The sequence below is a fragment of the Mustela putorius genome, unplaced genomic scaffold (assembly GCF_011764305.1).
Source record: "Mustela putorius furo isolate JIRA1106 unplaced genomic scaffold, ASM1176430v1.1 tig00003926_pilon_pilon_pilon, whole genome shotgun sequence".
NCBI lineage: Eukaryota > Metazoa > Chordata > Mammalia > Carnivora > Mustelidae > Mustela > Mustela putorius.
In genome coordinates, this window is record NW_025422071.1 from 233,747 (window position 1) to 305,376 (window position 71,630).

Below are 71,630 nucleotides of genomic sequence, written 5' to 3' on the forward strand. Positions count from 1 at the left end.
GGTGAAGTTCAGCACCAGTGTCCTGCTTAGGGTCAGGTTCAGGTATTGGTTTAAAGTCCACATTCGGGTCAGCGAGAGGGTTATGTAGTGGTCAGCGTTAGTGTCAAGGTTAGGATTAGGGTCAGAGTCAGGGTCAGGTAAAGGTCAGGGCCAGGGTCAGGTTGAGGGTCAGGCTTTGGTATAGGGTCAATGTTTGGATCAGTGTCACAGTTAGGTTTTGGCAGTAGGGTTTGGGATTGGGGTTAGGGTTAGAGTTAGAAGTAGGGTTATGTTTAGGGTTAGGGATAGACAGCGGAAGGTCAGGGTTATGGTTTGGTTTAGGTTAGGGGTTAGTGTTAAGGTCAGGGTCAGCATGATGTGTAGGTTCAGGGTCCTTTTTAGGGTCACGGTTAGAGTTACCATTAGGTTTAGGGTTAGGCTCAAGCACACTGTCACGGTCAGGGGTAGGGTTAGGGTCCGGGTTAGGTCAGCATCAGGGTTAGGATTAGGGTCAGGGTCAGGGTCCTGGTTAGGTTTGAATCATGGTTATGGTAATGTCAGAGTTAGGTTTAGGTTCAGGGTCCACATCAGGGTCAGTGTCAGGCTTAGGTTAGGTTTAGGGTTCAGGTCAGGATCACAGTCAGGGTCAGGGTCAGGGCTTGGGTTAGGGTTTGGGGCAGTCTCACAGTCAGTCAGGGTCAGGGTCAGGGTTAGTGGTTACTGTTAGGGTTAGCCCCGCTCCTGTGTCATGGACCCGTCCCTTCAGGGTCTCAGGATAAACCCTGGGCAGAATGGTATAGACCCTACACCCGATCCCACTTAACCAGCCTTAAACTGGGGTGTGAACATGACTTGCCCACGAGACATCTACCCCCCTCATCAGCCTGATCCTGCTTGGGGCATCTCCACCCAGGATGGCATGGCCAGGTCCTCTTTACACACAGACACACAGACACCCAGAGGCACACACACACACACACACACACACACAGAGACAGGGAGGAGACCTAGGGCTACACAAGTGGATAAGAGGTGTGGGACTCTCTGATTCTGAGCCCCCTGGTGTCACGTTTTAAATTTATTAGCCAAAGGGCCTGGGGTGATGGGAAAACCTGATATGACCTGCCAGGTAGGGGACGTGTCAGGCGGGCCAGCTCTCTTCTCCCTGCATCCTCTCAGCTTTAGTACAACAGAGAACATGTCGCTTCCTTTAGGTTGTGCCTAGAAATGAGCTGGGCATGGCGGTTTTCTCTGTAATGGGGTGCCTGGATATGTGGGTTCCAATTCCCTTGGGCTCGGTCATCAAGGAAGTGAGGTCACCACTGCCTGGGGGCTCCTTACCGAACTTCCTGCTCCACCAGAGCTCCCTGAGCCGCCGGTCCCCAAGCTGCTCAAGGCTCACACTCCACTCAATGCAGTGCCCATCCTGTGACCCCCATACAGCCTCCCCCCAGCCCCTGGGAGGCCTGCGTGCAGCTGTTTTCCCCGCTGGAGGGAACAGAGCTGGATTTAGACCAGGTTAGTGTTAGGGTTAGGGTTAAGAATGACTTAGGGTCAGGGTTAGGGTTAGACGTCTTTGGGGTCAGGGTTAGCGTAAGGCTTAGGGTAGGGGTCAGGGTTAGGGTTAGGTTCATGGTTAGGTTAGGGTCAGGATCACAGTAGGTTCAGGGTTAGCGTTACAGGCAGAGTCAGGCTCAGGGTCAGTGTTAGGCTCACAGTTGGGTTTAGGGTCAGGTTCAGGGTCATGGTCAGTTTTAGGGTCAGGTTCAAGTTTTGGTTTGGGGGCAAGGTCATGTCAGGTCAGGGTTAGGTTTGGGACAGGTTTAGTGTCAGGGTTAGGGTCAGGGTCAGGGTTAGGTTCATGGTTATGGTAAGGTCAGCTTTATGTTTAGGTTCTGTTTTATGAGTAGATTCAGGATCAGGGTTAGCTTTAGGGTTACGATTCTGTTCAGGCTCACGGATTGGGTCAGAGTTAGGTTTACAGTCAGGGTTAGGGTCAGTGTTAAGGTCAAGGCCAGGGTCAGTTTTAAGGTTAAGTTCTGACATAGGCAAACTTCAGAGTTAGGGTTATGATCAAGTTCAGGGAGAGGGTCAGGATAATTGTTAAAGTGGGGTTACGGTTAGGGTTAGAGGTAGGTTGAGGGTAAGGATTAGACCGGGTTAAGGTCAGTGTCAGGGATAATGTTAGGGGTTAGTTTTAGGGTTATGTTCAGCATTAGGTTTCGGGTCAGGGCCCGTGTTAGTGTCAGGGTCAGGATTACGTTTAGGGTTAGAGTTAGGTTCAGGCTCACATTCAGTGTCAGGGTTAGTGTTAGGGTCAGGGATAGGTCTGCATCACGGTTAGGATTAGGGTCAGGGTCTGGGTCATGGTGAGGTATTAGTCATATTTTCGGTAATGTTCAGAGTCAGGGTCAGGGCTTGGGTTAGGTTTTGGGGCAGTCTCACAGTCAGTCAGGGTCAGGGTCAGGGTTAGTGGTTACTGTTAGGGTTAGCCCTGATCCTGGGTCATGGACCCATCCGTTCAGGGTCTCAGGATAAACCCTGGGCAGAAGGGTGTAGACCCTACACCCAATCCAACTTAACCAGTCTTAAACTGGAGTGTGAACATGCCTTGCCCACCAGATATCTAAACCCTCATCAGCCTGATCCTGCTTGGGGCATCTCCACCCTCGATGGCATAGCCAGGACCTCTTTACACACAGACACACAGAGGCACCCCCCACACACACACACACACATACGGGGAAGAGACCTAAGCCTATATGAGTGGATCAGAAGGTGTGGGACTCTCTGATCTGAGCCCCCTGGTGTCACCTTTTGATTTTTTAGCCAAAGGGCCTGAGGCATTGGGGAAACCTGATATGACCTGCCAGGGAGGGGACGTGTCAGACGGGCCAGGTCTCTTCTCCCTGCATCCTCTCGGCTTCAGTACAGCAGAAGAACATGTCGCTTCCTTTAGGATGTGCCTAGATAGAGTTGGGGAGGGTGTTTCTCTGTAATGGGATGCCTGGATACGTGGGTTCCAATTCCGTTGGGCCCTTCATCAAGGAAGTGAGGTCACCACTGCCTGGGGGTTCCTTACCGAACTTCCTGCTCCACCAGAGCTCCCTGAGCTGCCGGTCCCCAAGCTGCTCAAGGCTCACACTCCACTCAATGCAGTGCCCATCCTGTGACCCCCATACAGCCTCCCCCCAGCCCCTGGGAGGCCTGCATGCAGCTGTTTTCCCCGCTGGAGGGAACAGAGCTGGGTTTAGACCAGGTTAGTGTTAGGGTTAGGGTTAAGAAAGAATTAGGGTCAGGGTTAGGGTTAGACGTCTTTGGGGTCAGGGTTAGCATAAGGCTTAGGGTAGGGGTCAGGGTTAGGGTTAGGTTCATGGTTAGGTTTAGGGTCAGGATCACAGTAGGTTCAGGGTTAGCATTACGGTCAGAGTCAGGGTCAGGGTCAGTGTTAGGCTCACGGTTAGGTTTAGGGTAAGATTCAGGGTCATGGTCAGTTTTAGGGTCAGGTTCAAGTTTTGGTTTGGGGGCAAGGTCATGTCAGGTCAGGGTTAGGTTTGGGACAGGTTTAGTGTCAGGGTTAGGGTCAGGGTCAGGGTTAGGTTCATGGTTATGGTAAGGTCAGCTTTATGTTTAGGTTCTGTTTTATGAGTAGGTTCATGATCAGGGTTAGCTTTAGGGTTACTAATCTGTTCAGGCTCACGGATTGAGTCAGAGTTAGGTTTACAGTCAGGGTTAGGGTCAGTGTTAAGGTCAAGGTCAGGGTCAGTTTTAAGGTTAAGTTCTGACATAGGCAATGTACAGTGTTAGGGTTATGATCAGGTTCAGAGAGAGGGTCAGGATAATTGTTAAAGTGAGGTTAGTGTTAGGCTTAGAGATAGGTTGAGGGTTAGGGTTAGACTGGGTTAGGGTCAGTGTCAGGGATAATGTTAGGGGTTTTTTTAGGGTTAGGTTCAGCCTTAGGTTTCGGGTCAGGGGCCATGTTAGTGTCAGGGTCAGGGTTACGTTTAGGGTTAGAGTTAGGGTCAGGCTCTCATTCAGTGTCAGGTTTAGTGTTAGTTTCAGGGTCAGGGTCATTGTTTGGGTCAGAGTTAAGTTTATGGTCTTTGCCTGGGTCGGGGTCAGGGTGAAGTCTAGGGCCAGTGTCAGGTTTACGTAGGATCAGGTATTGGTTTAAAGTCCACATTCGGGTCAGGGACAGGGTTATGTTGTGGTCATTGTGAGGGTCATGGTTAGGTTTAGGGTCAGGGTGAGAGGGTGACTGGGTCAGTGTCTGGTATAGGCAAAGTTCCGGGTTAGGGTTATGATCATTATCAGGTATAGGGTCATGGTTATTGTTAAGTTTAGGGTTAGTGTTAGGGTTAGCGTTAGGTTGACTGTTAGGGTTAGAACTTGTTAGGGTCAGTGTCCGTGGTAGGTTTAGGGGTTAGTGTTAGGGTTAGGATCAGCGATAGGATTCGAGGAGGGCCAGTGTCAGCGTCAGGGTCAGAGTTACATTTATGGTTCGAGTTAAGGTCAGGCTTACAGTCAGGGTCAGGTTTAGTTTTCAGGTCAGGGTCGGGGTCACTGTTTGGGTCAAGGTTAGGTTTATGGTCATGGTCTGGGTCACGCTCAGGGTGAAGTTTAGCACCAGTGTCAGGTTGAGGGTCAGGTTCAGGTTGGTTTAAAATCCACATTCGGGTCAGGGACAGGTTTATGTAGTGGTTAGTGTAGTGTCATGGTTTGGATTAGGGTCAGGGTCACGGTCAGATGAAGGTCAGGGCCAGGGTTAGGTTGAGGGTCAGGCTTTGGTATAGGGTCAATATTCGGTTCAGTGTCACACTTAGGTTTTGGCGGTAGGGTTTGGGATGGGGTTTGGGTTAGATTTAGAAGTAGGGTTATGGTTAGGGTGGGTTAGACAGCATAAGGTCAGGGTTAGGGTTTGGTTTAGGGTAGGGGTTAGTGTTAGGGTCAGGTTCAGCGTTAGGTTTAGGTTCAGGGTCCGTAGAGGGTCATGGTTAGAGTTACCTTTAGGTTTAGGGCTAGCGTCAGGCTCACAGTCACGTTCAGGCTTAGGGTTAGCGTCCGGGTTAGGTCAGCGTCAGGATTAGGATTAGGGTCAGGGTCAGGGTCCTAGTTAGGTTTCAGTCATGGTTACGGTAATGTCAGAGTTAGGTTTAGGTTCAGGGTCCACATCAGGGTCAGTGTCAGGCTTAGGTTTAGGTTTAGGCTTCAGGTCAGGATCACAGTCAGGGTCAGGGTCAGGGTCAGGGTCAGGGCTTGGGTTAGGTATAGGGCAGGCTCACAGTCAGTGTCAGGGTCAGGGTTAGTGGTTCTGTTAGGGTTAGCCCTGATCCTGGGTCATGGACCCATCCGTTCAGGGTCTCAGGATAAACCCTGGGCAGAAGGGTGTATACCCTACACCCGATCCAACTTAACCAGCCTTAAACTGGGGTGTGAACATGACTTGCCCACCAGATATCTAAACCCTCATCAGCCTGATCCTGCTTGGGTCATCTCCACCCACGATGGCATAGCCAGGTCCTCTTTACACACAGACACAGAAACCCAGTGGCACACACACACACAAGCACACACACACACACACACACACACACACACAGAGCAGAGACAGGGAGGAGACCTAGGGCTACACTGGTCGATAAGAAGGTGTGGGACTCTCTGACTCTGAGCCCCCTGGTGTCCCCTTTTGAGTTTATTAGCCAAAGGGCCTGAAGCGTTGGGGAAACCTGATATGACCTGCCAGGTAGGGGACTTGTCTGGCGGGCGAGCTGTCTTCTCCCTGCATCCTCTCAGCTTCAGTACAGCAGAAGAACATGTCGCTTCCTTTAGGATGTGCCTAGATATGAGCTGGGCATTGGGGGTTTCTCTGTAATGGGGTGCCTGGATACGTGGGTTTCAATTCCCTTGGGCTCTGTCGTCAGGGAAGTGAGGTCACCACTGCCTGGGGGCTCCTTACCGAACTTCCTGCTCCACCAGAGCTCCCTGAGCCGCTGGTCCCCAAGCTGCTCAAGGCTCACATTCCACTCAACGCAGTGCCCATGCAGTGACCCCCATACAGCCTCCTCCCACCCCCTGGGAGGACTAGGTGCAGCTGTTGTCCCCGCTGGAAGGAACAGAGCTGGGTTTAGACTAGGTTAGTGTTAGGGTTAGGGTTAAGAAAGACTTAGGGTCAGGGTTAGGGTTAGACGTCGTTGAGGTCAGGCTTACCGTAAAGCTTAGGGTAGGGGTCAGGGTTAGGGTTAGGTTCATGGTTAGGTTTAGGGTCAGTAGGGTCACCGTTAGCGTTACGGTTCACAGTCAGGGACAGGGTCAGTGTTAGGATGACGGTTAGTTTTAGGGTCAGGTTCAGTGTCATGGTCAGATTTAGAGTCAGGTTCAAGTTTTGGTGTGGGGGCAAGGTTCATGTCAGGGTCAGGTTTAGATTTGGGACAGGTTTATTGTCAGGGTTAGGGTCAGGGTCAGGTTCATGGTTATGGTAAGGCCAGCTTTATGTTTAGGTTCTGTTTTATGAGTAGGTTCAGGATCAGGGTGAGATTTAGGGTGACGATTCTGTTCAGGATCACGGATTGGGTCAGAGTTAGGTTTACAGTCAGGGTTAGGGTCAGGGTCAGGTTCATGGTTATGGTAAGGCCAGCTTTATGTTTAGGTTCTGTTTTATGAGTAGGTTCAGGATCAGGGTGAGATTTAGGGTGACGATTCTGTTCAGGATCACGGATTGGGTCAGAGTTAGGTTTACAGTCAGGGTTAGGGTCAGAGTTAAGGTCAAGGCCAGGGTCAGTTTTAAGGTTAAGTTCTGACATAGGCAATGTTCAGAGTTAGGGTTATGATCAGGTTCAGGGAGAGGGTTAGGATAATTGTTAAAGTGGGTTTAGGGTTAGGGTTAGAGCTAGGTTGAGGGTTAGGGTTAGACCGGGTTTGGGTCAGTGTCAGGGATAATGTTAGGGGTTAGTTTTAGGATTAGGTTCAGCGTTAGGTTTCGGGTCAGGGCCCGTGTTAGTGTCAGGGTGCGGGTTACGTTTAGGGTTAGAGTTAGGGTCAGGCTCCCATTCAATGTCAGGGTTAGTGTTAGGGTCAGGGTCAGCATCACTGTTAGAGTCAGGGTTAGGTTTATAGTCTTTGCCTGGGTCAGGGTCATGGTGAAGTCTAGGGCCAGTGTCAGGTTTAAGGTCAGGTTCAGGTATTGGTTTAAAGTCCACATTCGTGTCAGGGACAGGATTATTTAGTGGTCATTGTTAGGGTCATGGTTCTGTTTAGAGTCTGGGCCAGGGTCAGATTTAGGGTCAGGGTCTGCTATATGCAAAGTTCCGGGTAAGGGTAATGATCATAATCAGGCATAGGGTCCGGGTTATTGTTTATGTTTAGGGTTAGGTTTAGGGTTAGAGTTAGGTTGAGGGTTAGGGTTAGCCCTCGTTAGGGTCAGGGTCCGTGGTAGGGTTAGGGTTTAGTGTTAGGGTTAGTTTCAGCGATAGGATTCGTGGAGGGCACGTGTTAGTGTCAGGGTCAGGGTTACGTTTAGGGGTAGAGTTAGGGTCAGGCTCACATTCAGTGTCAGGGTTAGTGTTAGGGTCAGGGTTAGGGTCAGTGTTAGGGTCAGGGTTAGGTTTATGGTCATGGCCTGCGTCAGGGTCAGGGTATAGTTTAGGGCAGTGTCAGGTTTAGGGTCAGGATCAGGTATTGGTTCAAAGTCCACATTTGGGTTGGGACAAGGTTATGCAGTAGTCAGTGTTATTGTCATGGTTAGGTTTAGGGTCAGGGCCATGGTCAGGTTTAGGATCAGGGTCCCTAATAGCAATTTTCAGGGTTAGGTTTAGGGTCAGTGTCTGGTATAGGCAAAGTTCAGTGTTCGGGTTATGATCATAGTCAGCTATAGGGTCAGGATTATTGTTAAAGTTCAGCGTTAGTGTTAGGGTTAGCGTTAGGTTGATGGTTAGGGTTAGAACTTCTTAGGGTCAGGGTCCGTGGTAGGTTAGGGGTTAGTGTTAGGGTTAGTTTCAGCAATAGGATTCGGGGTAGGGTCCGCGTTAGTGTCAGGGTCAGGGTTACATTTAGGGTTAGAGTAGGGTAGGCTAACAGCCAGGCTCAGGTTTAGTGTTCAGGTCAGGGTCGGGATCACTATTAGGCTCAGGGTTAGGTTTATGATCATGGCCTGGGTCAGGGTCAGGGTGAAGTTTAGAGCCAGTGTCAGGTTTAGGGTCAGGATCAGGTATTGGTTCAAAGTCCACATTTGGGTTAGGGACAAGGTTATGTAGTGGTCAGTGTTAGTGTCATGGTTAGGTTTAGGGTCAGGGCCAGGGTCAGGTTTAGGGTCAGGGTCTGGTAGAGGCAAAGTTCAGGGTTAGGGTTATGATCATAGGCAGGTATAGGGTAAGGGTTATTGTTAATGTTTAGGGTTAGTGTTAGGGTTAGAGTTAGGTTGAGGGTTAGGGTTAGACATGTTTAGGGTCAGGGTTCGAGGAAGGGTTAGAGTATAGTGTTAGGGTTAGGTTCCGCGATAGGATCAGCGGAGGACCCGTGGTAGTGTCAGGGTTAAGGTTACGTTTAGGGGTAGAGTTAGGGTCAGGCTCACATTCAGTCTCAGGGTTAGTGTTAGGTTTGGGTCAGGGTCACTGTTAGGGTCAGGGTTAGGTTGATGGTCATGGCCTGGGTCAGCGTCATGGTGAGGTTTAGGGCCAGTGTCAGGTTTAGCGTCAGGATCAGGTATTGGTTAAAGTCCACATTCGGGTCAGGGACAGGGTTATGTAGTGGTCAGTGTTAAGGTCATGGTTAGGATTAGGGTCAGGGTCAGGGTCAGGTGAAGGTCAGGGCCAGGGTCCGGTTTAGGTTCAGTCTTTGCTTTATGTTCGGTTCAGGTTCACAGTTAGGTTTAGGGGAAAAGTTTGGGATGGGGTTAGGGTTAGAGTTAGAAGTAGTGTTATCGTGAGGGTTAGGGTTAGACAGGGTAAGGTCAGGGTGAGGGTTTGGTTTAGGGTAGGGGTTAGTGTTAGGGTCAGGGTCAGTGTTCGGTTTGGGTACAGGGTCCATATTAGGGTCAGTGTTAGGGTTACCTTTAGGGTTAGGTTTAGGGTCAGGCACACAGTCAGGGTCAGGGTTAGGGTTAGGGTCAGGGTTAGGTCAGCGTCAGGATTAGGATTAGGGTCAGGTCAGGGTCCTGTTTTGGGATGAGTCATAGTTAGGTTATCTCAGACTTAGGTTTAGGTTCAGGGTCCGGATCAGGGTCAGCATCAGGCTTAGGTTTAGGTTTAGGGTTCAGGTCAGGATCACGGTCAGGGTTAGGGTCAGGGTCAGGGTCAGGGCTCGGGTTAGGGTTTGGGGCAGGCTCACAGTGTCAGGGTCAGGGTCAGTGGTTACTGTTAGGGTTCTCCCCGCTCCTGGTTCATTGTCCCCTCCCTTTAGGTTCTCAGGAAAAACCCTGGGCAGAAGGCTGTAGACCCCACACCCGATCCCACTTAGCCAGCATTACACTGGGATGTAAACATGACCTGCCCACCAGGCATCTAACCCCTCATCAGCCTGCTCCTGCTTGGGACATCTTCACCCACGATGGCATGGCCAGGTCCTCTTTACACACAGAGCCACAGACACCCAGAGGCACACACACACACACACACACACACACACACACACACATGGGGAGGAGACTTAGAGCTATACCGCTCAATTAAAAGGTGTGGGACTCTCTGACTCTGAGCCCCCTGGTGTCACCTTTTGATTTTATTTGCCAAAGGGCCTGAGGCGTTGGGGAAGCCTGATATGACCTGCCACTGAGGGGACGTGTATGGTGGGGGGAGCTCTCTCTTCTCCCTGCATCCTCAGGGCTTCAGTACAGCAGAAGAACATGTCGCTTCCTTTAGGATGTGCCTAGAAATGAGCTGGGCAGGGGGGTTTTCTCTGTAATGGGGTGCCTGGATACGTGGATTCTAATTCCGTTGGGCTCTGTCGTCAGGGAAGTGAGGTCACCATTGAATGGGGGCTCCTTACCAAACTTTATGCTCCCACCAGAGCACCCTGAGCGCGCCCATCCCCTAGCTGCTCAAGGCTCACCCACCACTCCATGCCCTGTTCATCCAGTGACCCCCACACAGCCAATCCCCGCCCCTGGGAGTCCTGGATGCAACTATTGTCCCCGCTTCTGGGAACAGAGATGGGTTCAGACCGAGTTAAGGTTAGGTTTAGGGTTAGGGTTAGGGTTAGTGTTAGCGAGAGACTTAGGGTTAGGGTTAGGGTGAGACATCATTGGGGTCAGGGTTAGTGTTAGGGTTAGGGTAGGGGTCAGGGTTAGGGTTAGGTTCATGGTTAGGTTTAGGGTCAGGCTCACAATAGGGTCAGGGTTACCATTACTGTCAGAGTCAGGGTCAGGGTCAGTGTTAGGGTGACGGTTAGGTTAAGGGTCAGGTTCAGGGTCATGGTCAGATTTAGGGTCAGGTTCAAGTTTTGGTGTGGGGGCAAGGTTCATGTCAGGGTTAGGTTTGGGACTAGTTTAGTGTCAGGGTTAGGGTCAGGGTCAGGATTAGGTTTATGGTTATGGTAAGGTCAGCTTTATGTTTAGGTTCTGTTTTATGAGTAGGTTCAGGATCAGGGTTAGCTTTAGGGTTACTAATCTGTTCAGGCTCACGGATTGGGTCAGAGTTAGGTTTACAGTCAGGGTTTGGGTCAGTATTAAGGTCAAGGCCAGGGTCAGGTTTAAGGTTAAGGTCTGACATAGGCAAAGTTCAGAGTTAGGATTATGATCAGGGTCAGGGAGAGGGTCAGGATTATTGTTAAAATGGGGTTAGAGTAAGGCTTAGAGGTAGTTTGAGGGTTAGGGTTAGACCGGGTTAGGGTCAGAGTCAGGGATAATGTTAGGGGTTAGTTTTAGGGTTAGGTTCAGCGTTAGGTTTCGGGTCAGGGCCCGTGTTAGTGTCAGATTCAGGGTTATGTTAAGGGTTAGAGTTAGGTTCAGGCTCACATTCAGGGTCATGATTATTGTTAGGGTCAGGGTCAGGGTCACTGTTATGGTCAGGGTTAGGTTTATGGTTTGCCTTTCTCAGGGTCTGGGTGAAGTCTAGGGCCAGTGTCAGGTTTACGGTCAGGATCAGGTATTGGTTTAAAGTCCACATTCGGGTCAGGGACAGGGTTATATAGTGGTCATTGTTAGGGTCATGGTTAGGTTTAGGGTCACGGCCAGGGTCAGGATTAGGATCAGGGTCTCTAATAGCAAAGTTCAGGGTTAGGTTTAGGGTCAGTGTCTGGTATAGGCAAAGTTCAGTGTTCGGGTTATGATCATAGTCAGCTAGGGTCAGGGTTATTGTTAAAGTTCAGCGTTAGTGTTAGGGTTAGCGTTAGGTTGATGGTTAGGGTTAGAACTTGTTAGGGTCAGGGTCCGTGGTAGGTTAGGGGTTAGTGTTAGGGTTAGTTTCAGCAATAGGATTCGGGGTAGGGCCCGCGTTAGTGTCAGGGTCAGGGTTACATTTAGGGTTAGAGTAGGGTAGGCTAACAGCCAGGCTCAGGTTTAGTGTTCAGGTCAGGGTCGGGATCACTATTAGGCTCAGGGTTAGGTTTATGATCATGGCCTGGGTCAGGGTCAGGGTGAAGTTTAGAGCCAGTGTCAGGTTTAGGGTCAGGATCAGGTATTGGTTCAAAGTCCACATTTGGGTTAGGGACAAGGTTATGTAGTGGTCAGTGTTAGTGTCATGGTTAGGTTTAGGGTCAGGGCCAGGGTCTCTGAAACAGAGACACCCAGAGGCACACACACACACACACACACACACACACACACACAGAGGTATACTATGCAGCCATCAAAAATGAAATATTTGCATTTGCAATGACTTGGATGGAACTAGAGGGTATTATGCTAAGTGAAGTAAGTCAATGAGAGAAAGGCAATTATCATATGATCTCTCTGATATGAGGAATTTGAAAGGCAGGTTAACGGGTCATGGGAGGTAGGGAGGGAAAAAATGAAACAAGTTGGGTTGGGGAGAGAGACAAACCATAAAAGACTTAATCTCACGAAACAAACTGAGGTTTGCAGGGATGGAGAGGGTGGCTGGGTTCTGAACATTGGGGAGGGTATGTGATATGGTGAGTTCTGTGAAATGTGTAACACAGATGAATCACAGACCTGCACCCTTGGGGCAAATAATACATTATATGTTAATTTAAAAAAATTTCACCTGTGCTTTATGCAGTCTTGGGGAGGCTGGGCACACATATAAACCCAAATAGTGATTGTTCCCCCTAGACCAATAGGACCAATCAGAGTCTCCCTGGGATTGATATGTAAATGACAGGAAGACAAAGTTCTCTCTTTAGGCGAGTGACTGGTCTTGCTGGATGGGATTCAGGAGCTTGCCATGACCATCTTCCTGGACACTTGAAGAGTCTGACCAGAGAAGAAAGCAGCCATATGGAGATGAGTAAACATGAGACATGGACAAAGACAAAAGTGTTTTGCCGTTTTCCAGCCCCTAGTTCTTGATTCTGAAATTTTAGTTCTGCAGCTCTTCTTTTGATTTTTTAAAAAGTTTTTTTTATTTATCTGACAGAGATCACAAGTAGGGAGAGAGAGGAGGAAGCAGGCTCCCTGCAGAGCACCTGGACACCTGGACACCACCCCTACAGGAACCTGGACATTCCTTTGTTTTTTGTTTGTTTGCTTCCTTTTCCCTTTTGGTTCCTCCAGTTTTCTTTGGATTGCTGCCACTTGCAAGCAAAGGGTCTTGTAAAAATACCACACCAAGGAAATTCACACGTCCTTAGGAGCTACTGAGTAAGTTCCTGTAAGGGAAGGACACAGTGAGATGCACATTTTAGAGTGATCATCTTAGAATAAGTTTAGAGGATGAATTGGTGTGAGGAGGGGAGGGAAAGGGGCATATTCCTGAAGATGAGATGACAGGTTGGAAGGCCGTTATGGTCATTCTGGCAAAGTATGGTGAGTGCCTGAAACAGAAGAGAAAAGGGGGCCGAGGAAAGATTAAACTTACACAAGGTGAGAAGACTAATGAGATTTTATGAAATCTGAGTTTGTGAAATCGGATATTGCTAGGCTTTTAGCACACTTACTTTGGGATCTAATCTTCAAAAATATTTAAATATCTCTGGTGGTGACAACACCATCGTCTTTCCAGTGATTAAGAACTCTGAAATCTTAATCTGGCCTGGGCTGTAGAATGTCAGCTGCGGCTTGAGCACAACGAAAAGCCGTTGAAGGGTTTTACACTGGTGGGTGGAGGGTGGTCATGGGATTCCTTTTGCATTTTTAAAATGTCATTTTTGGCTGCTGTGTAAAGAATGGATAGAGAAAAGGCAAAGATAGTAACAAATCATTCTCCAATATTTACAAAACATCTACTATGTGTCAGGTACTGTTCTAAACCCTAAAGACAGAATAGTTAACAAGAGACAAAATAAATTTGATGTCCTCTTGGAGTTTTCATTTTAGTTGTTGAGTGAGAAATGAAGCAAATAAATACACATACATATCAGGGGTTGATGTGGGGTAGGAAAGAAACTAAGCTGAGTGAGTGGATATGGGGTGTGGGGTTTAGGGGAGCAGGTTGGTATTTTCTATGGGACTGTGTCAGGGAAGTCTCCCTCATTTGAGGAAATACCTGGAGGAAATTAAGGAACAAGCAGTTGTGCTGTTTGGAGAAGAGCATCCCACACAAAGCAAACAGTAATCCCAAGGTGGGAGCACATCTGGTGTGTTTAAAGAATGACACAGCGACCAATAATGCTGGGCAAAAAATGAGCAAGACGGCAAGTGGTAGGAGGTAGGTAAGGAAGGTAGTGGGGTCAGATCACATAAAGTCTTGAAGGCCATTGTAAAGATTTGCCTTTAACTTTGTGCCAGATGAGAAGAGCTTGGATGGTTTTGAAGAGGCTTGACTTGATTTAGATTAGAAAAGGATCGGGGCGCCTGGGTGGCTCAGTGGGTTAAGCCTCTGCCTTCAGCTCAGGTCATGGTCTTGGGGTCCTGGCATCAAGCCCCGCATTGGGCTCTCTGCTCATCAGGGAGCCTGATTCTCCCTTTCCCACTGCCTGCCTCTCTGCCTACATGGATCTCTCTCTCGCTCTGTCAAATAAATAAATAAAATCTTAAAGAGAAAAGAAAAGAATCACTCAGGCTGCTGTGTGCAGAACGGACTTGCGGGGTTGTGGGGTGGGGATGCTTCTTGCATTAATGTAGACTGAGATTTCTATACTGCTGACATTTGGGGCCACATTAAATTTTTGTTATGGGGAGCTGTCCTGTGCACTGACCACTAGATCGCAGGAGCGCCCTTTTCCCACTCTCAAGTTGTGACAACGAAAAGTGTGTCCAGACCCTGTCAAAATCCCCTGCGGAGGAGCAGGTACACAAAACTCTCCTGGTTGAGGACCACTGATCTGGGTGAGAAGGGGTATTGGCCCAGACCAGAGCAGTAGATGCAGGGGTGGGGAGAAGGGGGGAGATTCTGGGTGTATATTGAAGACAAAACACGCAGGATTTGTAAATATATTAAGGGTGGAGTGTGCGGAAAAGACAAGAGTTGGGATGATTTTACAATTTGGGGAGCCTGAGGCCCTGGAACAGTGACGTTACCACTTGATAAGATGGGAAAGACGACGGGAGAAGCAAGTTTGATGGGCAACAGGTGTTTGGTTGAGGAGATGGTCGTTGAATCCACATGGGGATGCCAAACCAGCAGCTGAACACACGAGTCTGCCATTCATGGGTGAGATCCAGGCTGGAGGCACAAATATGAGCACCGTTAGGACATAGGGTTCAAGCCCTGAAAAGAAGTGGGCTTACCTACGCAGTGAGTATGGACAGAGGTGTGTTTGGCAACATGATAAGGCAGCTTCATGATATCTGTCCCCTGGTATTTGTCCTGTGAGTATGGATGGGAGTGTGTATGGGACTTAGGACTTGCTTTTAACCAGTAGAATTTGGCAAGGTAAGAAGATGTCACTATTATGATCTCATTATATTAAATCAGACTGTTTTACTGATTGGAGTGAGAAGCTGTCCTGGACTTGAAGAAGCAAAGAGCCAAATTCAGAATCACCTGTGGAGAGAGTTATATGGCAGGAAACCGCAAGCAGCCTCTGGGGGCTGAGGATGGTTTCCAGTTAACAGCCTGGAGAATCTCCCTGGCCCGCCCCAGCATGGGCTGCCCCCCAAATCACACAGCTACAAGGAAATGTGTTCTTCCAACAACCCGAGTGAGTTTGGAAGCAGAGCCTTCCCTAGTGGAACCTGCAGGTGAGAACACAGCTTGGTGGGCGCCTTCTCTCCTCCTTTGAGTGAGACCCAGAGCCGAGGACCCTGGTTAAGCTGTTTCTGGTCTCCTGACAGCTAGAGATGGTAGGATAGTAAACTGAGCTGTTTAAAGTTACTAAACTTGTTATTATTTGTTATGAAGTAACTATTAAAAACAAAACAAGAGGCCCAAAATGGAGTTGCTTATGCTAAGCCCCATGTCCCCCAAACCAGACTTAATTATGATTTCAGCTGTCCCAGAAATGGAATCTGAGCCCAGGCAAGCAGACACCACCTGATCCCCACTCCCTCGGACCCCTGCCATCCCCAGAAGCCAAGTCACCTGGCCATAACCAACCTGCCTTGTTTGCCTGACGTGACTTCCTTGCTCCTCCTCTCTTCTGCCTATAAAAGTCTTTCATTTTGTACTGCTCCTCCGAGCTCCTTTCAGTCTGCAAGCAGGATGCTGCCCATTTCGTGAATCATTGAATAAAGCCAATAGGTTCTTTAAAATGTACTCAGCTGAATTTTTTTTTTAACACAACAGAAAACTCAAGCAGAAGGTCCGAGTCCCAGAGCACAGGACTGATGTCTAAAGGTCAGGAAGCTCAAAAAAACCCAGCCAGGAAAGGAGCCATCATCACTGACCAGTGTGGAAGAGGAAGGGAGAGCCAACATCACGATGAAAAAGATAGAATATTTCCAGAGAAGTGGAGGGACTTCTATGTCTATAGGACTGACAGGTTGATTCATTTAGATCTGAAAGTTAATCATTGGATCTGGCAACTTGTTGGTGATTAGCGATCTTGTAAAATATCTGTGTAGGTGTAGTCGTGGGACCAATGACTGTTAACAGTGTCTGAAGTGCAAAAAAAATTTCAGGGTTTGGATTCAAATGGGAGCAATGGATATAAAGAGCAGTGAGCAAGTCTGACTTCTGTTTTGGAGAGGTCAAATCAGTTGGTTTTGCTGATGGATTAGATACGAGAAAAGGGAAAGGGGGAATTTATCCCAGGGGCTGAGGCTTTAGCCAGTAGGAGGTGGGGATGCTGTTTACTAAGATGGGGAGACTGGGACAGGAGCAGGTGAGGAGGGAGCAGGATAGAAATCATGGTGAAAATAAGACTCCTGTTACATATTCATGGAGAAATATGCTGCAGGCAGCTGGCCATGTGATTCTCAGCTCCAAGGGCGGATTAGGTTTAAAGACATTAACTTCAGAGCCTTCAGCTTCTACAAAGAACTTAAATCAATGATGCTGAATGGAATCTGCCAAAGCAGTGGTTCTAAAACTGGGGCTGGGAGGCAAGGAGTTTTGCTCCCAGGGCCGATTGAACAATATCTGGCGACATTTTTGGTGGTCACCACTGGGGGGGTGCTGCTGGCATCTAGTGGTTAGAGACCAGAGATGCTGCTAACTGTCCTGCAGGGCACAGGACAGCCCCACAGCAGAGAATCACCCACCAGGTATCAATAGTGCTAGGTTGTGAAAGCCTGATCGAGGGAGAGAGAGAGAGCGAGAGAGAGGGAATGCATAGCTACAGAAGACCCAGAATCAAGCTCTTCAAAGGGGCAAAGATGAAATAGAGAAGCAAATTGAGAATACAGGTCCAGGATGGTAGGAAGAGAAACCATGTGATTAAGAGGGCACTAAGGAAGCGGGAACCTAGAGACACCGAGTACATCCACGTTTGCTAGTGATAGGCGTGTATGGTGCATGGACCGCCTATGAGAATTCACACACCTTGCACATTTTTAAGTGGACATCTGAAACTTTTTAATCATAAACTTTTCATCACAATATATGTATATTTTATTAACTAGGTGTTGAAAATATTAAACATTTAAAAAATGAGATAGAGGGCACCTGGGTGGCTCAGTCACTAAGCAGCTGCCTTTGGCTCAGGTCATGATCCCAGGGGCCTGGGATGAAGGCCCACATTCCTGATCAGCAGGAAGCCTGCTTCTCCCTCCCCCGCTCTCCCTACTTGTGTTCTGTGTGTGTGTGTGTGTGTGTGTGTGTGTGTCTACCAAATAAATAAATAAATCTTTAAAAAGAAAATGAGAAAGAAAAGGATCGACTTCATTGGAATAACATTTGCCTGCTACAAGTTGATTTTTTTTTTAAAGCAGAACAGTCTCATTTTCTGTTATTTTATTTCCCAAACCATACTAGAATGGAATGAAACCATTAAAATCCTTACTTGTGCTTTTCCCTATTATGTCCCTAAAAATATGTAGTTTAATTTAAATATGAAGGAATGAGTGTCACTAACCAAAACTGATTGTTATTCTGAGCACTTCCAACATCTGCCCTAATCCCCTTTCCGATGTTAACTTTTACCCTTAATAAGGAGAGTAAGCTCTAAAGGTGGAGCCCCAGGACTGCCCACAGAAGGGCATTATTTGAAACAAAACTGGTATTTCAACTTTGGTATCAGCCCAAGTCCTACACTCTAATAAGATCTGAGAGGAGTGTCTTGATCTTCCAGGAAGGAGAGGAGTATCCTGATATCAGACCCAAGAATGGGCATATCACCTATCCTACAGAGCACACATGGAGTTTGGATCTGGAAATGGACTCCCTTAAAATGATCTGCACATAAGGATTCTTTATAGAGATTTTTTTCAACTACCCTTGGGGACATGGTACCCTACACCCACAGGTGTAGACAAATATTTTACAAGCTATGCTGGGAATGAGGTGGGAGAGAAATATGGAGGTTGTTATAGGAAGGTAGAAGGTTAAAGGAAGTCTTTGTTTTGGGTTTTTTCCTTTTGTTTTTAAGAAAAAGGTCATTTGTCTTCTGACTGGAAGGATCCATTGGAACAAGAACTTGATATTGGCCCTGGGAGTGGAGTCCTGGAGAGGGCTGGAAGGAACAAATCCCAGGCACAAGGAAGAACAAACCCTAGCTGGGGATGTCTGCTCTTCTCAATAAACCTGCTCTGTCTTCAACTCTTTCTGTGTTTCTTGTACATTTCTCCAATTACCATGTAAATTCCATGATGCCAGGGACTTTTCTGTGTCGTTCGCCACAGATTTACAAACACTCAGGGCAGTGTGTAGCACACACTAACTAAATATTTGTTGAAAAACTAAAAACAAATTAAAAATGGATACAAATGTAGGTATAGATTTGATTGGGTGGTGGTAAGATAAGGGAATTCCTGCACAAAGGGCTTTTATTTTCTTGAAGTGTGACACTAGTGATGAAGTTTTGGAACACAGGTGAGGTTTGGTGGGGTGAGGTCCAGAGCCGATGACCAAGAAAGGATTCTTGAGACGTCTTAGGTGCAAATGGTGGTTTTATTAAAACACAGGGACAGGACCCAGGGGCAGAAAGAGCTGCTCAGACAGAGGCATGGTTGACTGGGAGCTGAGGAAGGTGAGGACAAAGGGGGTGTCCAGAAGGACTGTCATATGCTAAAGAAGAATTTCAGGATAAGGGAGACCTGGTTATTGTCAAGTCAAGGCTGTTTTTTTGCCTCTAATGAGGGAAAGCATGAAGACACAGTCGGGAGTTTCCTGGAGATATGTTACATTCCTCCTATCACACATCCTTGTCAGTGGGCTTTGGGCTTAGAAGAAATTCAGTTTTTTATTACACTTCCCTCCCCCTTAGCCTCCCTCAATTTTATGGAGGGGAGGGTGATGTTAGGGCTTCCGGAAACTGAGGTATGGGTGTCTGGAAGTCAGGCTATTGATGAGAAAGCTTCTTCCTTCCTTGTAAGTCACTAGGACATTCGTAGATGGAGGGATACTCCTGTCCTGCAGGACTGGGATCTCTATCAGTTAAGCATCGTTTTTCCTTTAGGGCAGCCAGGAGTGCATGAGGAATGTTACACATATGGCATGGGGAGAGGGTGTAGGGTGCCAGTTTCTGCTTCTGCTTTGTCCTAAGCTTGCCTTCTGCTCCCTCATCCCTAGGACAGGAGCTGGGAGTGAGGTGACATAGTTCAGAAGAGGTGGGGGTAGGGATTGTTGAGGCAAGTCTTGAAGGAGGGAAAGCAAACTCACCGGAGAGACAAGGGAGTTTGAAGCCAGGGTTGAGTATCCACTGGAGAATTGTGGTCAAGTGTTTTAAAGTACAGCAGGTTGGCTCAGCTGTATGATTCCTTCCTGGTTTCTGGTGCATGCCGCTGGCATTGGTAGAATCATTTCTAAAGAAACAAAGCAAAAGAGGATAAGCCTTTCTTTCACAAACGATGATGAATCAAGTTTTGAACATGCTGGGTTTTGAGGCACAGGTGGGACATCAGTGAAATAGCATGAGTAGGTAGTCAGTTACACGGGCCTGGTGGGTAGGAAAGAAACAGATGGTCATGTATCAGTGGGAGAGATGTTGGCTAGGGAATGGGAGCTGAAACCAAGGGCACAGTTGATATCACTACAAGAGAGGGTAGCTTGGAAGAGAAAGGTTAACTGAACCCCCGGGAAAACCCTGATGGGAATGTCACATGCATTTCTCAGGCATGCCAATGTTGACACAGATTACTGTAACTCCTGGGGGCCAGAAGCCATGTCTTTGAGATTCATTCATTCTCTGCCTCTGGCATAGCGTGGGCCACATTCCGATTTGATTTCATTGCACTTTTCATTTACCAGAATCTTGTCATGGTTTGCTAGTGTATCATTTTCTCGAAAAGATTAAATAAGGACCATTTTACAAATATGAGATGAATGCCTGAAGGGATTTTGTTTAATTCATTCATTAGCTCGGGAACCACTAAGATGTTACCACCACTTCAAGCAAGAATCTCAAGGCAGACACATATACAATCAGTAATACTTAAACGAATTTGCTTTGATAGATGCAAATAGATATGCAAATAGAATGCAAATGGATGCAAAACTGCCTTCTACCAAAGGAAAGGGGGTCAACTGTACTTCCAGTGGACAAAATTCATTTACATATAGCTAGACAAGATCATCTGCATCCACATCAATTATGTACAATCTATAGAGTTGCAAAATAGCTCAAAAGACAAGAAAGGCACAGAATATCCCATAGAATTGGTCAGCCCAGAAGGGTACATGAGACAACACCTGTTTTCCCCTGGAAGACACTATAATCTTTTAGGTTCATTTCAATGTCTTTCGTGATTTTGCCTATGCTTTAAAAAAAAAAAAAAAGTTACCCTTATCATTCTTATTAGTTGAAAAAAAAAAAACTAATAAAATACTAGTCTGTTATAAAATACACATGGAAGAATGTTCTGGCACTATCATACCCAATTTGGGGTACTAACTGATTAGGAAGATGAGGCAGAATTTGGGAGCCCGTAGGATGAGTCTGTTTCTGGTTGGAATGGGAAACATTTAAGAATCAAACTAAATGATCTCAAATCCACTCTGGAATGAAACAGGTTATAAGGAAAATACAGAAGATGTTGAAATGGACCTGTTGGCTCATTGTGAGCTTTCCTGGTCGAATGGAGACCTCTACCATGATGCTTGTCCTCCATGTCCCACCCGTCCCATACCTGCTATCCTGGCACCAAAGGGCCACCAGACTTTAGGCTCAGTCTGCAGTTCCAAATGGAAACCCTCTGTTCCCACAGTAGTGGACAGGATGACTCTGGTTGCTGGTGGAAGCGTCAGCTGCTTTAGTCCAACAGTTCAAGAGAGGATCAGAAGAGCATAAGGACGATATTGGAAAAAAATGCTCGGGCGAATTTCCAGAACACAATATTTCTCTTTGCAATTTTTGAGTGTTCTGTAGCCAACCTGCCAAAAAAAATGTGAAAACTATAAATAGAGAGGAGTGGGAAGGAGAAATGAGGACCTGTCACAGTGCCAGCGAAAATAGGGAACTGAGAATTTTCCAGAGATTCAGAGTCAAAGGGGGTTAATATTTACTTAGAAAAGAAGTCGTGGGCACAAGTTCTAGGATGAAATGAAGGCAAGAGAGGGAAGTTAGGGAATCGAGAGAGAGAGAGACTTGAAGATAAAAAAAAGTCAACTTAAAGTCTCATTCCTCATTAAGGAAAGTACAGATCAGAGAAGAGGGGAGAGACTGGGATATAGTTGATCGCCGATTGTGTCTGGCTCTGATTAGAAGCTTTGTATCCACTTTTTAATTTCATCTTCTAGCCTGTTTCCTGGATTCCAGCTTCTATTTCCTATGAAATAGGTACCATCACCAAAGACGAGAGTCAAACATGTAACAGTAGTCAAATCTTTAACAGCGCGGACAACTAACTAACCAAAAGCTGGCCCGGGGACCCCTGCAGAGTCAAGTGTTACACGCCCAGTGCCTGGATCGCGAGGCCATGGTAGGGATCTTGGGAAGGGTTCAGGGTAGGGAGACACACAGCAGGTTCTGGCCAGAGGCTAGTCACCAAACTTTGTGTGGCTGAAGGGGTGTGTACCAGGTGAATGTCCGCTCCCAGATGAAACTGAGGGAAATGTCCCTTGGGAAGGTTTCCGCTGACTCTCTGCCTTTCCTTCATCCTCCCCAGGGTGTTCCATTAGCATTTGGGGTCTGGGGTCTTGCCTGTTGCTCCTGGCTTTGTTGGGCCACGCCACTGCCACAGCCAGGGCTCCAAGTGGCAGTGCACTGTATGGGCTCTTGACTGTTCCCTCCTGACTCTCGGAAGGAGAACAGACAGCAGGGATTTTCATTCTTTGTTGGCACCTATTCTCTTCAGCAACTCCAAGATCAGTACCCCAGGCTGCACAAGCTCAGGTTCATGTCTTTACCAAAGACCGGCAATAATTTCAGAAAGGAATGACAATGAAGGTAAAAAAAAAACAGTTCAACTACTCGCTCATCTGGACTTCTAGGGCAGGTGGGGTTCCCAGACAACTTTGTTCCGTCGGTCTGGCACCCCCCCCCCCCCCCCCCTCGGTGCCTTGGTGATGAGTGTGGGCCTTGCTGTTTGCGCTGCCTGAATTTGCCCTTGTCACTTATTAGCACTGTGGCCCTAAAAGTCTGAGAGGCTAAAAGTCATGCCTCTCAGAGCCAATCGGAATAGCTTATTAGACCTATTGATTCTGGCATAGTGGGCCTGTGCGGAAATCTCTCTTCTTCATCCCTCCTCCTTCTCAGTCTTCCCCTCCTCCACCTCTCCTCCTCCTCCTTCTTTGATGTGTAAACCAAGGTATTTGGGGAGCAGGGAATGATGTGATGTTTGGGATTTACTTTAAAATATATTCCAGACCTCCCCCCTCCCCCAAAAACAAAAATACAGGCACTTTGGGGGCAGTAGAAGGAGGAGGAGGAGGGCCTATGAAACAGTTGGGGAAGCAGAGTGATAAGTACTCGGAAGGGCCGGGATCCTTCTGCTCTACACACTTTGGTGTATGCTTGAGAATTTTCATAATAAGAGTAAACAAACAAAGACCAAATAATGAGGCTTTCATTCCCTATATCCAAATGACCACAACAGGGCATAGAATGCACTTTCATAGTTGCTCCCCTGGCAATTTATTCTGATTCTCCAAATAAGATTCCAGCTCTCATCCTACCTGTCATAGTCTCTGGATATTGACTGGGAACGTTTTCCTCAACAAGGCCTTGCCAGGCCCACTGCTAGGGAATGTATTGTTTCAGATTCTGTACTCAGGTTTTAAAGATTTTTTTTTTATTTATTTAGAGAGAGAGAGAGGGGGGGGAGAGAGCGAGCACAGGCAGACAGAATGGCAGGCAGAGGCAGAGGGAGAAACAGGCTCCCTGCTGAGCAAGGAGCCCGATGTGGGACTCGATCTGAGGATGCTGGTATCATGACCTGAGCCGAAGGCAGCTGCTTAACCAAGTGAGCCACCCAGGCGTCCCTGTACTCACATTTTTTAAAAAAAGTGACCAGTTTCCCGTTTGGAGTGACTCGAATGCAAGACTCACTGTAAGCTATTGTCTTGCTGTGTCCCATCCCTTTCTAAGGACTGCTCATGCTATCAATGGGAGATCACAGCATTGGGAGGGGCAGCCCAGGCCTGGGCTATTACAGCAAAGCTGCAGCCTGAAGGGCGCGCGTGAGATCTGTGGTTTGAGCTGTCAGAGTCTCATGGAGAAAAAAAAAAGAGAAATGAATCATCATTTGACCATGACATTCCCACTAAAGGGGAGGACAGTGGGAGAAAGAGCAAGGGAAGAGGAAAGAAAAATCTCAAAATAAATGTGGGGTGGACGGCAGGAGGAGGAGGGGGGGTCTCGGAAATTGGGGGCAGGTGTGGCGATCGAACCAACGCTAGCCACAAACACACGATTCCGCCCCATTCTAGAGCGGACTGGACATAAACATGCTCGCACATCTACTTGTCGGCTGCGTTTTCGGTCGGCCGGCCGGTAGCGAGGTGATTCTTTAAGAGCTCTGAGAACCCAAACTTGTGGCCGCCCCCGCAGCTGAGCTGAAGTGGAGCTGGGAGCGGCCCAGACGACCCGAGGCTGCCAGCTGACCACCTTCCTCCCTACAGATCGCTGGAGCCAAGCTCAGCCGGGAGAAGCCACGCTCGCAGGTGGGTGCCAGGGCTAAGGGCGGAAGCAGGGTTCCCTCAGAGACCTCCGCGCCCAGGCGGCTGCAGCGGCGGCGCCCGGGGACCGGAGGCCTGACACCCGGAGGCGCCCCCCTCTCTGGAAAACCAGCTGCAGAAGTAAAGGGCCAACATCCCGCCACGGCTATGCTTCCCGCGGGACAATCTCGGGAGAAGGTCCTGGAAGAGGTTCGCAGGCCGATTTTCCGAGGGAAAGGGCGAGGTGGGGAGGGAGCGCCCCTGACCCTCCCCGCCCTCCCTTCTCCCGCTCACTGGGCATCAACAGCGTCGGGGCTGCCCTGCAGAAACGTAGGCGAGGTTGTAGTGTCGCCCTCTGCCGCACGGGGGCAGCATCACCTGCTGGCCCGACGGTAGCAGGCGGAGGCAGGCGGAGGCGGGCCTGCGGCGTCCTCTTTCATTGGCCGGGCGGGGGCGCTGCCATGTTGAAGGAAGCGGTGCCTTCTGTGCGGTGGAAACTCCGTGGCTTCACCCGTAGCGTCGGGGAGCGCAGCCTCCTACCTTTCCTCCTCGCTCGAGTGTCGAGTGTCGGTGCTGAGAGGCGGCGGTCGGCGGGATGGAGAGAAGTAAGATGAACCTGCCCAAGGGGCTGGACTCACTCTGCTTTGACAAGGACGAGTTCATGAAGGTGCACGCCTGGGCTCTGCTCCCTGGAGCCGGGCCGTGGGTGGCCTGCCCTCCTTGGCCCTCCGGGGCCTCTCCTCGTGCTTCTCCTGCGGGCTTCCTGGGCCGTCCCCGCCCCGGACGGGTCCTCAGCGGGGACCTCACTGCACTTCGCAGTGAGTCTCTTGGCCTCGGGTGGGCTAGGTGCAGCCTGGAGAAAGCACTCCTGTGAAATCGTGCACATTGAATGAAAACGCCTGAAAGTTCAGGGCAAGTGGTTTTGAGCTAAACGTAAAAGCCCCGGACCCGTAGGACCCGCCTCTGGTACCGTGCGGCACAGTCAGACCGCCGCTCCCCCGGCCTGACAGAAGCCTCCCAGTGCCTTGTGCCTAGAAGCTGAGCGACTGTGCGTTGAACACATCTCTGAACACACGTACTTACCAGGAATCGGGTCAAAAAGGCACTTAACCTAACGTTTATGCCTGACTTTCGTCTTAAGCTCCCGGAATGAGAAATCTGAAAGACTGTACTGTCCTTACTGGTTCTGGTCCAGTACTACAAAGCATACCAAGCTCCTTTTCTAAAGTTGCCCTACTTCTCTTGGTGAGGTCAGCCTGAAGCTGGCAGCAGATAACTGTAGGACATAAACTTACAGAATAGAAATTTAAACTGAAAAGACTTTACTGACAGGAAAGGTTCATCAGACATAGCCTTGAAAATGTCCCAAGGTTTGAATCAGAGCCAGGAGGAGCTTTATCTGTTTTCTGTATCCCTCTGGGTCTGTACTTAAACTATCAAAACGTATATGTTTAATTTCTAAGGATTGGGATTTAGTAGCTGGTTTCAGTGTTAAAAAGTTTTGGCTCTGTAGGTACCTAAAATTCTGAAAAGAGTTTGAATTTCTTACTTTTTTTATGGCTTCAAGTCATAATATGTTTTTTTCTTTTTTGGGTTAACCAGCTAGTTCCTTTTTGATACTTGCATTCAGATCACATCTCCCAAACTCTGGCTTTAAAAGTGCTTATGTCTGGATCCTCTGCGGTGTGGCCATATCATTTTTAATATGTAGGGATGTCTAGACGAAGGTATATTGTACTCTTGTTCTTGTATGGTGATGTTAAGCCACTGTAATAAAAGGTGTAAATTGAATGGAGTGTCTGAAGGAGAGCACAGAGTGAATTCTCGGATCCAGAAACCTTTTGTTAACGAAGGACACGTGATGAGGAGAGAGGTCATTGGAAGAAGAAAAGGCACACACACAGACTTAAAGAATCTCAAAGCACGGAAGTCTCTTTAGCTTGTCTGTCTTTGGACTTCGTCAGGCTTTCTTTGGGCCTAACACTAGCATTTTCTCGCACACTTCCTCGCCCCGCCATCTTTCTCACTCTGAGCTGACAGAATGCCTTTGGTCAAAGCAGCTTCGGAAAATAGAAATCTCAAAATAGCAGTTCTAAAGTAGGACTTAGAGGTAGGAAGAGAGCAAACTGGGAAAGTGGCTAGAATGCCAGCAATTCCATATTCTTTCAAGGCTCTGACATTTCTGAATATAATGTACAATTTGTAGTGTTAATGAACGTGACCCCTTCATACATAGAAGGAAAATACATGGAACAGCTGTTCTGTGTAAAGTGGTATTGATCTTCTATGTGGGAGCTGGAGATAAAGGTTATATGCAATTTGTGTTTCCGTCAGAGAGATGTTTTGTTAAGTTACAGTTCCGAGGCAGAAATGAGTGGAGAGCTTGCTGTCGGGGTTGTATTTCTACATAGGTGTCTTGTTTGGCACATTTTGGAATGAGACTGGGATGGTAGAAAGGGAGATGGGTGGGGGGCTGCGGTTGCACCTTGGACACTGCATACATTGAGGGGTCCACGTTGATGCAGTCTTCACGGTAGAGCTGCAGTCAGGTTTACAGCAGGAAGTTGCATGGTCATATCTGTTGAGTTCGAGCTGACTGGTGGCAGGAGACTACTTAAAAAGTCATGTTTATGAGATCTAATGAGAAATAGAAGGGGAAAGGTATGCAAAAGAGGTAGGTGATCAAAGTGCAGGAATGGCAGATGGGGAAGGGTCACCTGGGGCAGAGGCACTGGCAACATCATACTTTGTCGGCTTAGAAATACGAAAATCCTTTGGGTTGACAGCCAACTAATAGATGAGCAGGACATAAGGTATTGGTAGTAGGGGGAGAAAGTGGCATAACAGATAAATTAGACCATTTACGTGGGTGTGCTATTGACATCACATGTAGCCTTCCTCTTCCATCTCAACATATGACTTCATCTCCAGTCGTACAGAAAAATTAGCAGCCATCCCATGAGACCTCCTCCATCCTGCTGATCATGATCCCATTCTTGTATTTGTCCCCTTCTCCTCGCCTGGTACGGGGGAGGGGCTCTCCTTCCTCCTCGTGTTCAGTCTCCACTCTGGCTCAGAGTCCATGCCCTACGGCACTTCCAGGAGCCTGCGAAGATCCTCTCCCCTGCACTCCTTCCCATCACGTGCTCCTGTTTGATCCTTTCCCACTTGAATGCCCCACCTCTAGGTATTGCCATGTCAGTGTCGCACATCACAGCCCCTGCTCAGGGGTTGACTTGACTTTCCCACCTTCCACCCTTCAGGCCCTGTCGTTCCACTAAAGAGTTCTTACCAAAACTGTTTCTAAGTCAGCACACCTGACCTTTCTCTGTCTCCTTACTCGACATCGCAGTAGACCAAATGCTCTGCATTGCTTCCTGTCTTTCTTCTACCTCTCTGATGTGTCTCCTGTGCAAAGTCATGCTCCTGGTAGCCACTGAATGCTGATTATGGGCTCAGCCCCGTGTTCCTTTCTTTCCCTAGATGACCTTTTGTGCAGCTTCATGACCACCTATCAGCATGTAAGGCAGATTCCTGTCTCTGGTCCACACGCCTCCTGAGCACCAGTTCTGTGTATTGGACTTGCTGACCTTTCTTCTCGGATGTGTCTGTGGCCCCTCAGACTCATCAGGTTCAAGACGGAATTCATGAGCACCTCCTCCACTGAAAACCACCTTTCTTATTCTATTGCCTCTCTCGGTAAACACTTCATCCATTTAGCCTGGAGTCGGGAAACCAGAAGTCACCTCCTACTCTGTCACCTTTCCAAAATCTAGTCTGTCACACCCAGTCCTGTGGATTTCGCTTCCTAAACCTCTTGAGTCCATATACTTCTTTCCATCTCTTCTCGTACCTTTGCAGTGCGCCCTTGCCATCACACCGTAGAAGCTTCTCACCCAGTCTCCATGCACCTTCCTTGTCTTTCTGGCCCCTGGTCTACACTGCAGGCAAGCCACTCTTGTCTGAATGCGGATGTGATCTTGTATGTACCAGGTGACTGGTCAGTCCACCAGCTCTTGAAAAACCATTTTACCATGCACTCGAACGTATTTCAAAGAGAATCAGTCCCCCATGGGGTAGTTTTCCTTGGTAGACAGTTTGTTTCTGCACTGAGCCATCTGCCTCCTTCGAACTTCTCTGTGTCAGTTCCTCTCTGGAACCTGTGGCTTCGTTGGCACCCCGGGTAGGCACATGAGGACCTTTTCCATGAGAAGTGAAGGCAGGAGCCCTCTGGATGGTGAATGTATGTACCCTCATGTTCCAAAGGTAAAAAAAGAACAGTGCGTGGGGGTGGGGGTGTAAGTCCTTGAGGTTTCTCCCTGTTCTAATTGGGTGAACTGGGAATTTTGAGACAGGAAGCAGGTCCTGTGTGTCCTTGTTTGCAGGGAGCATGCATTCTGATGGACAAAACGGAAAAGGGGAAGAATGAGCAGCTGCTCAGATCTGTTTGTACTGTGCTGGCTGATTAGCTGTGACCTGCAAATGTGGGTCCCATCCTTGGCTCTGCTCTCTGCCTGCTTATGTCTGACTTGGGGCAAATCACTCACCTCCAGCCTTCTGTTTGCTTGTTAGTATAATGAGGTGGTGCTTATCTATGTGATCTTTGCCTGCTCCTCTGAAAAGACTCCAGTCCATCCTGGCTTGCAGATAAGGAAACTGAGGCCTGAGGTGTGATGACTTCCTTTAAAGCCACACAGCTAGTTGGGGCCAATCACAGGCCATATCTCCTGACCCCCACGCATCAGTCCTTGGAAATCCTACTGTAATATGTTCCTTTCCAGAGGCCACAGGTGGGAACTGAGGGAAGTGGGACAATCAGAACATTAAGAATAGCGCAGAAGATGGCACAATGTCTGCATGCCTTGGCACCTGCATTTCACCAATAGGGCCACCTCTTTCCTTAAGAGGTTCCCACAGGGCTGGTGATCTGGATGCCTGGCCTGGAGCTTAGCTACGGTAAATGGGACCAGAGGGAAGTGATGGCTGTTTGAGGTGGACTTTGTTGACAGCGGCTGGAGATAGCAGCTGACAGAGGAGGAAGAGGGAAGAGTGACAGACGGCAGATAGCCGCAGGCCCGCAGGTCAGCCACTGTTGCCCAGGGTTGCCCATCCCCAGGAGCCGTCTTCGTATCACAGGAGCTGAGTGCTTACCCTGTGGGTTCTTAGTTCGATGTCATGTCTTGATGACAAGATTCCATTCTCTTCCGCATCAGTTTGAGACAGACATCGTAATGAAATTCTAATTAGCCAAATATGGAATGTAAGCCTGGAACTCATTTTATAGAGGAATTTTCTTATGTGAACTACTTTCCCTGATGATAGAGGAGTTGTGACGATGTAACATCAGATAAAGTTTATCTGATTGGCACTTGTAAGAAGGGTTCCCGGCAAAAAAGAACTGTTTTTTTGTTGTCGTTGTCCTCCCTTTTGATCTTTCCTTTCCATTCCTTTTTTTTTTTTGTCTTGTGAGCAGTCATCTGATTTATAAAAAGATGCAACAAAAAGTAAAATGGTACAAGATAATCAGTTTCAAAACATAAAAACGTGAGTGTCTTTAGCCATAGCTCAGAACAGAGGAACTGGGTAAGGAGAATTGCTTGTATGAACTGGCAACAGGAAAAGTTGGTAAAGGAGAGCTGAGGAACTCTATTAAGACATAGGAGTGAGGGGCTCCATCATCATCTGGCATTTGCTCAGTGTCGTCTATATGGTTAGAGATGTCCATGATGGGAACTCCAGCAATCTTCTGGGTCTGGGTCAGCTGATGCCACAGTGTAACACTCTGAATTACTTCCGTACTGAGCGGTCATCTGCATAGTTTGTCTTGTGTGTACGTGGTAATCGTTTGAATCTTGGCTCTTTCGCAATCCTTAGAGCCTCTTGATACTTTCACCCCGGTTTCTCAGTTTCAGCCATTACACAGTCAGTTGTACAACTGGTACACTTGGCACACAGCCCGTCCATCATTGACCGGTCAAGTTTGGCCTAAATGAGAAAAGTTGATAAAGTCGGTACCAACCAGGATGTGGTAAGTCGGCCCAGCTGTGTGTTTATATTGGAAAAAGCAGGAGGGATGTTGGGGGACTTCTCTTTCCTTGAGTGCATGGGATCCTTCTTTTCTTTCTTTTTAGGTTTTAATCTGTCCTTCTCTCGGAGAAGGATCTCAGAGCTAAGCATTCGCTTCCCGGTCACATACTTTCTTGCTTTCTCTTGCTTCCCCATGTTCACACCATGCCCATTTCTCCTTGCTTTTGATTTTCTAATTCACTCTTTGTAGTACCATAAAACTTATTTAAATAAAATGTTGGCCTACTAAGTTATTGATTATTAGTAAGTTCTTTGTTCAAAATTTGAGAGCAAGAAGTATTATGTAAATATATCTTTTTGTTATTTAACTAGTCTTACAACATTTAGCATCAAATTTCTTGAAACATTTAAACAAATTAATCACAAACTGGGGGGCTTGGGCTCTTTCTTTCTTTTTTTTTTTTTTTTTAAGTAATCTCTATACCCAACATGGGACTTGAACTCACAACCCTGAGATCAAGACCTGCACACGCTCCAGTGACTGAACGAGCCAGGTGCCCTTTGGGCTTTTTGTTTTTAAGTTCCTCAGGTGAGGGGGTGCCTTAGTGGCTCAGAGGGTTAAGCTTCTGCCTTCAGCTCAGGTCATGGTCTCAGGGTCCTGGGATCGAGCCCTGCATGGGACACTCTGCTCAGCATGGAGCATGATTCCCTCCCTCTCTGCCTACTTGTGATCTCTCTCTCTGTGTCAAATAAATAAATAAAATCTTTAAAAAAAAAAGTTCCTTAAGTGATTCTAATGTGTGACCAGTGTTGAGAACTCTAGCACTGGATAATTCCTTTAAATAGCTCAAGAAATTAATTTTGAAAAGCGAACTAAAAGCCTACATAGATTATGATTGGTGTTAAATTGAGGGGGAAAAAAAAGAGATAAAGAGAAGAAATCAGCTGGAACAGAGTGTAATTAGGTACTCAAATATTTGTTAGATGGATAAATACATTTACGGAATGTAGGTTTTTGTTTTTTTTTTTTTTGTCTCTTCATAAATATGTCAAATGGGTATATAAATTCAACAAAGGAGTTTGATATAAAATTGATTAAAATGTTAGAACAGAAGTTTTTTAGAATTTCAGTGTTACTATTTCATGATGCTTTTAAGATGATCTCTCTGTAGATGGTGGGAAGATCTTGTTAGCATATGTTTTTAATTTCTCAAGCTTGAATAATTTAGTCACCGAACAAAGATTTAGAATGAGTTTTGGGAGACACAAGTCCTAGATTATGTCCCCACCTAGCTGGGTCAGAGATTTGAGAGCAGGGGCTGGAGGGAAGAGCTCCAAGGACATTTTTGTATACATGCTGATACCTTGGGCGGGAACACTCTTCCCACACTTCCTGTGGCTAGCTCCTTTGTGTCATTTGGATCTCAACTCATTGTTCTATATTTCCTGGTTCATCCAAGTTAAAATACATCCCATTTGTCACTCAGACCTTTACTGTGTCCTGTTTTCTTTTTAGCTGTGATCACTATTCATTAATCACTATTTGATCACTGTTCATTAATATAATGTTTGTTTACATATTTATTTTCTCATTTCTGCATTAGAATATCTGCTCCTTAAAAGCAGAGACCTTGTCTTTTCTTTTCATGACTGTGTCCCCAGGTCTTAGAGCAGAGCTGGAGTTGCATGATAAATATTTGAGGAATATTTATGGGATATACAGGGACATTTATTCATCTCTGTTGTCCATTGTTTTCAAGAATGGTTGGAAACACACACATACGTGAGCTCACACAAACTTTCTATGTCTTTCAACCCCTATGTAGTGTGCAGATTAGTGCTTAACTATTTTGGTTTTTTGTCTCGATGAAATGGGACATGTTTCAGGGCAGAGCTCATAAATTTCATATGCCCTCTTAGTACTTCTCATCATTACAGAGTGATGGTTCTGGGGGATTCTGCTTCTCGTGGAGATAGTATATAGTGATTTTATAAGTCCATGTATCTGGGAAGGAGTGTTTTACTTCTTGGCAGCTTAGAGAACTTCAATCTTTCCAAATTCCATGTAATTTTCATAGCATTAAAGCTACTAATTTCAGATTATTGGTAAGTTTTAAATGATTAATTCCCAGGTTACTTTGAATTAGTCTTTGTTTGCCATCCCTGATTGCAGCTAGTTAGTAAAGTAGCTAAACTTTTAAACTCTACTTGGTTTTAATTTTGAGTGATGTCACTGCTTCTCTCATGGTTAATGGTTCTTAATTACCTGCAGCTTGTCTGGTTTGCTCATTTATTTTCCTGTGTTCCAACACCTCTTGTGATCTCCCAACTTCTGGCCTTTTGGGGGATTTGTACTTGAACTGGGTTCAGATAGGAAATACCCCTGAGTACAAAGAGAAGATATTTTTCTTCTAACTTCACTATCTCCTATTATTAATGTATTACATTGTTGTGGTACATGTGTTACAACTGATGAACCAGCATTGATACAGTATTAATTAAAATCCATGGTTTACATTAGGGTTCACTCCTCTTTCTATAGTTCTGTGGGTTTTGACAAATGTATAATGTTATTTACCTACTGTTGGTATCTTACAGCCTAGTTTCATTGCCTTGAAAACCCCTGTACCTCATCTATTTGTTTCTTCTCCTCTCTCTGCTGCCCCCTCCTCGCTCACCCCTCAGCCCGGGATCTTTTGACTGTCTAGAGTTTTACCTTTTCAGAGGCACCTGGCTGGCTTAGTTGCTAGGGCATCTGACTCTTGATCTCGGGGGGTTGTGAGTTCTAGCCACCACATTGGGTATAGAGATGACCTAAAAAATAAATAAAAATAAAAATGTTGGTTAATTTTTACCTTTTCCAGAATGCCATAGAGTTGGAATCATATAGTATTTAGCCTTTGAGACTGGTCTTTCACTTAGCAATATGCATTTAAGGTTCTTCGAAGTCTTGTGGCTTAATAATTCATCTTTTAATTGTCGAATAATCCATTGTGTGGGTGTGGCACAGTGTACCTGTTCACCTACTGAAGGAGATTTGGATTGCTTCCAAGTTTTGGCACTTCAGAGAATAAAGCTGCTGTAAACATCCGTGTGCAGGTTTTTTTGTGTGGACACTAGTTTTAAGCTCTTTTGGGTAAATACAAAGGAGCACAATTACTGATCTTATAGTGAGAATGTGTTTAGTTCTGTGAGAAACTGCCAAGCTGTCTCACACAGTGCCTCCCATTTTGCATTCTGACCAAACAGTGAATGAGAGTTCGGTTGTCCCACATCCTTGCTAGCATTTGGTATTACTAGTGCTTTGGATTTTTTATATTCTACGTGATATGTAATAGTACCTTGTTCAAATTTGCAATTTCTTAATGACATACAAAGTAGAGCATCTTTTCAGATCCTTTTTTTTTTTCTTTTTTAAAGATTCTATTTATTTATTAACAGCACAAGCACACAGAGAGGTAGCAGCAGGCAGTGGGAGAGGGAAAAAAGCAGGCTCCTCGCTGAGCCGGGGGCCCAGTGTGGGGTTCAGTCCCAGGACCTGAGCTAAAGGCAGATGCTTAACTGACTGGGTTTCCCAGCCACCGCTCTTTTCACATTTTTTAATTAGGTTTGATTTCTTGTTGCTACTAAGACATCTTTATATTATATTTCTTATTTTAAGTCCTTTACCATGGATGTGTTTTGCAGATATTTTCTCTACTCTGTGACTGGTCTTTTCATTCTCTCTCTCTTTTTTTTTATTTTTAAGATTTTATTTATTTATTTGTCAGAGAGAGAGCGAGCGAGAGTGAGCACAGGCAGACAGAGTGGAAGGCAGAGTCAGAGGGTGAAGCTGGCTCCCTGCAGATCAAGGATCCTGATGTGGGACTCAACCCTAGGACGCTGGTATCATGACCTGAGCCAAAGGCAGCTGCTTAACCAACTGAGCCACCCAGGTGTCCCGTCTTTTCATTCTCTTAACAGTGTCTTTTACAGAGAAGTTTAATTTTAACAAAGTCCCTCTCATCCATTTTTTTCTTTCGTAGATCATGCTTTTGGTTTTATATATGAAAAGTCATTGCCAAATCCAAGGATCCCTACATTTTTTCTTATGTCATCTTTAAGAAGTTTTGCATTTTACGTTTAGGTTTTGTGAAAGGTGTGAAAAGTTTGTTTTTATTCTTTTCATTTGTTTTTTTTTTTTCTTATCAATGTCCCATTGTTCGGTTCCATTTGTTGAAGACTGTCCTTGCCATTGAGTTGCCTTTGCCTGTGTGTGTGGATGTTTTTCTGGGCTCTCCACTCTGTTCCAAGCACCTGTCTCTTTTGCCAGGCACCTTCTGTCTTAATCACTATAGCTTTAATAGTAAGTCTTGAAATTGGGTGGTGGCAATCCTCAATTTCCTTTTTTTCCCTGCTCTTTAATATTTTGTTGACTACTCTGGGACTCTTGGTTTTCCAGTTTTCCATCCAAATTTTAGAGTCAACATGTTGGTATCCACAGAATAACTTCCTGGCATTTTGATTGGGATTGCATTGAGTCTGGCAATCAGTTTGGGAAGAACTGACCTCTTAACAGTATTGAGTGTTCTTACCCAAGATTATGGACTTTCTTTCCACTTCACATCTTACCTTGCTTGTTATCTTTCATCAGAATTTTATACTTTTTCTCATATAGATCTTGTGCATATTTCGTTAGATTTGCACCTAAGTATTAATTTTTTTTGGTATGCTAATGTAAATGGTCTTGTGTTTTTAACTTCAAATTCCACTTGTACATTGCTGGTATATACGAAAGCAATTGACTTTTTAAATTTTTTAATTAAAATTCAATCTCGTTAACATATAGTGTACTTTTAGTTTCATGGTTAGAATTTCGTGATTCATTGGTTGCATACAACACCCAGAGCTCATCCCAACAAGTGCCCTCCTTAATACCCCTCACCCAGTTACCCCAACTTTCCCCTCTCCAGTAACCCTCAGTTTGTTTCCTGTAGTTAAGTCTCTTGTGATTTGCCTCCCTGTCTGTTTCTATTTTTCCTTCCCTTCTCCTATATTCATCTGTTGTTTCTTAAGTTCCACATGTGACTGAAACTATATGGTATTTGTCTTCCTCTAGTTCCATCCATGTCCTTGCAAATGGCAAGATTTTGTTCTTTTTGATGGCTGAGTATTGTGTGTGTGTGTGTGTGTGTGTGTGTGTGTGTGTGTGTATACCACATCTTCTTTATCCATTCATCTGTTGATGGACATCTGGGCTCTTTCAATAGTTTGACTATAAACATCGGGGTGCTTTTGCCCCTTCAAATCACTTTGTGTACTTTGGATAAACATCTAATAGGGCAATTGCTAAGTTGTTGGGTTGTTACATTTTTAACTTTTTGAGGAGCCTCCATACTGTTTTCCAGAGTTGCATTCCCACCAACAGTGTAGGAGGATTCCCCTTTCTCCACATCCTCGCCAACATCTGTTGTTTCCTGACTTGTTAATTTTAGCCATTTTGACTGATGTAAGGTGGTGTCTCATTGTGGTTTTGATTTGTATTTCCCTGATGCTGAGTGATGTGGAGCTCTTTTTCATGTGTCTGTTGGCCATTTGGATGTCTTCTTTGGTCTGTTCATGTCTTCTGTCCATTTCTTGACTGGATTTTTTTTTTGTTTTGTTTTTTGGATGTTGAGTTTGATAAATTCTTTATAAATTTTGAATACTGGCCCTTTGTCTGATACATCATTGGAAAGCAATTGACTTCTGTATTTTAACTGTGTATTGTGCAGACTTGCTATAATCACTTGACTAGTTTCAGGAGGGAGTGGGTGTGGGGTATGAAGTCTTTGTATTTTCTGTAGACAGTCATGTCATCTGTGAACAAAGTTTTATTCTTTCCCAGGTTGTATACCTTTTGTTTCCTTTTCTTACCTTATTTCATTAGTTTGGCCTTCCAGTATAGTATTGAATAGTAGTAGTAGGAGGGACATCCTTGCCTTGATTCCCTGTCTTCTATTTTCTCAGTATTAATATCATGTTAGCTGTGGATTTTTTGGAGACATTCTTTATCTAGTTGAGGAAGTCCTCCTATTCCTAGTTTCCTGAGGGTTAATAATGAAGAGGTGTGGATTTTGTTAAATATTTTTTTTCCTCCCTTCATTGATATGATCATGTGATTTTTTTTCTGTTGATATGATGGATCACATTGATTTTCTAATGTTGAACATTTTCTAATGTTGCATACCTGGAATAAATCATACATGAACCTGGTGTATATTTTTTTAATATAGTGTTTGCTTTTATTTGCTAATTTTTGTTGAAAATTTTTTGTGTCTGTGTTCATGAGAGATACTAGTTTGTAGTTTCTTTTCTTGTAGTATTGGTTTTGGTGTCAGGGTAATAATGATCTCCTAGAATGATTTAGGAAGTATTCCTTCTAGTTTTACTTTCTGGAAGAGATTTTAGAGAATTGTGTAGTATTCCATAAATGTTTGGTTGAATTTACAGTGATTGGGATTGTTAGCAGTAGCCCTCCCTTCTTTCATCTGATATTAGTAATTTATGTCTTCTACCTTTTTTTCTTTGTTTGCCTGGCTAAGGGTGTATCTGTTTTATTGATGTTTTCAAAGAAACAGACTTGGGGTTTATTGATTAAAAAAAAAATTCCTGGTTTTAATTACATTGATTTCTGCTCTAATTTTTATTTTTTCTACTTCCTTTAGGGTTTTTTTTTTTTAATGATTTTATTTGACACAGAGAGAGTCAGTGAGAGAGGGAATACAGGCAGGAGGAATGGGAGTCGGAGAAGCAGCCTCCCTGAGCAGGAAGCTCTGATGCAGGGCGCTGTCCCAGGACCCTAGGACCATGTCCTGAGCCAAAGGCAGATGATTAACCAACTGAACCACCCAGGAGCCCCTCCTTACTTTAGATTTGATTTTGTTGTTGTTGCCTAAAATGGAAGCTAAGATTATTGACTTTAATCTTTTTTTTTCTAATATTTGCATTCAGTACTGTATTTTCCCTTTAAGCAGCATTCCACACATTTTGCTACATTGTATTTTGTTGAGACTGGTCTCCTGTCATTTAGAAGTGTGTCATTTAATCTCCATGTATTTTGGACTTCTTCAGCTATCTTCTGTTACTGATTTTTAATTCCATTGCGGTCTGAGAACATACTTGGTATAATTTTTATTTTTAAAAATTTGTTGTGTTTTGTGGCCCAGAATTATTCTGTCTTGATGAGTGTTCCATGTGAGCTTAAGAAGAATGTGTGTTGCACTATTACTGGGCGAAATTGTCTGTGTACATCTGTTGTACGGTAATTGATGGTGGTGTTAAGTGTGCCATGTCTGGACTGAATGTCCACATCTGTCAGATCCTTGTTGCCCTGCTGCTGGATCGGCCCATTAATGATGGAGAAGTGTTGAAGTCACCAGCTGTGATAATGGAATTGTATATTTCTCCCTGCAGTTCTGTTAGGTTGTGTCTCACCTGTGTTGATCAGGCACACATACGTTAAGGATAATTGTGTCTTCTTGGTCAGTCGATTTCTTTATCATTATGTAATGCTGCTCTTTATGCCTGATAATTTTCCTTCTCTGAAATCTGCTTTGTCTGAAATTCATGTAGCTACTCCATTGTTCCTGTGATTAGTGTTACTTTGGATTTTTTTTAATGTATCCTAGCATTTAACTTGTTGATATTTAAGTTGTTTCATTTTTCATCAAAAATAATTCACAAAGCATAATAGTTGCCATTTTAAAGTGTACTCTTCTCTGGTTTTTAGTATATTTACTGTGTATATGGTACATACGTCACTTCTGTCTAATTCCAGAATGCTTCCATCACCCGAAAAATAAACCTCTTAGTTCCAATTCTCCCCTCCCCTTATTCCCTGGCAATCATGAATCTACTTTCTGTTTTTATGGATTTGCCTTTTCTGGAACATCTCATATCAGTGGAATTGTATAACACGTGACCTTTTGTGTCTGGCTTCCTTTAACCTGAGAGTAGAATGTTTTCAGACTTCACTCGTGTTGTAGCATGTAACAGTTTATTCCTTTTTATGGTTGTGTAAGAGGCTCTTCCACATTTTATGTATCCATTCATCAGTTGATGGACGTTGGGTATATACTCTTTTGGCTGTTACGAGCAGCGCTGCTGTGCACATTCATGTACAGGTTGTGGCAGGAACATCTGTTGTCAGTTCTGTCGGTGTCATACCCCTAGACGTAGAACTGCTGGGTAATTGTACGTGTGTAACTTCTTGAGGAGCTACCGAGCTGTTTGCTGCCTTAGCCAAACTATTTTACATTCTCACCGACAATACAGGAGGGTTCCAGCTTCTCCGCCTTCTTGCCAGCACTTTTTTTCTTCTTTTTTTTTTTTTTTTTCTTTTTCTTATTTTACCATAGTTGTCCTAGTGGGTGTGACGTGGCATCTGCATGTGCTTTTGATTCGCATTTCCCCAATGACTAAGGATGTCGAACATCCCGACATGTGCTCTTGACCGTCTGTGTATCATCTTTGGAGAAATGTCTATTCAAAAGTCTTTGGCTTGTTTTTAAATTAGGTTATTTGTCTTTTTGTTGTTGAGTTCTAAGAGTATATTTGCATATTCTGGTTATTAGGTCCTTGTCAGACAAATGATTTGCAGATACTCTCTCCCATTCTGTGGGTTGTCTTTTCACGTTCTCCGTAGTGTCCTTTGACACACGAAAGTTTTTATTTTGATCAAGTTCAGCTTATCTAATATTTCTTATTGCTTTGTGTATCATGTCTAAGAAAGCTTTTCCCGATCCAAAGTCATACAGATTTTCACCTGTTTTCTCTGAGTGTTACAGTTTTTACTCTTACATTTAAATCTTTGATCCATTTTGAGTTATATTTTTGTGTATGTGTGACGTTGCTGTTCCAAGTTCATTCTTTTGCATGTAGATATTCACTTGTCCCAGTAGTAGGCACTCGAAAAGACTGTTTTTTCCCCCCATTAAATGGTCTTGGCATCCTTGTGAAAAATCAGTTGACCATAAATGTATGGGTTGTAAATACTTTCTTTTTGAATACTTGGGAAATCTACACTATAAAGTAAAACCATTCCTAAAGTAGTAAAACCATTCTTGGTTAAGTGAAATGGGTCTCTATTATGGCACTGTGAGTTTGGGTTTGTTTTTTCACAGCAAACGCTGCCTAACCCAGTATTCACAGATGTTCCGAGTTATTTAGTCATGTGTTATGCAACTTTTGTTTATCTGAGAACAAATGCATAAATGGTAAGTTGAGTACTAATATTACCTAATAGCATTTGTTCACTGAGGCTAAGTTATATGATTTATTTATTTATTTATTTATTTAAGATTTTATTTGAGAGTGAGAGAGTGCGGGAGCAGGAGGAAGGGACAGAGGGAGAAGCAGGCTCCTTGCTCAGCAGAGCGCCTGATGTGGAACTCAAACCCAAGAGACTGGGTTCATGACCTGAGCCAAAGGCAGATGCTTAACCAACTGAGCCACATAGGCACCCCAGTTATACAATTTAGAATGCCATCATGAAGTTCAAGAACTTCAACAATGTGTAACTGAGGCAGGGAAAGTGATCGACCTAAAGGTATACAGTTGGTGAGTAGGATGGCCAGGATTATGAACCGAGACCCCCTCCCGTGATGTACTACATAACTATGATGTAAGGTCTGAGATGGTCTCAGGAGAGAAAGGTCCAGGCTAATTTGGTCACCAGTGTAAGAAGCAGGTGGCTTTCTGTAGATGACTGTGAAATTACGGTTTGGTATGAAGTCCTTCTCTCTGACACTAGCAGGGTCAGTCTTTGGTTGATTAACTAAAAAAGTCAGTTTAAACAAGTACTCTTAGGGAATGGTTCATACAGTTTTTAGCATTTTATTTGGAAAAAATATATGTACATTTATTCTCCATTGAAACAGTGCCAGGTCTTTTTCTCTGGAAACTGGCCTGCAGATTAGATTTCTGAGTTATCACAGCACTTGGGTCGCTCAATAGGTTAGGCATCTACCTTCGGTTCAGGTCATGACCTCGGGAGTCCTGGGATGGAGTCCCGCATTGGACTCCCTGTTCAGCAGGGAATCTCCTTCTCCCATTGCCCCTTTCCCTGCTCATACTGTCTGTCTGTGTCTCAAATAAATAAAAAGAATCTTTTTTAAAAAAAAGCTTTCTCTATGTTGTCTTTTTTTGCATTCAGTTTCAGTTTCTTTAACTGAATTGAGTGAGAATCCTGTGATCACTCCCTCCCTGCCTGGTACTTGGTCATCTCACCCATACCTAACTTAGCAAAAATTTTCTTATTGATTTCTTTGTATCAAACCTTTCCAAAGTAGCTGTGTTAGTTTTCAAAAGAACAGTGATTTTTTTTTTTGCAGTCATATTTTGTTGGTTTACATAGTGTTTAATGAAGCTGTATAATTACGAAGTAAGTGTAGGTGTCCTTAACTAGTTTGGGAATCATCACATTTGATTCTTGCTGACTAAACAGGTCATGGAGTAGCAGAGTCACAGGGGAAGTAGATAGTAATTTATTGCCTCTAAGCATATAAGCCTACCCGGGTATCACAGAAATGTAAAGGGGAAACACAGGATAGCTAATCCTGTGAGACCAATACTTGGAAATAGGTTATGAAAGATTTGGAACATCTGTTCAATGGGACACTCAGCATGCACATAAAATATTAATAGAAATGTATGTGTTTTACGTAAAGACATTCAAGTTATATTTTTAGATGGGAAATTTTTTTTAATAGAATGGTTTTTTTTTTTTTTTTTTTATTTTTATTCTTTTTTAAGATTTTATTTATTTATTTGACAGAGAGAGAGAGAGGTCACAAGGAGGCAGAGAGACAGACAGAGAGAGGGGGGAAAGTAGGCTCCCAGCTGAGCAGAGAGCCTGATGTGAGGCTTGATCTCAGGACCCTGAGATATGACCTGACCTGAGCCGAAGGCAGAGGCTTAACCCACTGAGCCACCCAGGTGCCCCTAGTTGGGAAATAGTTTAGAAGAGCATGAATATTTGTGTGTGTGTGAGTGTGTGTACACATATGTGTGTGTACACACATACATAGTGAAGGTCTGGGGTTTCCATTCAAGATGGTGGCATAGGAGGATCTTGAACTCATCTCTTCTATGAAATACACACTGAATCTATAGCTCCATATGGAAAAATTTCCTGTGGAAAAAACCCTACAACTAGCTGAGTGACTCCTACACATTAGGTGAGTAAGGAAAAAAACCTATGTTGAAGTAAGAATCAGTCTTGCCATAAACCCCACCCCTGGTACAGCGACCTGGGATTGGGAGGGTACTCAAAACCCCAGGCTTCTCCCTGAGGAGCAAAGGGTTTGAGCCCCACTTCTGGCACCCCAACTTCCAAGACGTACATCTAAGAGACAAGACCCCAAAACATCCAGCTTTGAAAGCCATCAGAGCTTGCACCCATGAGACCCACAAGGCTATAGCAAACTGAGAAACAGTTCTTAAAGCAGTCGCGCAAGTAGACTGACCCACCCTGGAACTCAGCACAGAAGCAGCAGACTGAAATGGGTTCAGATTTCTGTGAAAGAGGCTCATTTGCTTATCTTAAAGCCCTGAGGGGCAGGCATCTAATTTCACATGGATCTGGGAGCCTAGTAAGGTATTCTCCAAAGATGGAGCTGATGGGTACCATCTTTGCGCTGCCCCTCTACCTCGCTTCTGCTTTCTGGTATCTCCTGGAAAGGAGCTTGAATGCTCGTATGATGCCCCGAGGTTTGCAGTTGCTACCCAGGGTATACCTGTAGATCACCTGGCTCTAGCGGCCAGCAAGACTCACACTCACGGTAGTGAGTATCACAGTATTTACAACAACCAAGACTTGGAAATAACTAAAGTGTCCACCAACGGGGTGAATGGATAAAGAAAATGTGTGTGTATACGATGGAATATTACTCAACCATAAAAAGAAGGAAGTCATGCCATTTGCAACAACATGGATGGACCTTGAGGATATTGTGCTGAGTGAAATAAGTCAGACAGAGAAAGGGAAATACTGTATGATCTCCCTCACATGTGGAATCTAAAAAACAAAACAAAATGAAGTCATAGAGAACAGATTGGTGGTTGCCAGAGGTGATGTTGTGGAGGAAATAGATGAAGGGGTCCAGTGGTATAAACTTCCAGTTAATAAGATAAGCCTTGGGGATGTAATGTACATCATAGTGAATAGTAAATAATACTGTGTATTATTGTATATTAATTTTATTATTTTTTATTAGAAATATGTATTATTAGCCCCAGGGTTACAGGTCTGTGAATTGTCAGGCTTACACACTTCCCAGCACTCACCGTAGTACATACCTTCCCCAATGTCCACAACCCCACCACCCTCTCCCTACACCCCTCCCCTCAGCAACCCTCAGTTTGTTTTGTGAGATTAAGAGTCTCTTATGGTTTGTCTCCTTCCCAATCTAATCTTTTTTTTTTAAAGATTTTATTTATTTATTGGACAGACAGAGATCACAAGTAGGCAGAGAGGCAGGCAGAGAGAGAGGAGGAAGCAGGCTCCCCGCTGAGCAGAGAGGCCCATGTGGGGCTCGATCCCAGGACCCTGGGATCATGACCTGAGCCAAAGGCAGAGGCTTTAACCCACTGAGCCACCCAGGTGCCCCCCTCCGTATCCTATCTTGTTTCATTTTTTTTTCCTTCCCTACCCCCACAACCCCCACTTTGCCTCTCAAATTCCTCATATCAGGGAGATTGTATGATAATTGTCTTTCTCTGATTATTTCACTCAGCATACTCTCTAGTTCCATCCACATCATTGTACATGGCAAGATTTCATTTCTTTTGATAGCTGCATAGTATATTATATATATATATATATTAAGATTTTATTTATTTATTTGACAGAGATCACAAGTAGGAAGAGAGGCAGGCAGAGAGAGAGGAGGAAACAGGCTCCCTGCTGAGAAGAGAACCTGATGTGGGGCTCGATCCCAGGACCCTGGAATCATGACCTGAGCCGAAGGCAGAGGCCTTAACTCACTGAGCTACCCAGGTGCCGTATATTATTATATATTTAAAGTTGCTAAAGCTTAAGAGTTCTTAGCACAAGAAAAAAAATGTGTATGTTTGGTGATGGATGTTAACTAGTCTTAGGGTGATCATTTCACAACAGATAAAAATATGGAATTTTTATGTTGTACGCCTGAAACTAACATGTGTCCATTATATGTCAGTTTCTTTAAAAAGTAATTGATATTTTATTTTTTAAAAAATTATTTATTTATTAGACAGAGATCACAAGTAGGCAGAGAGGCAGGCAGAGAGAGAGAGACAGGGAGGCAGGCTCCCTGCTGAGCAGAAAGCCCAATGTGGGGCTTGAATCCATAACCCTGGGATCATGACCTGAGCTAACGACAGAGGCCGTAACCCACTGAACCAGCCAGGCACCCCAAAAGTAATTTATATTTTAAAGAGAAAGACTAGGGCACCTGAGTGTCTCAGTCAGTTGAGCATCTGCCTTCGGTTGAGATCTTGATTTCAGGGTCTTGGAATGAACCCTGGCATCAGGCTCCCAGCTCAGCAGAGAGCCGGCTTCTCCCTCTGCCCCTCCTCCCACTTGTTCTCTCCATCTCTCTCTCTCTCAAATAAATAAAATCTTAAAAAAAAAAAAAGTAAAGAGAAAGACCAAAACAAAGTCTGGAAGGATGTGAATCGCTGTGTTTAATAGTGAAGAAAAATAAACATTAACAGTGCTTAACTGCAGAGCATTAGAGAGTGGGTGATTTTTTTTTCTCTCTCTTACATAAGTATTTCTTGGTTGGTTGAAAGTTTGACAGTGAACATTTGTTACTTTTAAAATTAAGAAGAAAAAGCTGTTTCTATTTTGAGAAGAGCCTCTTTGAAATGTATAATTAAAAGAAATAAAATGCCTGTAGAGTTAGGCAACTGGAGAGAATGGTCTTGGTGAGGGGCCCCCTTTCCCATAATCTTAGGAAGTGAGCAGACCCCATGATGTCCCTGTGTGTGTTCCCCTGCAGTAATACGGCCTCTTATTCTTTCTCTGATCTTATTTTTCTATGTAAAATGTGGTATCAGTGCAATCATTTTTTCTTTCTGGTTTAATTTTCAGGAAGATTTCGACGTCGATCACTTTGTGTCTGACTGTAGGAAGCGTGTCCAGCTGGAGGAACTAAGAGGAGATCTGGAACTCTACTATAAACTTTTAAAACAGCCATGGTCGAGCTCATCAACAAGGATTATGCAGATTTTGTCAACCTTTCCACAAACTTGGTAAACCTGAAATTCACAAGTCCTACACACACACACACACACACACACACACACACACATTGTCTCTCTCCTTCATATTTATTAAAAGGGCAGAGTTTTTAGAAACCTTTCTGTTGATTACCCCACCAACCCCACCAGAAACTTGAAGAAATTACCAATTTCATTAATAAAAGAACTAAACTTTTTGGAATACATTTTTTTGTTTGTTTTAGTTTTATTCATTTAAGGTTGCTCTAGTTTGATTATGTTTCAAATTCATTTTCAACAGTGAAAAGTAAAGGATAATAATACCCAAGGGGTTGTTTTATTAGTTGCTAAGTGATTACACTGAAGTCTTCCTTGATTTAGACTAATTTGTAGGAGCAAATGTCCACCACTCTTACAATGTTTAATTTACTCCCAGGTATATCTGTTAGCCAGAGCTAGGTTGAGGGAACATTGGCCAATATTGATATTTAAAAAGTTTGGTTTTATAAAAATATAAGAATGATTTGCAGTGAGCTTATCAATTGTTTGTAAAAGCTGTTTAGAAATGTTGAATTTTGTTACTTGGCAGAAAAGTCTCCTTGTTGATGCTTCATTTTGTTTTAAATCTGTTTGTCCAGAGAAGCACAGAAAGTTGCAGCTCCGTGGGAATTTCAAGAAGCATTAAAATTAATGATGCACATTTGCTTTTGGGAAATATACCACTAAGATAAATATCCCAATAGGATTAAAAACCTAGAAAATTTTACTTCTGTTTAATTTCTATTTTTCTCAAGGCTTATAATAATGTTTAAGAGAGACGTAGCCCGTCAGACTTTCACATCAGCTGGCTGAGTATCATCAATTACAGACAGAGAACTGTTCACCTTCTGTGAAAATTTTTCACATTCATTTAAAATCTCATCTAAAGGCAAATTGTTCTTAAGGAAACTTTCGTTTCTCATGACTTCCCTTATTTTTATAGTTCCATTTATTTCAACAGATTTTTTTCATATTCTATGAACAACATTAATGGCCAAATAACACTTCTGTTGTTTAGCTAGTTATGTAGCAAAATACGGTTGTGCCAAAAAAATAACTTAAATCTGGTACTGCTTTGATCGTTAAATAGATACGTCACTATTACTCCTTATCGTGATGTGTTTGTGCCAACCTGGCTTTGCCTTTAGGTTGGCATGGACAAAGCCCTCAATGAACTTTCTGTGCCTTTGGGACAGTTATGAGAAGTTCTGGTAAGTCCCCAATTAATGAAAACAGTCTGCTGTGACGCCTGTTGTCCTCGTCGGCTTTTCTCTAAGAATTCTTTTCATCTGTTAGTTTGGTGGTACTGGTGGTTGTATTTTAACGGTTCATGATTATAATATTCACCTTCAGAAGAGTTGTAAATGATTTTGTTTTTGCATATGCTAAAAACCTAAAAAAAGATGTTCGATTTGAAGAAGACATATTCTCAGAGTAGACAATCTTAAAATGTCAGGGGAGAGGAAGCATATTTCCAAATTCAACTTATTAATGCCACTTTGGTCATATGTAAGTGGTTTCTAACTTACGAATGACTTGTATTTTAACAGTTTGTAATCTTGTAAATATCCCCCCGACCCCACGTAATCTACGTGTGGTTAGGTTCCTGGGCTGATCTACAAAAACTGTGTAATCCCTAATGGAACTGAAGGATAATATAAATAAAATGTAATACTTAATAAATGTTACATTTGCATGTTCTCTCAGAAAAATCTCTGTTGTGGGAATGGGACTCCCCACCTCTAAGCCATTGGGAATAGGAACTCCACCTGGGTGAAGAGTGGAGGGGCAGTTGTGGCATCACTTCTAACAGAAAACTGTGCTGCCCTGTCTCCCCCCCCCCACCCCCGTCTGTGTCTGGTGCCCTGACTTACGGCCTCTGTCCGTTCTGATGCCCTGTCCTAAACTTGTCATAAACGACACCATCCTTCCTTGTGTGTCTCCTCTAGCTTGAGTGGCCTCGTGCATCCCTCCCCTAAGACAGTGCCTGCACCCTAGAGAGAATATAAGGAGAACATGATTTAAGGGAAGACACAGTACATGGTTAGAACCAAGAAAAATGCGGAGTAATGGAAATATCAGTGCTGAGAAGCCTAGGGGAGGGGCAGGCAGGAAAGAGTTCGTGAAACAGGTAAAAATCTTGAGTTGTGCCTTGAGGTAGCCAATACTTTCCATGGTTTATGTCTCTTTTGAATTTTACAAAATCTTGTTAAAGGTACTTTTCCTTAGAATGGAAGGGATTTTCGTGGTCCGCTGCTGGATTCCACACCAGCCGCTGTGGGGCTCTCCCACTGCCTCCTTGGTGTGCCTCTTCCTCCCGGGGCCTCATAGTGGTGTTGTTTCCCAAGCCTAGCCTTCCTTTGGCCTCCCACTCTTCTCTCCCTGGAGGCAGATTTGCTCTACTCACACAGGCTCCCGTCCCACCTCACCCCCTGCCATCACTGTATCCCCTCCCTTTTCCATGGCCTGTTTTTATGGCCACTTTGGTCCTGCTCAGGCACAGGCCTGACCTGCCTTTCTGGTCCCAACTCTGAAGCTGTTCTGTGAGATTCTCAGACCTCTGAGGGATACGACTATATCTGTCTTCATTGTATCCCTGTGGGCTGCCACAATACTGACATCCAGGAGGTGTTTCATAATGTTGATGGAGTGAATTAATTCACCTTCCTGTGGAATTTTTGTGATATGCCTACTTCATTCTAGTTGTTTCTGTTAACCTTTGTTTTGGCCCTAATTCCTAATTATCTCTTTATTCATTAGCTTCTGGACATGTTTCTCTACCTCTGTGCTCTGTCTTTTTCCGGTCTTCTGTTCTTCATTCTTGATTCCTGGTATTTCCATACCCACATTTCATCATCATGCATCAGTGCTTTGACATTCTCTCGTTCTCCAAAATATGCAGAATCTAAAGACCTCATCTCAGTGAAGTTGGCCCTCCATTCCTATTTTTGCTTCTCTCCAGAAGGAAGCCTGCAGTGCACATGGCTGTGTGCCTGTCTGACCCTGCCCCTGAGTATGTCTGCACTTACATCTGCTCCCCATCCCCTCCCCACCTCGGCAGCTGTGTACACATGGCTTTCAGAGTCCGATTCAAGCCCCGTCGCATTTCCAGACTCTCCTGTACTTTGCTTCATATTATCTGTTCTCCATTCTAAGCCCCCTCGTCCCCATAACTTTCACTGTATATGTGTCATTCTTCTTCTGGCCATGCGACCCTGCCTTCGTGTCATTATGCCCCCAGATCATGAGTACCCTCAACAGTAACTCTGTCTGGTATATCATGATTTTTTTTTTTTTGTCAATATCTGCATAGTACTGGTGCACAGGTATTAAGTTCTGTGGAATTGAATGAGATGTAGGAACTTGATAATGTGACAAAACAATGTCTGTAATACGTTTTATTTTTTATTCTTTTAAAGAGTCTCAGGTCATCAGTCAGTGAAGGAATTCGGGCAGTAGATGAACTAATGTGTAAACAACAGGACATAAGGAAGAAAAAGGTACCCTCCAGTAGATTTCTTATGCTGCATGCCAGTTGAAGCCCTCTCCTCTTTTCTCCACGAACTTGTCAGCACTATTCAGCTTTTTTTTCAAAGCACTCACGCATGTGCATTTTATGCATTACGTCACGTTATCTACCTGAAATAATAAGACAGAATTTCAGAGGTACCCACACAATCTCAAGATCACCCACTTTTTCCAGAACAAGAAACTGTGATAACTGTTGTCGGTGCAGCGCTTGACAGTTAATGACTGTATAAATTGTCAGCGGCCTTGTAAAGAAAATAGGCCTAGGGGCGCCTGGGTGGCTCAGTGGGTTGGGCCGCTGCCTTCAGCTCGGGTCATGATCTCAGGGTCCTGGGATCGAGTCCCATATCGGGCTCTCTGCTCAGCAGGGAGCCTGCTTCCCTCTCTCTCTCTGCCTGCCTTTCTACCTACTTGTAATCTCTCTCTGTCAAATAAATAAATAAAATCTTTAAAAAAAAAAATAAAAAAAAATAAAAAAAATAAAAAAAATAAAAAGAAAGAAAATAGGCCTATATTAGAGACTAGGGGAGAAGTGGGCTTTCCAAAGCAAACTCAGGATTCTGCCGTAGGTTTGTTGTTATTTTCTGATCCTGTGTTCTTTATGTTCTGGTGTTCACTTTAATTTTTTCGATTCCCAGTAGTTAGCATGTGATGTTGGCTTAGTTTCAGGTGTGTGAGACAGGCAATGGCTCTGTACATCTGAGGGCTCACCCCGGGAGTGTGCCCCTTAGTGCTATCTCCAGTTTCAAGAGTCCCCGATGTCATTCATGATCATAATGATGTAGGGGCACAGCGGGCATTGGGAGTCTGGGCTTCTGACTCTCGCCTGCTGCTCTGTACTATGTTTTCTATGTGTATTATTAGCATATTTGTTAAAATCTCAGTGGGGAGAAAGCCTGTTTGAGGGACCTTCTGTTTAATTCGCCTCTGGATCTCCTCACAGCTTTTGTCCAAAGAATGCTTGTCATGCGCTTCCAGACAAAACAGTAAGCTTTATGAGAGCAGGGTGTATTTCTTGCTTTATTTTCTCGTGTCCCCCTCCTCCCCCACCCCCCGTCGGAATGAATGTCTAGCTCCCAGGGGTGTTCAGTAACTATTTATTGAATGGATAACTTTGTATTTTTTTGTTCTTTAAGGGTGAGAGTTTTCATAATGTCCTTCAACCTCTTTGATAATATTTGTAGTGTAAAATGTCTTTAATGATTTGGTGCTTGGCCATATAGGTATATGCACATGTAAACTGAGAGGGTCAGTACGATCGGAAGCCAAAGTTAAAACATGAATAAAGGGCCATAAGAAAACAAATGGAGGGGCGCCTGGTGGCTCAGTTGGTTAAACGTCCGACTCTTGATTTTGACTCAGGTCATGATCTCAGGGTCATGAGATTGAGCCCCACATTGAGCTCTATGCTCAGCAGGATGTCTGCTTGAGATTCTCTCTCTCCCTCTGCCCCTCCCCTGCACACGCACATGCAGTCTCTCTCAAATAAACAAATCTTTTAAAAAAATAGGAAAGAAATGCCCATAGAAAGATTCAGGATGGGGAAAAGAAGAAATAAGAGTATAGAATATGAGAAAGCAAAGTCTAGGGTTTTTTTTTTTCTCTATAAACTTGCAATAGAATATGGAAGTATGCTTATTCTAGAACTAAGATTTGCATTCTTGAGAATTCTGTGTTTCATAGAAATATTCAAAATATAGCATGCCCTATATATTTGAAGTTAACTTTTGGTCTTATATTTTTCTGCATTTAGCATGGGAAATAAAGATGATTAAGAGTAAAGATGGTGACTTTTTTGTTTGCTTAATTTTTATTTTTATAGATGTGTGTGTTGAGGCTTATACAAGTTATTTGATCAGTTGAAAAGATTGAAAAAAATCTTAAATTCACAAAGTTCTAAAGAAACCTCTGCACTAGAAGCAAGCAGGTAGCAGGTAAGCATTTTTTTTTTAACTAAGTAGCACATAAATTAATACTTCACATCCAGTCTAATTAGGCAGGGACGGCTTAGTTAGAATTCATTTCTAAACAAGAAGAAAATCCAGGTTTGTGGCTAGAATGTAGCTCCAGGAGAGTGGAGAGCATGAAATGGTGAAATCTATAACACGTTCCTATAAACCCTTTGGTTATAGACCACAGTTCCAACACGTCATTATGCTTGCAGTTGAAAAGTATATTGGAACCACCTTCCCTGAGGACTAGCAAAGTTTGTTGATCTTTAAGGCATACCTACCATTCATCTTGGTTTTTTTCCATCTCATTTTTTTTCCTAGACATGCCCAGAGTATTACCATTGATGTACTTTGCACCAGCATTATATTATTATGAAACAGTATAGGGCACATCCAGTTGAAATTTACAAACAGGAAAGAAAAGCTTATGAAATAGGAAAAAGATGATGGCTCTCTTTGTTATACTGTGATTGTCTTGTTCCCTTCCTGGTGTGAATTTTCAATCAGCCAGGGTAGATGAGTGACTCAGAAAATGAGTAGTTAGGTCCTGTCAGCACCGTGAGACTCACAGTGGTGCAGTGGGAGTAGCCCGGGCTGGTTCTGCACATACCAGCTGGGCTGCCTGCGTCAAGGTCGCCTGGTGCCCTGCGTGCCCTGCGTGCTCTGTTATGTGAGGCATAACTGACAGTTTGTCCTGAAAATTGATGGCGTGCAGGTGCAGGTGCCTGAGCGCTGTAAGGCATGGGAGGCGGTGGGGGTGGCAGGTTTTAACTTTGGGAATTACACTTCTCTAATTGTCTCTACTAGCCCTCTCTGGACTAGACAGATTTTGGAGAGAATTGCCACAGAATTTAACCAGTTACACTTTCATGCTGTTCAGAGCAAAGGCATGCCTCTTCTGGACAAAGTAAGACCAGTAAGTGTTGGTTTCGATTTTCAATTTGCTGTTTGCGAATTTCCTGGATGATTTTGGATTGACCTAGCATTGCCCCTGATAATTGCTACTTTACAGGATTTTGAAGCTAGCTTTGAATTTTTTTTTTTTCAGTATCTCCTGCTTGGGACCCTTCTTCCATTATGTCACACTAGATAGATTTTGTGTAAAGACACAAGCGTAGTCTCCAAACTATGCAAGTAAAATTAATTCTGAATTTCATGTAACTTGACACATCATATGATGTAGTCAGAGTTCATTTATCCAAAGCCCTTGACTGGGTTTAAATGCACGTTTGTCAGATTCACTCCGTAGCTTAAGAGGCAAATAACTTTTTGTCGTTCGTAATTGTCTAAACTTCACTTTGATGAAGCCGACTTACTTTCAAAGAAATCATACGGAGGGTATGCCTCAGTGGCTCAGTCAGTTAAGCCACTGCCTCTGGCTTAGGTCATGATCCCAGGGTCCTGGGATCGAGTCCCACCTTGGGCTCCTTGCTTGGCAGGAAGCCTGCTTCTCTTTCTGCCTATGCGCCTTATGTGCTTGTGCTCTCTCTCGACAAATAAATAAATAAAAACCTTTAAAAAAGAAAGAAAGAAAGAAAGAAAGCAATCATGGGGAGAAGAGATTCATTGTTATTCTCTAGGAAATGTTGGGATTTTAATCTTACATATATTCTGGTAGAATTAGAGGCTCGATTTATATATATAACACATATGTATATAAATTATACACATATATTTGAGCTTTTAGAAACTGTTGTGCCTGGATCTTCTTTCCTGGTCTCTCTGTTTTTGCAGCGTATAGCCCACATTACAGCCATGCTGCAGCAGTCCCTGGGAGGCTGTTGCTAGAAGGGCTTCAGACTTCCAATGTGGATATCATACGGCACTGCCTCCGGACTTAAGCTACATTTGACAAGACACGGGATGCAGAGGCGTTAGTTGGTCAAGTACTGGTGAAACCGTACATGGATGAGGTTTGTGCCCCCATGCACCTCATTCCACAAACACAGAGCATCTAATCTGGCTTCGTTTCTTGACTGGGTGCGAGAGAGCTCAGGGCTCTTCCTTGAAGATGCTCTTAGTTCCTGCTCTTCTGGATGTAAGAAAAGGTTGGTCCCGCTTGGAGCCCATCAGCATGGCAGGAATCAGGCATGCACTCTTTTCTCTTCCAGTGATGCCATAACTCAGGGATCATCTTAATTTAGTAGGGGTGAGGGACTTGCCTAGGAAGAAGGTACGGATCAGAACATTTTCAGGTCAATTTCCATTTCCATAAGTTATACGTTAATGAAGTTGCCGAAAAGCGTGACCCCACCAAGGCGCCCGTGCCCACTGGAGAAGCTGGAAGGCAGCTCTGTACACAGGGAAAGTCTGTGAGGGGAGGCGTCTTCGCAGAATTGATGTGGCTTAAGTCTTGAAGACCATGGGGGAGTTTGCCAGGCTAGGAAGGTGGGAGGGAGGGAATATTCAAAGGGCTTTGAAGGGCGAGTTAGTGGGGTAGTACCTTAAGTCCGGAACTTGGTTACCCAGTGTTCTTGACCTATAAGGATACAGTTAAATACAGGGAGTCAGTGTATCCTGCCTCTGAGTGGCCGGAGTATGGGCTGCACCATGTGAGACCGCCAGCAATCAGCAGCTTCCAACTTAGAGAGCGTCGGTTTCATCTAGTTCAGGCTGACAGAAGTCATGAAGCCAGTCTCAGCGTTTGAGGGCTTTCTTCCAGTCACCTGCCAGTGCGAGTGCTCTTTCTGTCCAGTAAGTATAAAGCTACCCACCATGACTTCAGGATGAAAGGCTTCCAGTTTTAAAACGAGACAGTATCCCAGTGATAGAAGTGAAATTGAAGGATTAATTTCAGTAATCTTCTCAGCTTCATTAAGACTATAAAAGTAAATGATCTGTCAGTTCTTTGTATGTATCCTATTATAGTTCATAGCTCTCTCTGTGGGGGTGAAAAAGATCACATTATTCTATGTCACTAAATGAAAATATTTTAGTTGTTTAATTTATGTCCTTTTCATTGAACTGAATCTAATATGCTAAATTAGGGAAGTACTTTACGTTTCCGTGTCGTTAAGTGAACTGTGGCCACGTTTGTATTTTAAGTTTGTATGCTTGTCATTCACCTCCTGCAACTCAGCCTCACCAAAAAAATAATAAAATACTAAAGCAAAATAAGATGTGTTTTCTTCCATCACTTTCCATCTCAGCCCTTTCCCTGTTCTGGAGAAGGTAGAGGATAAGGCCAGGGTGAAGATGGTACAGAGCTGTTGTCTGCGGATACAGTATTTCGCTTTTAAGCTCAGAAGGGAAGCAGATGAGTGTGTGTGATGTTTTAGCTTCAGGCCAGTCTCTGTCCCTCAGCCTCTGTGTCCCCCAGGGTTGGAGCAGTATTCCCAAATCCCGGGACCCAGATTTTCATGCCGTTGTTACTTACCTCCTGTTTCGAAAGCATACTGAGTGGGGAGGAGGAAGGACGAAGTGCATTTGTAAGGTTTACTCGATTCTTTTCTCTGTAGTGTATAGTTCATACTTCTCTTTTAGGAGCTTTAAAAACAAACAAGAACACAAACAAATAAATAAATAAATAAATAAAAATAAAACGCTCTTCCTTCTGCTAGGGAATTGTAGAGCAGATCGTTGAGTCTCATCCGGACGGCCTGAAGATCATGTATGCTAATAAGCTCCTGGAGTTCGTTCCTCACCTCTGCCACCTTCTTCGAGAGGTCACAGGAGGAGCCATCTCAAGGTGATGTAAACTGCTGTGTATGCACCTGAGCTCAGTTTAGTGACCACCTGTCACCTCCTCTTGTGCTGCTGATCCCTGACTGTCCTGACTGACCCAGGAACGTGTGCTCTTCCCTATTTGTTACCAGTGCTGTGAGGCAGGTGTCGCTTGCCTGGGTTTACAGGGAGGGAATGAAGAGTGGGGACGAATCTCAATGGTGACATTTGTGTGACTCCAGAGCCTCTGCTTTTCTCTTGTCTATACTTTCTCCTTAACCAGGTTCAAAATCAAAATTGGTTTCCTTCCATTATTGTGATGTCATCATCGGTCTAGAAATACCAATTCATTTTAATTCAACACGTTTTATACTGATGGCAATTAAAGTCATGTTCGGTTTTCCTTCCCTCTCTTATTTCATTTCCATGGCTTTCCAGTTCTGTTTCATGAATATCCCATTACCTTCCACCATCTCCATCATCCCAGTCCAGACCTTTGTCGCCTTTTGTTCGAGGGAGGCGGCCTCTCCCCACCTGGTCTCCCAGCTCCACCTGTCCCTCTTCATTGCAGCCCTCGGCTGTCCCACCTGCCCAGAGCTCTGCAGCCTTCCTGAGTCGCTCGTGGCTTCTCATCACCCACAGAGGAGCATCCAGTCTTCCTGGCGCAAACTGTGACCCTTGGTGCTTGAGTCCTAGTGGTGCTCTGCTGTAGAACTTTCTACTGTGGAACTTTCCCCCATACCACTATTGTTCCTGGCCACACAGGAGCACTTGACCTTCCCTAACACACCTGGTACAGAAGATCCCTGACTTCACCTTGGTTCAGTTTATGGTTTTTTGACTTTTTATAATAGTGCAGAAGTGATATGCATTTAGTTCGGATCTTTTCCCAGGCTGGCGATCTACAGTAGGGTCCCCTTTTGTAATGCTGGGCAGGGGCACCGAGCACAGCCCCCAGCAAACCACGTGATCATGAGGGTCAGCAACCAACACACTTGAACCGTCCTGTTCTGGCTTTCAGTGCAGTGTTCAGTAAGTTACATGAGATACGAGACAATTTATTGTGAAATAGGCTTTGTGTTGGAGGATTTTGCCCAACTGTGCAATACTGTAAGTGTTCTCAACACATTTAAGGTTGGTGGGGCTAAGCTCTGATGTTCAGTCGCTTAGGTGTTTTCCATGCATTTTCAACTAAAGAGATTTCCAGCTGAACAATGGGTTTATTAGAAGCCGAGGCCGTCATAAGCCGAGGAACATCTGTCTATACTGTGCGCCTCTGTGTTTTCCTTCATTGCTTCCTGTCTCTTATCCCTTTGTCTTTCTGTTGATCTGTCACTCCACACGAAGCTCCAGTCAAATACAACTTCTTTTTTTTTAGGTTATTTATTTATTTACTTATTAGAGAAAGCATAAGCAGAGGGGGAGGCAAAGAGTGAAGCAGGCTCCCCACTGAGCAGGCAGCCCGATGTGGGACTCGATCCCAGGACCCTGGGATCATGACCTGAGCCGAAGGCAGCGGCTTAACCCACTGAGCCACCCAGGAGCCCCATGAAGGCTTTTTTTAAAGAACAAGAACTTCAGACTATATCTTTATCCTATAAGTTCCCACTACAACTGGCTTCTGTCTTGGCCAACATTTAGCCATTCAGATAAAGTCCGTATTTAGTGCTTCGTGTGTATGCATGTGTAAAATAAGAGGACAGTCATTAATCTTTAAGATTGTGTATAATAACCGTGAAATAAGGATTCTTGATACACAAGGTCTCGCCTGGGGAAAACAGCTGGGGAACAGTATGCAGTTTTCAAATGACGGAGGGGAAATACGCATTCGGTTATGAGAAAGGGAAGGAGAACAAGACCAAATATTAATAAAAGGGAAAAAAGCTTTTTCTGCCATCTTTCCGTGCCGCAGTAACAGTGTGAACAAATGTCCCACAGATGCCCTCAAGAACATTAACACTGCTGAAAGGGGGGGCGAAGGCCAGGTTCTTAGGAGGCCATGCACCAAAGTCATCGTCCCGTTTCCTCACTGTGATGACGAAGAATGAGTACATTGGCAAATTTGAAATTATTGATGACCACAGAGCTGGGAAAACTGCAGTGAACCTCACGGGCAAGTTAAACAAGTGTGGCATGACCAGCCCTAGACTTGTATAACTGAAAGATCTAGAAAAGTGGCAGAATATTTCCATCCCCTCAGTTTGGTTTCACTGCATGGAAAAATTCTTCTGGCATCATGCACCATGAAGAAGGAAGAATCCAGGCAGGAGGGAAAATCCTGGGATTCCTCTTTCCTAGAAATATAATATACATGGCACGTGAAATGCCTCAATGGGAAAAAAGAAAAAGGAAAATAAATTACAGTCAACTAATGTTTGACAAGGGTGCCAAACAATTCAATGGGGGTAAGAACAGTATTTTACTCCCAAGCAGCCACATGCAAATAATGAAACAGGAGTCCTGCCTCACACCATACAGAGAAAATAACCCAAAATGCATCAAAGACATAAATGTAAGCATTAAAATGATAAAGTTCGGGATGCCTGGGTAGCTCAGTTGGTTGGACAGCTGCCTTCTGCTCAGGTCATGATCCCGGAGTTCCCGGATCGAGTCCTGCATCAGGCTCCAAGCTCCACAGGGAGTCTGCTTCTCCCTCTGACCTTCTCCTCGCTCATGCTCTCTCTCATTGTCTCTTTCTCAAATAAATAAATAAAATCTTTTAAAAAATAAAAATAAAGTAAAATGATAAAGTTTTCAGAAGAAAACACAAACGTAAATGTTAGTGGTCTTGAATCTAACAACAGCTCCTCAGCCATAACACTAAAGTACAAGCAACTTAAAAAACATAATAAACAAATAAATGGGACTCAACCAAAATGTCCCAGTTTTGTGCTTCCAAGGACCTCATTGACAAAGTCAAAAGACAAGCCACTAAATGGGAGAAATTATTTGCAGGTTATATGCAAGGAACATGCATTCAGACTGTGTGAAGAATTCTTAAAACTCAAATAAAAAGACAACCAAGTTAAGAAATGAGCAAAGAGAGGCGCCTGGGTGGCTCAGCGGGTTAAGCTGCTGCCTTCGGCTCAGGTCATGAACTCGGAGTCCTGTGATCGAGCCCCGCATCGGGCTCTCTGCTCAGCAGGGAGCCTGCTTCTTCCTCTCTCTCTGCCTGCCTCTCTGCCTGCTTGTGATCTCTCTCAATAAATCTCTCTCAAATAAATAAATAAAATCTTTTAAAAAAATGAGCAAAGAACTTGAATACACATTTCTCCAATATTCAAATGTATACATTAATATATAAATGTATATATATAAATATATTTTACATGATCATATATTTATATAAACATATTTATGTGAATATATTTACATTCTTAAATATGTATTTAAATATAAATAAAATATGAAATATATAATATATATTTAAAGATACATATAAGGGATATATAAAATATATGGGACAATAAGCACATGAAAATATGCTCAACATCACTAATCATTCGGGAAATGCAAATCAAAACCATGGTGAGATACCACCTCCCACCCTCGTGGATGGCTACTATCAAAAAACCCAAAAGCAGGTGTTGGAAGGATGTGAAGAGCTGGAACCTGTAAATTGCTGGTGGGCTTGGAAAATGGTGCAGCCACATTAGAAACGGTTTAGTAGCTCCTCAAAATGCTGAACACAGAGTTGCCGTATGACACACCAATATCACTCCTGTGTATAGAGCCAAGAAAAAACTATGCCCACACAAAAACTTGTGCATGAAGGTTTAGGGTTTATTCGTAATAGTGAAAAGGTGAGAACAACCCAGATGTTCATCAACTGATGAAGAGATAAATAAAATGTGATCCATCCAGCCAGTGGAATATTATTCAGCCTTGCAAAGGAATAGAATTTTGATATGTGCCACGACACAGAGGAGCCTTGAAAACATTCTGCTGATTGAGAGAAGTCAGTCACAGAAGACCACATACTGCATAATTTGATTTATATGGAATTTCCAGAATAGCTAAATCTACAGAGACCGAAAGTAGATTAGCGGTTGCCTAAGACTGGTGGTGATGGCTAAAGTTTTCTTTTGAGGATGATGAAAATGTGTAGGTAGTTCAGTATAGTATAGTTAACTATAGTGAAAGCCATTAAATTGTCCACATTAGATGGTGAGTGGTATGGCCTGTGAATTATATCTCAATTAAGCTGTCATCGAAAAATGCAAAGAACTTCTATATTTATCAAGTAGAAAAAGAATGAACTTGATTAAAAACATCAAAAATGGGGAAAATAAAAACAAACAAAATAAGATGGAAGGAATAAAATCATGACTGTTTATCATTAATTTAAATGTGTACAGACTGACTTTTTCTATTAAAGCACCTATCAGGGGGTTACAGATCCACGCTGTTCAAGAAACATACTTAAATTGCAAAAGGGATTGAGAATGTATCAGGTGAGGAGATACCATGCAAAAGAGAAAGCCGGAATGGCAAAATTCATCGCAGACAAGTTGGGTCTAAAGTTATAGGTACTAAGATGAAGAGGGACATTTATAAATGCAGAGTTTGGAAAGAAGATGTAATAGGTATAAGCAGGTATACATCTAACAACATAATACCTGAAGACTCTAAAAATGCAAGAACAAGGTAAAATTTTAGCTTTTCAAATGGGAGTATCTACTAGAAGGAGGGAAAAACAAGGACACACAGAAAATAGACATCCTGGGGCGCCTGGGTGGCTCCGTGGGTTAAAGCCTCTGCCTTCGGCTCAGGTCATGATCTCAGGGTCCTGGGATCGAGCCCCACATCGGGCTCTCTGCTCCGCGGGGAGCCTGCTTCCTCCTCTCTCTCTCTCTCTGCCTGCCTCTCTGCCTACCTGTGATCTCTGTCTGTCAAATAAATAAATAAAATATTTTTTTAAAAAAAGAAAATAGACATCCTTATTTCCCTCGGAAAACATTTCTTTCTTACACCTAAGGAAAGACATATTTGTAAAGATTAATTGCATACTAGGCAACAAAGGAAACCTTTACAAGCCTTCCAAATTAAAGATTTAAAGAACGGTTCTTTGATCACAATCCAGTAGAATCAGAATTAGATAACCTGGTAACAAAAAATTGAAACTACATACAAGTTAAGAAATACAGTCTTCAGTCAAAGAAGAAATCATAAGACGACTGAAGAAAATCTTGAAAGCAATGGAAAGGAGACTATTTCATACCAAAACTTACAGAAGACAACTTCAGTCTCTAAGGAGACTTTAGTGTCAAATGACTTCAATTTCAAACCTTTCTTTGAATAAAAGAAACTACTCATTTAAACCCATCAGAAAAGGGCAACTAAATCAAAATAAAGGAAGTAATTAAAATAAAGATAAATTTTTAAACTAATAAAAAATATGAGGGGCAAATAAACTCAAAGGTGTTTTTATGAAAGACTAATTAAATAATAAAAAAAACCTTCACATGCCCTATGAAGGATAAGAGAGGGGGAAGATGGGGTGTGGGAGGAGGTGGGGAGAGAGGGAAGGGGGATGGGGAAAAGGGGGTTTCAGTGAGGAGGGGACAGAGAGAGGGAGAGAGAGAGTTGCAAAATAGATAAGGATTGGGAACAGATATAAAAGCAAATGCATAATATAAAAGAATCACTAAACTGCAAGGCACTTTATACTAATCAATTTGATAACCTAGAAGAAACGATGATTTCCTAGGAAAACAAAATCATCCAAATAATTCAAGAATGGATAATTCAGAAGATGAGTTTCAAGATCAGACAGGTTTGCAGCTGGATAACTGTCATTCTACTGTTAAATGGCAACAGGCAATTAAACAATAATAAGTCAATTCACTTGATGAAGCTGAGCACAATTTTAATACCCAAACCTGAGAGGGAGGAACAGGAAAGCTATTAACAAATCTGGCTTAGGACAGATGAGTTAACAGAAACTGAACTAATGTTAGCAAATAACAGAAGTCAGGCATCTATCAAAGGACTATATCCTGAGACCAACTTGGATTCATTCCAGGAAAATAAAGGGAGCTCAAGACCAGACAATCAATAAGATTTACCTCATCACTAAATTAACTGGGAAAAAACTCTTAAGACCATAGCAATAAATACATTTGATAAAAAAAAATAAAGGCACCTGATAAAAGGTGAGCAGCCATTCTTTATAAAAATGAAGATAAAAACAGAAGGACGTTATGCAGGAGGGATTCTTAACCGGGAAGCACTAGATCAAGAGGTAGATAAAATGAGCCCATATTTGTCAAACAGTGACAGAGCCCCATGCGTGCGTGGATAGAGGCGAATGAGCTCATGGATGAGCACCAGGCTGTCAACAGGTATTATAGGGACAAAGGCAGCGGTGAGGAGAGGAGAGTCTTAACAACAGGGAAGAAGGTAAAAGGAGGATTGCAGTTAAAAATTGTGCATGATACTAACACATGCAAATAAGACCGGATATTTTCCCGTATATAGTTTTTTAAAACCCTGCACACATTACTGGAACTACCAACTCTTGCTTTCAGCTCCGCAGCCCTCGCGTGCTTTCCCAGTACCAGGATGCAGGGGTAGATCCTCCGTTGGTGACATCCTATGTCATTGTACTCCTAAAGGGACAGGTGAAACAGGGCAGGGGCTGGAGGTCGGAAATCAGGCATCGCTGCGCCCACCCCAGCTCCCTGCTCGCCCAGCCCCCACTCTGAAGCAGCGGGCACTTGGAGCTGTTAAGAAGCAGGGATCTGAGCAGTTCTCTGGTTCCCCTGGAGCCATCTGCATCCATCATATTTCCCACAGCTCTCCCCGAGTGTTCCCTTAACTCCTAGCACACCCTTCTTATGAGAGCACCTAGTACTCCCCGTCACAGTGCTCTGTCTGTCACATGCGTCCATTGATCCACTTTGTGCTGGTTGAGGGCTGGAGCCCCCTCCTGTTAACTCCTCAAGTCCGTTTCTAATGCAGCAGCACCTGGCACTTAAGCACCCTGTCAGTACCTGCCAAATGAATGAAATGTACTCAAAACATAGTATGAAGTCTGCATTTTGAAACTCCTTTTTGGAGCCGTTTGCTATCATTTTCCCAGGCAATTTAAAAAATTTCCAGCCTTGCTGCCAATAACCTGAAGGGGTAAAGGAATGCCGGCGTGCCCCATGGGACATGTCACTCTGGATGGTCCTTTGGCAGCAGGGACTTTGATAGAGCTCTTCCAAACCCAGCAGGATGGTGGAATGGGTACGTGGCCGAGTGCCTCCTGGGTCTGACCCTGTGTGACGCCCCCCGGTGCCTGCAGCTGCCCTCTGAAGGTGTTGCTTTTGCGGCAGAGCCGGAGGGCACCAAGCGTGTGTCTGTCTCCAAAGTCCTGGGCACCACATCACAATGCCTTCCTGAGAAGCAGAATCAAGGACAGTTGCTGATCTTCATTCCTTCCAACCAAAGGTATCTCATACACCATCTTTGGAAGTTGGAGCCAGGGGGCGCCTGGGTGGCTCAGTCGGTTAAGTGTCTGCCTTCAGCTCAGGTCATGATCCCAGGGCCCTGGGATCGAGTCCCACACATTTGCCTCCCTGCTCAGCAGGGAGCCTGCTTCTCCTTCTCCCTCTGACATTCCCCCCACTTGTGCTTTCTGGCTCTCTGTGTGTCAAATAAGTGAATAAAATCTTTTTTAAAAGCTTGGGCCATACTCTTTAGCCATTCTGCTTTCCCTGGGGTAATTTTCCACCTCCCTGAATTTACCTGCATCTTTCCCAAAATCTACTTATCTTCCAGCCTTCTTGACCATAATGAGTCTATAAATTTTCAATAGACAGTGTGAACTTACACTTGCTAATATTTGCATAACATGCACCTCTTTCGATCTCAAAGAAAAGCTTCGCACCACAATGGTCTCTAATCTCCAATTAGGTTCTGTTCTGGGATCCCACTGGAATTCTACGCACCTGTCCCCTAAGATGCCATAAATTGTGGTCCAGTTTCCCAGCCAGCCAAGGAAAGCACATGGGAAATCTTGCTGAAGTATGAGTAAGAGCCAACGAAAGGGAACATATTTATCTGCCTCGATTGCTGGGACCTGAGGAAAGAAAGTTTCATTACAGACAAATCAGGAAGGAGGTGCAGATTGCTTTTTATGTCACTCTGGAGTGGAGGTCTGCCATTGATCATTAAGGCCATTTCCTGCAATGCACTCACCAAAGTGATACTCACTTCGGAGTGGACAAAACTTAGGAAATGGCCAAGGGGAGCTCTGCTTACACTTTACACTCTCAGCATTTATTTGTATTAATTTCTTTATAGGGCAGTATAGAGACATGAGACCACATTGAAAAAGCAAAGCTTGTCATCCTGTGGCCTTGGGTCAAGAATAGAGATAGTGCTGCTCATGTCAGTTTTAACCTCCAGTGGCCAAGGGTTTGATCTGATGCTCTTTCAAATTTTCACCATAGCCTTTCTCAAGCTCAATGGCCAATAATCCCACAGGAGGAGATTTTAGGGCCCTCTCAAACTTCTGTTTTGCTATCTCTCCCCAGCCTGCTTCCCCTGCAAAAGTCACCACTTTGCCTGTGCATCTACCACCTCTTAGAGCTTTTGGAATCAGCCACAAATTGCAGTGCTGATTCCTTCCATGACCACATATTGTTTACAGGAAAACTCTTCTTCGTTATGCTTTGCCAGTCAGAGTGACGGTTTCATCCGCAACCTGGACCAGGTTCGGGAATGTTCTACACATAAATGTGAGCAAATGTCTTCTGTATTGAGAGACATGTACATTCTGTAAATGGACTCTATTGAAAAACCAATACATAGGGTACACTTATGTCCTGACCCAGCTGGAAGGAGGCACTTCATTTCCATCTTTCAGAAAATTGGTGTAACACATTGATTTTCATAACAAGGAAAGCAGTTTTGTGTCCTCTACCAAAAGACTGCCATAGTAAGCAACAAATTGCCTCTTTGGAGTGAACAAATTAATAAGATATTTTCAAAATTTCAAAATAAAGACAGAACGATGTCTGTAATGCTAAGTGCATCCCCTTAGTTGCAGGACATTGTGTCATGGACCACCTGAGCAATGACACATGGCAGCCGGTAGTCTGATTTGTACATCAATTCACCTGGCAACCTGTTAAAAGAAAGTCTTGCACATGACTATCTTTCAATAAGACACTGACAAGATGGCCAGGAAGCCAGCCTTAGCTGGCTTTTTCAGGTGTCCAGACATCTAGTCAACCTACCTCACCAACTCATCACCATGCTTACTGGAGTAAACCCAATCTCTTCCTTCCCCCCTGGAGATGGGAGAAGAGCCACTCACACGTTTGTATGGAATTCTCATTCCCCCTCGCTCTGTCCCCACATGGCTCTGTCTGTGTAATAAATAAACAAATCTTTATGTCACCCAGAAGGTCCTGGGTCAAAGTATACAACACGGACAATTTTAGGTCACTACAGCCTTTTGTTTTTCTCTCCACCTTAAGCCTTCTGGGTGGCCAACAGCTTATCTAAAACTCATGTTGCTGCCATATGCTGTTGTTCTGCTTAATCTTCCCAGTAAAGTTCAGTATTTTTCCCTAAAGTTTGGTTTATCAGTATCTCCAGCGTCTATCTCCAGCTCGGGTCACGATCCCAGGTCCTGGGATCAAGTCCCACTCTGGACTTCCTGCTCTGTGGGAAGCCTGCTTCTGCCTCTGCCTCCCATCTCTTATGAATAAATAAAGAAAATCTTTAAAAAATTAAAAAAAAAACCATTTCTATCTTCCCACTTTTAAAGATTAATTCTGGGAATTATTGCTATAAATCCAAGTGTCCTATCTCTTTCTTAAAAAGTCTTCTCCAGGGCACCTGGGTGTCTCAGTTGATTAAATGTCTGACTCAAGATTTTGGCTCAAGTCATGATCTCAGGGTCATGGGATGGAGCCCTAGTGAGGCCTCCGTGCTCAATGGGGAGTCTGCTTCTCTCCTTTTCCCTTTGCCCCACCCCCCTACTCACATGTGCACACACGTGTTGTCTCTCTCTCTCTCAATAAATAAATAAACAAATCTTTAAAAAGTCTTCTCCAAAGGGAGTTTGAGAAATAGTCCAGTAAGGGGCTGGAAGAAAATATTATAAGTTTTATTCATATTTCATGTCATCCATTTAACTGTTTAGCTTTTGCATGTCATTTATAATGTGCATAATAATTTAGTAGAGTAGTAGAGTCTATAATTTATCAAAAATTTGCTTAAATTGGTGGTATGTATGCAAATATTTTTGTATGTATGTATTTATGTATTTTTTTATTTTTGTGAAAGAGAGGTGCACAGTAATAAAAGGAGATAACTGCTCCAGGGACCCAGATATTTCCCCAAGTCCTGTTTCTTTTCATTCCCTCTGTGCTTCATTAGACCCCCTTAACACCAATCTTGTCCCTAAAACTCGCCCTCTGCAGCACCAAGTTCGAATGCTTAACTCAGGCCATTACTGAAGGCTGTACCGGGATGACCTTAGGGAAAAGGGTGGTGGGTCTCACGGGTTTGCTGTGTCACCCCCATAAACAGTCCTTTGTTCTGAACAGCTAGTGCAGCCCACGTTTGAATCACAGGCTCTGGCACCAGAGTGGGCGTAGATCCCAGCTGGCCCCTCAGTAGCAATATGGCTTTGGGAAAGTTGTGTCATTTCTGGCCCAGACTTAAGGCTCATCCATAACGTGGAGAAGACAGTGTGACCCTCAGTGGGCTGTTGAAAGGATCACGAGATGGTTCGACTCAGGTGCTCCGAGGTACCCAGCACACAGTAGGCCCACAGTAGAACAAAAAGTTGTTCTATTGATCTTATAGTTACTATTACTCATACTAACAAAACTGATAGTTTGAGATGATTTTCAAGCGAAGTGTCTTCGCCTGGATTTCTAAGATTAACCTACTTCAAAATGAATTCTGCTCTACTGTGAAAAACGAGCTAACAAGCAGGTTTCTTCTGCATCTTTTCTGAACTTTTTAGGATCCTCTCTAGAGAAAGGTTCTAAAGGAAGGCAAAGTGCAGAAATACTCTTGCTTCAAAGGATGTGTAGGAAATGATTAATTTTGCCAAAAAACAGTGCCTTGAACATAAAAGATGTTTGACGAAGCTCACTGTAGACAGTGTATCCCTCCAGGATTCATAAGTTGAAAACTCAATGTCCAAAGGGACATAACCAGGAGATGGGGTCCTTGGGAGATGTTTAGGTCATGAGGGTGGAGTCCTCATGGGCGAGATTAGTGTCTCCATAAGAGAGACCCCACAGAGATCCCTCGCCTCCTCCACCTTGGAGGTTATAGGGAGAAGATGGTCATCTGTGACCCAGCAAGTGGGCACTTGAACAGACACGGAATCTTCCAGGGACTTGATCGTAGACTTCCCAGCTTCCAGAACTGAGAGAAATAAGTATGTCTTTAAAGCACCTAGTTTATGGTGCTCTTGTTACATCAGCCCAAACTAAGATAAAGCTTGTCTCTTATACTGAAAAATAACACAAATGTTAACAACAATTAAAAAAAGGAACATTGTGGCCAATGACATGTAATGAACATCATCTCTCCTCTACAGAGCCAAGAGCTTAATTAGTTTCGGGCAACTCAGTAGAGTATGATTAAACCAAAGAGCAGCAAGATGTCTAAATGCTCAAGTCCTCTGCCTCCTACTTTTCTGCCAAAACAAAAGAAAAGCCCTAGGCTGGTTTTGGTTGCCACCAAGCACAAAACAGCCAAATTCCAAATTAGAAAGCTCTGGGGTTTAATTGTGGATGTATGGAATTACATAGAAGCTCTCTTTGATCATTCCTTCATAGTAGGCCTACCACAAAAATTATATATATATATACACACTTTTAGCATTTTAAAATGTGTCTAAATTTCAGTTTCGGATCCAGTTTTGACTATTGTTATGGGCTTAGTTGGATGCCCCCAGATTCCTACGTTGACGTCCTAACACCCAGCATCTCAGAATGTGGCAGTATTCAGAGACAGGATTTTTAAAGAGGTGATAAAGAGAAAACGAGCTCACTGGGGGTGGGCACCAAGCCAACAGGAGTGGTGTGCTTACAGGAAGAGGAGATTAGGACACAGACAATACAGACTGAAGGACAATCGTTTGAAGACAGAGTGGAGAACACAGCTATCTGCAAGCCAAGGAGAGACGTTTGAAGAATCAAACCCTACTGCCACCTTGATCTTGGACTTCCAGCGCCCAGAACCACGAGAAAATAAATTGTATGTTGCCTAAGCCACCCGCCTGTTGATATTTTGTTTACGACAGCCCATGACTCAGAAATTTGAGGACCCCCCCACCGCCAGACTTTATCCTGAAGTTCTGTTTCAGCTTCAGGGGCTTGTGTAATACTACTGTATCAAGGAGGGAGGCTCCTGCCATTCCCCGCACTGGGTCATTGAGACACTGCACAGCTGTCCCCAGGGCTGGCTACATAATTTACAAGCCCCATGCAAAATGAAGATATAGGGCCCTTTGGGCAAAAACAGGGAGGAAGTGTTTGTTAAAGGTACTAAAATAGAAAGCTCATTTCCTCCATGGTCTGTCTGCTGAAGGGGCATGGCTGCTGTTTTCTATTTGCATTTAATATCATTCCAAGCAAATAAAATTTTTAAAATGTGATTATGGGCATGATTCTTGCCATTCATCTTTGCAGGGTGCAATGTCAGTGTTAAATAATTCACGCAGGGATTCCACAGCTGGGGCACACCCACGTGCCCTCTTCTTATCAGAACCGTGGAAATCCTGCACAAGACCAGCTCTGCCATCTTTACCTCACCTGGGGACTCACACCTGTTCCACCGACCCTGCCGCCCTCGGCTTCCTGATGAGTAAGGAACTTGACAGGATCAGGAGCCGGGGGCTGCCTTTCTTTCCCTTCCCTCCTAAGTCACCACTTCCAAGGCTTGGCTAACACAGGGAGGTGACATGAGTGAGAAAGGACAAGACAGGGTTCTGGGCTGCTCACAGGAGGCCACCGCCTCCTGCCGGTGCTCAGAGCAAGCTCTGGTCTGTAGGGAAGGCGAGCTCCGGTTGACTCGGTCATAGACGTCACGTGGTCAGCGAGTCTCGTTGACCACCACTCACGAGGTGTCCATTTCCATGCTGTGCTCCCCGGGCAGGGCGAGCAGTACATGCAAATGAGGAGGCAAGGAATGGTGGATACCCACAGTGGGCTGTCCCCTCCGCTATGTACGTGCTCCACTGTCCCACCTGTTGTGCCCCAATAATGGGTCCATGATTAAAAGAGCGAGACTGATACAAAGCGAAGGTCAAACAAAGCTTTATTTCGCACCAAGCATCAAGAATCAAACTGACCAGCCAGGGCCGCTTTTCTTACAGAGAAGTCAACCCCTCTCTCCTTTACGGACTAGCTTTTAAGGACATAGGCCATGCGGTTGGGCCTGGTCATGCACAGGTGGCCAATGAAATTGTAACACACAGAGAAAGCTGCACAGTGATGCTAGGTGACCAATTGAATTACAACTTACCTTTTAGTAGATATTTGACCTAGCCTATCACCTTGGTTAGGATTGGCGCCCAAAAGACTCACAAAGGGCGGGACCCATACTCCTTGGTAGCTAGGGAGACAGTATGCAACCCTCCACTGATCAGATGTCTTCACCTGGCCTGACCTACCCTTGTATTTGGGCTTTGTTACCTGAGGTTGATTTCTGGGACTTGTTTTTTAAGTAAGTCCCCTGGGAGAAGGGGAGCAGGGACAGCTTAAGGGTTAAACAACAAGGTTATTGTGTAACCTCAATGGAAGCCTCTGGCTAAAATATAAAAATATAAAATAGGTCCTTATACCACCCACATCGCTCAAAAAACACAAAGTCAAAAATAAAACTGAGTAATTCCTAGACAGTGAGAGAGAAGCACACTGACTTCACCTTAGAACCCTTCTGAGGGCGGTGCTTGGTGGGGGTAGGAGGGTGTGGGGGGGTTGGGAGTGGATAATGCGACCTCTGAGGGTGTGTCCCAAAGGGCAGGGCCCTTTGAGAAGGGGCTTTCTGGGGGAGGGGCCCTTCTGGGAACAAAGCCCTGGGTGGGGGCATTCCCTCTGGGGTCAGGGCTGGGAGCAACCCCAGAAACCTGGCCCACAGAGAAGCTGGTCCTGTTTCTCCCTCTGCCCCCTTTCCCCAGGGACCCATAGGCTTTGGAAACTAAAGTCAAAATTAAAGCCATATGTCTAAATGGTTCATACTGTGGTTGGGTAGTGTTTTTAACATATTAATTGACTGGTTTTTCTCAGTATTTGTCAAACCTTTCCCAACTCAAGGCTTTCTCTTAAGCAGCAGCGCAAGGCTGGCCCTTCAGTTGGGTCAAGCTGTTTGGTGATTCTCTGTAAAAACCCACCCTCTTGCGCTGCTCAGGAGGGCAGTGTTGCGTCCTAGGATAAACATAAATATATATCAAATGTGTTTACAAATTATATTTATATGTATACATTCAATTCTATGTTTACATATATATGTATAAAATAAAAATAAAAATATTGTTTAAAAGGCTGTTTTTCCGGGGTGCCTGGGTGGCTCGGTGGGTTAAAGCCTCTGCCTTCGGCTCAGGTCATGATCCCAGGGTCCTGGGATGGAGCCCCGCATCGGGCTCTCTGCTCAGCGGGGAGCCTGCTTCTCCCTCTCTCTCTGCCTGCTTCTCTGCCTACTTGTGATCTCTGTCTGTCAAATTAATAAATAAAATCTTTAAAAAAAATGCTGTTTTGCAGGGAACCTGGGTGGCTCAGTCCTTAAAGCGTCTTTTTTCCACTCAGATCATGATCTTAGGGTCTTGGGATGGAGGCCCACATTGGGCTCCCTGCTCAGCAGGAAGCCTTCTTCTCCCTCCCCCACTCCCCCTGCTTGTATTCCTGCTCTGTCTCTCTGTCAAATAAATAATTTTTTAAAAAGAAATACTTTATTAAAAAAATATATGTAAAATGCTATTTTGCCCTCTATCCTGGTAAGATTGAACACATTCCTAACAAGAGATCTTCCTTGACTCCGTGATAAAAATTTAACATTGTCTTAATGAATCCTCACAACATCCGCCTCCCCAACCCTTCTCAGATGTTACAATTAAGGTTCAGTGAAGTCCAAACACTGGGCCTGAGGTAATATACCCAGTATGTGGCCTCTTGGCATAGTCTAGCAGCCCAAATTGGGGGCGAGGGTGTTTGAGTGTCGTTGGCCAGGATGAAAAAGCTGAAAGATGAAAAGAAGGGCAGTCTTGCTTTTGGCCCAAAAAAAGAGGATTTAGAAAGAAAAAGAGACCTGTCGCCCAAAGGAGGAGGCTCCCCACTGATCCCGGCTGGGCAGGAGTCAGAGCAGAAGGGAAACTCCCATCACCAAGGAGAATGGGCTTCTCCTTCATACAAAAGCATAGGATCCCTCTCACCTGATATGTTTCTGTCCCCTAGTCATCCCCCTGTGCCTGCCCCATAATAGCATTCACAGGAAATGGCTGAGAGATACATTCAACTTGCAGAATTATAGCAAATAAAGTAATCTTTGACCCATCCTGGGAGCTTCTGATTACTGGGAGGGGCCAAGCCATCCTAGGGCAAGTGCACTCATTTCAAGAACCAGTAAAATGACTCCAAGAGTATCCTAAGGGCTAGTGATCATGACTGGTCCAGAAATATTTCTGGGAGTCCCTTTTAACATCCCTCCCATCATTTCTTCTCATCTCCAAGGGAATGGTACTTAGGTATTCTGAAAGAAATATGCATGACTAGTAAACTGTGTGTGACCCCTGCCGCCTAATTCATCCCTCACCAGCAATTAACACTGATGGTTTGAAGGATGGCTACTCCCCTGGCAGGGCAAGAGCTGAAGCAGAATGTATGGGGCGAGGCGGACTCTTCCCCCTGGATATAAATAATTAAACCCAGTAGCCACCCTTCCTGCCTGGCCACTGTCATTTAGGTATGGCTGATTATCCCTAAATGGGAATGAGATGGGGGGGGCGGGGGGGGGGGGAGGGAAGCAGGTGAGGGTCAAAAAAAAACTACAGTAGCTGCCACTGAGGGTCCAACCTGGCATTAGACTGAGCTCAAGTCCTGATTCCATCATATACGAGCTGTATGAACTTGGAAAACTGAGTTCAACTCTCGAAGCATCTGCTTTGCCCCCCCTTGGAGTGAGAATAGTCAGTAGTATTGACTTCACAGGGCTTATTAGGAGGATTAAATTAGATACTGTTCATTTAGCACAGTTTCTGGCCTATAGAAGGCACACATAAAAGTTGATTATCGTTTTTATGGACCTCCAACTTTAAGCCTTCTATAAAGAACCAAATGATATCTCTGAAAAATACCAACTGCCTACAAGGTTGTAGGGAAAGTGGTATCTATGTTGACCTGATTAGAAAAAAAGTGGAAAATCTCTCTTGTTTAAGCCTTGTTGAAAATTTTCTAAACTCTGTCCGCTCTTCTGCTTTAGTAATTAGAACAAACGTTGGAGACTCGTGGTTTTCTGATAATTGAGTTGCTCGTTGTAACGCAGGGCAATTCGACATTAGTGTTTATTTAAAAAATTACCGCAAATGAAGATAAATGGTGAGACGTGCACTAAATTTGATGAAAATCCTGACGTGAGTGTTTCTTCTTGGGATTCTCTCTCTCTCTTTTTTCTCCTATGATCTGAGAGCGGATTACATTCTACTTGGGTGATGGCTCAGGTCAAATGTGTGGTTTTGCAGGTGCCTAGCCTTTCACAGACAATCTTGGAAGAACCATCATTGTCTCTGTAAGAAAACGGAGGGAAAGATGTGATTTTAACACACTCAGCCTACAACAGTTCAACAATCTACCAATGTGAATTTAGAAACGCTGAGCAGGTCCCCCTTCTAGTAAGGAATATCTCTCCCTTTTTCTTATAATACCTGAGTTTCTACAACTGAGCAATCTACTCTTTTGTGTAAAACAGCTTCCCAGGATTGTTTCTCCTTTAAACGCAAGTGAACTTTGGGGATGGCACTCAGATCCCTTTATTTTACTGGACAACTGTGGAGCAGGGGTTGGGTGTGTTTCAAGAGGGAAAATATCCACAAGGGGACAGAAAAAGGACATAAATGTACAAAATCCCATTTTCCAAGAATGTAAAAAGCTAACTTCCAGGGGAGCCTGGGTAGCTCAATTGCTAAGCATCTGCCCTTCGGCTCAGGTCATGATCCCAGGGGCCTGAGAATCCAGCCCCGTGTCGGGCTCCCTTCTCAGAGGAAAAACCTGCTTCTCCCTCTCCCACTCCCCCTGCTTGTATTCCCTATCTCATTGTGTCTCTGTCAAATAAATAAATAAAATCTTAAAAAAAAATGCGAACTTCCAATATTTTTTTTTTTTTCCTTTGCTCTAAATATCTCAATGTTCACTTGTTGAAAGCAATTGATTGAAGCCCTGGGAAGAAGTGGTAGATTGAAGCACTCATCAGAGTTGTTTGTGCTGCTTTGCAGGGGTCTGGCTGCACTAAATTATTTCAAGAAGTATTAATTATCTAAGTCACTCAGAAGAAGCCATTTACCTATTTCATTTTCTTTTTTTGAAGAGAATCTTTTTTTTTTAAGATTTTATTTATTTGTCAGAGAGAGAGGGAGCGAGAGCGAGCACAGGCAGACAGAGTGGCAGGCAGAGACAGAGGGAGAAGCAGGCTCCCTGCCGAGCAAGGAGCCCGATGTGGGACTTGATCCCAGGACGCTGGGATCATGGCCTGAGCCGAAGGCAGCTGCTTAACCAACTGAGCCACCCAGGCGTCCCCCTATTTCATTTTCTGTGGTTCTTGATCCTTCCCCCAAATTCTCACAGGCCTCCGCAGCTGGCACAGAGTCCGCTCCCATAACTATAATCCCTGTCCCATACTCTCACCTCCATCATACATCATACATACCTGATAAAACCCCACATTGGTAAAAACCCAACCCTCTGTCCACCCTACGTCTGCCCCTGGCAGCTGAAGGTGGTTTGTGAGAAAAGCAACTATGCTGGAAGCTTTCACATTAAGTTTTTTTTTTTTTTTTAAGATTTTATTTATTTATTTGACAGAGAGAGATCACAGTAGAAGAGAGGAAGGGAAGAGATCACAGAGAGAGGAAGGGAAGCAGGCCCCCTGCTGAGCAGAGAGCCCGATGTGGGACTCAATTCCAGGACCCTGAGATCATGACCTGAGCCGAAGGCAGTGGCTTAACCCACTGAGCCACCCAGGCGCCCCTTTCACATTAAATTCTCAGCCACAAATCCAAGTATGTTTCTCTGACTGACAGAATCTCCGCTCTTCTCGTGAAATATTTTGACTCTTTCACATCTTCTTTCCTCCAACCTTAAGCCAGGGCTTCTCAACACTGGCCACACTTTTGAATCACCTGGAAGACTTTAAAACACAGGAGTGCCCACCTCCAGAGGATCTGATCTAATTGGTGTAGAACCAATTAGATTAATATCCAATTAGGGTCTGGATATAAGTGTGCTTTTAAAATTCTCCCAGGGATTCTAATGTACAGCCATTTTGTTCAGAGTGAGAACTGAACACCTTCCATCAGATACAG

The 71,630-nt window shown here is 44.3% G+C and overlaps 1 long non-coding RNA gene and 1 pseudogene across 6 annotated transcripts; both read left to right on the top strand.

Annotated features, from left to right (window-relative positions):
* The first annotated feature begins 24,223 nt into the window (after window positions 1-24,223).
* LOC123388932 lies at window positions 24,224-54,447 on the top strand. 6 transcript variants are annotated; one of them, XR_006603445.1, is made up of 9 exons: window positions 24,364-24,481; window positions 43,786-43,946; window positions 45,101-45,163; window positions 47,372-47,452; window positions 49,303-49,407; window positions 50,240-50,348; window positions 51,167-51,480; window positions 52,993-53,120; window positions 53,667-54,447. It is a non-coding gene; the product is annotated as an uncharacterized LOC123388932 (long non-coding RNA). The 6 variants fall into 6 exon arrangements; XR_006603442.1 differs by lacking the exons at window positions 24,364-24,481; window positions 53,667-54,447 and adding an exon at window positions 24,224-24,268 and having other exon boundaries at window positions 52,993-53,498; XR_006603441.1 differs by lacking the exons at window positions 24,364-24,481; window positions 53,667-54,447 and adding an exon at window positions 24,301-24,330 and having other exon boundaries at window positions 52,993-53,498.
* A 330-nt stretch (window positions 54,448-54,777) lies between these two features.
* On the top strand, window positions 54,778-55,651 carry LOC123388935 (annotated as a pseudogene).
* The last annotated feature ends 15,979 nt before the right edge of the window (window positions 55,652-71,630 follow it).